Genomic DNA, 63,162 nt, shown 5'->3' on the forward strand with positions numbered 1-63,162 from the left:
GTGGATGCTATTATTTGCTTGAGAGTAACGCTATACATTATTATCCCCAAAGAAGATTTACAAAAAAATTATATAATATATGATGGAGCACGCAATCTTTACTTGTAAATTAATAACTAGATGACGTGAGATAAAGATAATATCCGGGCATACATGAAGAGACTAGAGGACAATAATTTATATTATGGTCACTGCAAGAAAGAATCCAATATATTAGCACAGATCTGTTACTCAACAAGGAGGCTGAAGAAGGGAGCAAGAGGACAACTATTAGGTGAAAGGTCCCTCAAGCTGCTCCTTTGTCGCCGACTAGTCTCAAATTGGTGATATGGTTATTGCCACGACAAGAGCGGTTAACATCGCAAACTTCACCGTCTAGGGATTAAGTTAAAATGTTGTGTTTGGTACTTTTGGTGCTCTTATACTTAATAATAAATATGTTACTTATTTTATCAACTAATCTACCCGAACAATATGCTAATATTAGTTTATGTAATCTGTTTTTTTGGCAATAACTTGGAAAAAGAGACAATAACAGTATAAATTCATCACTGAAATCTTTTTGTTTAATTTTTTTTTCATTTATTGGTTATTCTTTTAGCAATTACCGAATAACATCATTCAAAGTTCAAACCATGTAGTGCCATATCTATATATATATTTCAATTAGTTTAAGCCAATGTGCATATTAACATACATGATTTCACCGCAAAACAAGTAAACGTGTATTTGAATAAATTGAAAAAAAAAAAGTGATAGAAAAATTGCTCTTATATTAACAACATTTACCAGGTAATACAAATTAAAAATAAGTACTAATTTTTTTAATGTGCATTAAACATTTCCAATACCATATCATTTCATTTTACACATAAAATGCATAAACATTTAGAGAAGAAGGAAGATAAGAAAACCCTTAACCAAAAGAGCATTTCTATTTGTCATAAGATAGAAAGTAAACATCAAATTTTAGATAGTCCTACTGTAAATACTTATATTGCAAGAACATTCATAAAAATAGACCATAATGAAAGACTAAACAATAATACGACAATTGATTTATATGAAGTTTCAGTATAACATTATGCAAAAATTTTATACATGTTATTTGGGTTCATATCAAATAAAAGGAATTTGAAGAAGTAAAAATCTATGCAACCTACGGGTCTTTATTTACTACACATTCTACAAAAATATGCAGTCATAAGCTACAATCTGATGGAATCACCTACCAATATACAAAGTTCTATTCACATCATAGGAAATGTTTTCTAGCAATCGGATGGCCTGGAATATTTTGGGGGCAGAGTTGGACACCTCTCATTCATATGAGGGTATGGGTCCATTGTATTGTATCCTGGCAGCTCCATTCGATACCTACCTCGTATTTGACAGAATGGAAGCTCGGCATCGTCCCCATCATTGCACAACTTAGGCAAGCGTCTTGAATTATTCTTGAAGAACTTTAGTGAGTAAGCATCTTTTATCTGCATAAAAAACAATGCCATTCTCAAAATGCCCAATGAGACTCCTCATGACAAAAAGTCATGCTTCGAAGGGCAAACTAGATTATAGTTCTCTCAATCTTTGAAGAAAGCGACATCCATCTCTAGATAGTAAGTTCAAGCAATTAGTGTCAGAAAGATAACCCAACTAGGGTCAATCAGATTGCACTTACAGTGAACTCCGTAACTTGAATGGAGCCAGAAATTGGATCAAAGAGTCCTGTTGCTTTGTACATTTCAAGAACAAATGCTACACATGAGGCAAACTTCCCATCGCTGTATACCCAATTGTCTTGCTCTGGAATTGTCAGCAGTTCAGCAAAAGATGAGCCCCTCATTTCAGTTTCCACTAATAGATCCGGAAGATCCAAGCCCTGTATGCAACCCAATTGTAAGGTAGCCATAAAGTAAAGGAAGTGTAATTACAACCGTATAATGTGTTAACTGAATGTCATTCCAGAGACATTAGATTCAGTTACACCTAAGTGTGAAAAACAAAATGCATAAAATCGCTTGTTGAGTGCTTCATTCCACATGTTCGCAGCATAGGCTGGTTGCATTTGGTTCCATACCGTCATAACAGAAGCAACCTACAAAAATACAATGCTTTCTATAAAACAAGTGAACCATACTCCCATCACGCAAATAAAGCACCCCACATGGTAAGCATATTACACGCATCGTCAGTCGGGCTGATAGTAACTCTTAAGAAAAGACGAACAAAGTCTACTATTTTGCTGTCTCAGTATCATATAGGAGGCCATAAAAAATGAATATTTGTCAAACCAAGTGTCAGATTCTTTAACATAATGTTAGCATTCAATAGAGTCACATGCTAATCTGCTACTTGATGAGATCACTGTCCAGGTTTTAGCCTTTTGTTTTGCTCAGTTGAATTCATTCAAAATCATGGTGTGATTGTCTGATTCCATCTAGACCATGTTGTTAGGATCTGACACATGGCATCATTATATTTCAGGCTCATCAAAGTACGGGTAAATTGCTGTTTAGCAGTCAGGTTAAGAAGCATAAACTATTTTGTATCCAGCATCTAAGAATCTTAAGGCATCTATAGATATACCTTGGAAGTAACACAAGGACTTAGAGTTAGAAAGATTGTCTTAAGACAAACTGAATGCACCCATAAAATTTTTTTATAAAGACATGCACATGTACAATCTCTGTACCACATGAGCATCCAATGGCGGTGGATAATTTGCATCGATAGTGTCTATCCAGCTAAAAAGCATGTTGTGATAACCATATGGTTTCGCATTCATACTCTCTGCATACTCCCAGGCAGCAGTCTCATTAAATTTGGCTCGCATATCAGGATGCAGTGGAAGCAATGCAATGTGGGGATTTGAGTCATCTTTGTTAAGCTCAAACTCCCACCATTCATCCCATGGTAGCACAGTAATGACATCTTCTCCCTGCAATGATAAGAACAAAACAAAAATTGCATTATCTCAGACACTATGTCGGACTTCTGCAGCACCTGAACCCTTTACCAACACAAAGGAATGGCATGTAGCAATAACTTAAATGTGACCTTAAATTTGTTAATCAAGGTCTGCCTCAAGTAAAGGACATCATTTCGTCAAATTCTAACCATAATTATCATCAGTAAGTTGCCAAGTCATGTGTAAAGATGGTCTTGAAGTTCAGTAGAAACAGTTCAGACACTGTATTTGCTATGTTATAAATATGATGATGCTACAATAGAGCTTCTAGTAGAAGCCTAATTAGGATCTGCTGCAGCTCAACATGAACCCGAAGCAGCATGACATCATTTACTTACTCATCCTCTCTTACAATCAAAAGTTTCTACGGGAGCACAAAAAAGGAAAGACCTGTCTTATTAGAGAACATAAGATGAGCAAGGAGATTTAAGAACATAGGGGCATAACTAAAGCACACCTAATATGCAAAATGGAACAGTCTCAATGGGAACCATATTTGTGAGAGAAGAAGTCCATGATTCGACAAAAGTAACATTTATAAAGTAATCGCACAGGAATACAATGCCCCAAAAACCTAAGGGTTCACAAAATGTTACAGAAACACAGCAGGGAGCCTACTTGTCCTTCTCAATATGTACAAGACCACCCTTTGATAATCAGAGGACATTAAAGCAGTGTTGTATGATTGTCTTTAATAATGATAGACAGATAAGCATAGGGAATTAAGGAGGAGGTGGAGAAATAATAACTCAAACAACTGGTGGGGGTGTTTGAGATGTTTGAACATTTGTCTGTTGGATATCCCCGTATAGGAACAATGGGGACAGTTATTGTGAAAGACTGGCATACTTACAGCCATATTAATACTGTGTCTATGCAATTGGTTTAAAACCTTACTTCACAATTACAATTGCAGAGACAGCAGCAGGCAGAAAGATTGGGTGAAATGTCAAACATCAAAAGCAATCCGTCAATGTACAAAAAAAAGGAACAAAGAGGAATAGATATAATGCTTAAAAACAATCACAAAGTAATCATTTTCCTCAAAAGGCTTTTTCTCCACTAGTCAATATAAAAATTAGCCCTTCAAACTGAAAAGAAACACACTTACATGCATAACCAACCCATATCTGTTTCCAAATTACCTGTTCATTATCATGTCTGGATTCACCAACCCAAAGCTTTCCTTCAGAATCCCTTAAGCACACAGCTGTGTGACCAGCATATGCGCCACTAACCCATTTCTCTAGAGTCTCAAAACCACCCCACCTCCCACGAATTTTGGAAATTGCAAGGAAGTCTCCAGAGTGGATATCATCAATGCTGATGTTTGTAACCCAAGGCTGGGGACGTTGCTCAAATGAAGCTCCCATATGCTTCTTGAGAAAACCAATGTTAGATTTCTCCCCCCACCTTGTATTTGAAAACAAGGGAAACACATCCCACAGTGCTTGAAGGGTCCCTAGCATCGCGGCTTGCATCAGAAAGATTGACACTCCTCTGCTTTTCACCAGTAATTGAAATAATGGAAAATCCAAGTGTAACAACTCACCAATATGTACATGCAAGAGCAGAAGAGAAAAAAGATAATTGCAGCTTACATATTCAAACTCAGCTTTTCCTTCCCACTCTTTGAACTCGAATGTGTGCTCACGAGATAAAAAAATAGTAGTCCCATGTCACGCGGTATGGGGTTGCAAAGACATAAATATCCATACATGTCCAGCTATGGGCTTTGCTGACCTGGATGAGCAATCCAAACTCATAGTTACAAGCCAGATACCTCCAACTAGTTGTTAGTTTCCATATTCAGCAGAACCAGATGCAAAAACAAGGACTATCAAGCATCAACATGAGGCAGTACCCACCCAGACTGGAATGGCCTCCATAAGACAATTTGATTTTACATCAAACGAAACAACTGTACTTGTATGAGCAACCATATCACTAAATCCTCCTTCAACCACTTAAAACCTAGACAGAAAAAACTCAAGGGACCAACCATGGTACCACCACTTCGTGGAGCTTAATCAAGTACACACAAGTAGATGAAAGGAGAAGAAAAGAAACCGCAGCAAGTGATGAAATCCACTAGAAACATATTGAAGTAAGACACCTCAGTTGATAAGAATGAACCATAAGTAGATAGAAACTTAATCCAGTTCAGCACTTTGAATCCATTAGAAAAAATTAACCCCAAGTTAACCAAGACAGAAAGCTCAAACCAAGTACCGAAGTTACCAAGAATTAATCAGAAACTGCCAAAAGCTGGCAAACGATGGCCATTAGAACCTATCAACAAACTGCTACAGCCTCACATCTCCCATAATTATCACAAAATCGAACAGCAGCGAATTGAATCAAGCAGTGACAGTAGATCAGAAAACCTCAAAAGCTCATGAACAGTGACCATCTCTCCGCATTACCAAACCGCCACAAGCTCAATACTCCCAAAATCATCCAGAATCACACTCAATCACAAGGATGTCCATTCCGTTTCCCACTATTCACCTAACAAAAACCAAGACTTAGAATCATCATTCCATTCCATTCCACCGTACCAAACCCGACATAATAGTCGACCAGAAAACCTCAAAAGCTTGTGATCAGTGACCACAAGCTCAAAACCCCCAACAATCTTCCAGAGTCGCTCTCAAAACCAAACAGAGACTAAACCAATGCGACGCGATAAAGCTAAAGGACGGACCTTGATGTGAAGCGTGCCTCCGCCGAACTCGCTAGCGGTCTCGTTGTGGAACTCCAACCAAGCGGTGTTGTCGTAGAAGCAAAGCTCCTTTCCACGCTAGAGAGACGTTGGAGGGAGAAGCCGCGCCGACGAAGGCGGGCAACAGGTGCAGGGGACGGCGAAGGGAGTTGAGGATGGGCCAGGACAGCTGCCTTGGCAGCAGGGGGAGTACGTCCTCCGGGTGGAACAATAGCTTCGCGGCTCGAGAGCGCGGGATTGAGCAGAGAGAAGAGCGTGAAGAGGAGGAGCAGGAGAAATGGCGGATGAGAAGCCAGGGAGATAATAGAGTCACCTCCTCGTGACAGTCCACTCCGTTCGAGTATAATTGGAGCTAAAATTATTCTGTATTTTTATATTAAAAATTAACACCTCCAAAAATCTTAAATAATACCCATTATGACATTTAAATCCGTTTTCTTCTTTTTTTTTCTTTTTTTTTTGGTGTCAACGGAGATCCTAAACAATGCTTGTTGTAAATGGGTATTGATTTCACGTTGAATAGAATTTAGCATTTTTAGATTAATAAATTTTAGTGTTTTGCTGATGTAAAAAATGGTTTTGATATATAAAATGGTCGAACTCTACCACTTCGATACATTTTAGGCTCGAGTAAGCCCAAAGCATTTTGACATCCTGTTTGTACATGAGTTAAAAGTTGATAATAGCAATGGGACGCTCATTGAAAGCAGCTCTGCATTGTCAATAATTTAAAAAAAAAAAAAAAAAAAAAAGAGAAGAGAATTTCAATTCCTTAGGAGGAATTATACCGAAAACATACATGTAAACAGGTTGTGGTGAAATGACAGTGCAGAAACTGAAAGGATATACACACTCACTTTTGGGCTCGTTACTCTACATTCAAATTGCTTTCCTTTGTCAAATTATCCTGATTTTTAACTTTTTTTTTAAGGGAAAATGTCACAAATGGTCCCTATATTATTACTTAATGTGCAATTTGATCTCTGAACTTTCGATTGGCTTAATTTGGTCCCTAAACTATTGATAAATGCCCGATTTAGTTCCTAAACTTTCAATCGGTTTAATTTGGTCCATGAACTATTATAAATATCCGATTTAGTCATTCGTTACTATTTTTCCTTTTCTTTTTTTTTCTTTTTTCGTTACTATTGAACTTTTCTTTTTTTTCTTTTTGCCGTTACTATTTTTTCTTTTTTTTCATTATTTTTGTATTTTTTCAATTTCGTTACTATAAGCAAAATAAAAAAAGAAAAAAATAGTAACGAATGACTAAATTGGACATTTATCAATAGTTCAGGGACCAAATCAGATATTTATCAATAATTCATAGACCAAATTGAGCCGATCGAAAGTTTATGGACCAAATTGCACATTAAGTAATAGTATAGGGACCATTTGTGACATTTTCCCTTTTTTTAAAGGTCGCACAACATCCTTCCCGGTACTATGAAAACTGTGGACGTGAATTTGAAAAATGCATACCCCACCAAAAATCGAGAACTTTCTTATGGAATTTATGCTAGAACGCCCTTGCAACAAAAAATTATTTTGGAGGCCAATCTTACTTGGTCCCATGTGCCCGATCTGTCAGAAGCATGTAAAGACAATAGAACACTTATTCACTCTCTGTTCATAGACGCAATTGGTGTGGGCCGACCCTGCACCACATATTCGAATCTCAACCCAAGGTTTCTCTAGACTGGAAGAATGGCTTTCAGAATTTCATACAAAATAAAACAAAATCACCTGATTTGAGCTCGTCGCAGCCGTCCTCTAGTATGTTCAGAAAGCTCGAAGTGAGCAATGTCTTCTGAGACCTCACTCCAGATCCGACGAAAATATTGGAATCAGCTTGGAGTATGCTGCGCAACTACAGAAATTGGAACCCCAAAGTTAAAAATAGCATCTCAGAGCAGATTTATCCTAGCTAGATCCCACTGGAACGGGCACTTCGAAAATTGACATAGATGGGGCTTTCTTACCGGGCTCGAACGAAGGATTCATAGCCTGTGCCTACATGAACTCCTCCGGGATTCTCTTTGATGGCTTCGTAGGATCGGTTCGTGCCTCCTTTGCAGAGCAAGTTGAAACCTTAGCAATGGTCGAGCACTTCGCTTTCTCATGAACAAGTCTCTTTAGAGTCTGACTGCTTGAACGTGACAAGCTCCCTTCGGATCACTTTAGGTGGGGAGGAGCGCGCTCTTATCTCTCGGGCCCATGCACTCCTATTGCAGTTATCCCATTTGAGACTAGCCCATTGTAATAGAGATCTAAATAGAGCCGCCCATTGGATCCCAGAATCCATAGAGATATAATTTTACCTCAAAAACTTGTTAGCCCCCGATCCCAACAGGTCCTATGGGTTCTGCCCTGTCTTGGGAACCCTTTTGTGGGCTCAGATTTGCACCGTTGATGAATAAAGAAAGTTTGTTTCCACAAAAAAGAAAAAAAAAAGGGGGAAGTATATGATTATTAGTCCTAATTAGACAAGTTATAAAACAAATCACGTTTTAAGCAGGTCAGAAATCCTGCTGCTTTTTTTTTTTTTTTTCAATTAACAATCACATTAAATAATTATTCGCTATACTTTATATCCAGCTATAGTTACTATTGTGCAATTTCCTCTTATAAAGATTCTCATGATCTCTTTAAATAGATTAAAATAAAATTGAGGGTTAGTGGTTGTAATTTTACGTTTTATGTAGATAGTATATTATCCTTTAGAATTGAGAGCAAAAGGTCACACCGTCGATGACGATATCCATGTGCATGTCACATTGTTATGGGAAAATGGGGAAATTGCAATAGTGGCACAGAAAATATAACTTTTTAAATTTTGATTTTCAAATGCATCAAGTTAAAATGAAATTTCGCTTTTTCCTTCAATCGTCTATTATTAATCATCCTGGTGCAAGGACATGTTTTGTTGCTTCCCCCATTAGTTTTGCACAACGAGCCCATTATTATCATAATGAATCTATTTATTTGGATCATGCACGCACGAGTCTACACTCCTGAAATTGATGGAATTCTAAGGAAAATTTCTTCGGCTTCATATATTTATCATCTTCAGAGGGAGATGCCCCTAGTCCATTTACTCGTTTTCATCTTTCAATCATACATTCTCATTCCTATGACATCATTTACCTCACTTGGAAGAAAACAAAAGATACATGATTAAGATGTGTTTGGAAAGTTCATGCCTAGAACAAATTCGCTTCTAATTGATCATATTCGTTGATCAATTAGAAGTGAATCCATTGCAAAAAAAGTCCTCATCCGGAATCTCTTTCATATTATCTATTTTTTTTAACACGGTATAATTGTATATGCATATTTTCTTATTATCATAATATTTTTTAGAAAAAGTAACAGTCAAATCAAAATATATACATCTAGACAATTAAATTTGAAGGATTATATGACAATTGAATTTTATTGAGCTGAAGTCTACGGGTGGATGTATCTGTAAGATGTAATAACCTTATATGAATTCTCTAATGGTAAATATATGCATATGCTTTAATTTTTTTTACTGAGAATAGACATTAATTGTGGATCCGTTGGTTGGGCTTCAAAGTGTAGCATCTTGTCAAATTTGGTTGGTTTCTAGAAGTCCTCAGTCTGAAACCGAGTGATGGACAAATAAAAAGAAGACGAGGGTAGTTGGTAGAAAATTGACTTGTGAGGTGGGCGATAACTCGTGTAGTCCTACTGTTATTTTAGCATTCTTTTGTCCATAATGGGACCCTTCGCCGTATGACTGCTACCCAATTACATTATTTTTTCTCAGTAAGTCCTATATTTGAGATTTCTGTAAGTCCCACAGCGTACTAATAGACCAAAGTGTACCGACATTTCATAATACTATTACGTGTCTTTGCCAACAGAAATGACCTTTTTCCTTTAAGTAGAGATTTTCTTTTTTTCTTAAGAATTGCGCGAGATATAGATTATGCTTCACCATATTTCACAGATCATTCTTCTACACATGCAAACTGCTATGCGTGCGGGTCATTTGCATAAATTAAAAATCTAGGCTTGAGTAGTTTATGAGAGGTTGCAAGATGTTCTATGGTCCTCTAAATAATTGAGCCTTTGTACTTGTGTTTTTGAAAAAAAAAAATCTTTCTATAGCAACTTCTCAAATTGGTAAATTATTGAAGGGATGATATTAAGGAGCAAATCGTTAAAATGGGGGCCATAATACATATGCCTAATGTGGCACTACGCGTCAACTTGCTCTATCCATTTGGAGAATAAATTCGGTTTTCAACGATAAATTTTTTCCTCGAGTTGCGCATGCATGTCCAGGAAAAAATGGGAGAAGAGAGATACATTGTCCAACTAATGCTAGAAACAAGAAAGGATTGATTTGGTAAATGACTTTACAAAACAATATGGTAAATTCTAAGTATATATATATGTCAAATCTCGAATATTGCACTAAATAAATCACTCTAAAACTCAATTAGACCAAGTCCAAGTGAGCACCTCAAAGGATAAATAAGAACTTGAGTTCACTTATGATTATCAAGGCCTATTGGTAATAAACAAAAAGGAAAAGGGTAAGAAAAAGAAATATGAGAGAGAGAGAGAGAGACAGAGAGAGAGTTTTGGGGGGGAAGGAGTCTAATCACGGCATTCAAAATAGGCCACTTGAAATCTTATTTGATTTCGTCTCTAAAAGAAGTGAAAGTTATGTGAGGTGGAGTGGCATCCATATAAATAGACAAATTGTTCATTATTTTGGTAAGAGGTTATTGTTCAGAAATGAAAAAGAAAAGGATAAAAAAAGTGAAAGCATGAGGTGGCAATTTAATAGGCCACATGTAAACTCTTCCTGCATTATATTAAATTGAGATTTTAGTAGGTTAATTGTCGATATAAAAATAATTTGCACATTCACATTTAGGCGTTGACATGTGGAAGAATTTAATTACAAAAATAATTTCAAATACACATGTCACTTGTTCATAGTAAGTGTGTAATAAGGCCTTAAACACTGACTATGCATCTAATAATAAACCATTAGCTTACTAGGTTATTTGGTTAACTATTTTTCTTTATTTAGTTTTACATAATATTTCGCTATTAAATAATTATATTATATTCGGGAATTCAGAATTTTAATGCATGGGGGTTAATTTGGATTATCTTAACTATTTATTAAAATATTGGAAATTTATTGTTTCGCAGAAGCTAAGCAGAAAAATAAATAGAAAGTTAAAGACCTGAGGTGGAGTAAAAACAATCGGATCTTTAAATAGGGAATATATAATTTTTATTATTTTAGTAATAGGTTAATTTGTAGAACGGAAAAGAAAGGATGAAAAAAAGAAAAAAAGAAAGCATGCGAGGACAACTATCTAGTGGGCAAGATGCCAATTCTCGATAAGGCCTCCATGTGCTACCGGATTTTCCGAATCATGTGGCTAAAGATGCGACAAAAGCTTTAGTTAAAATAATTTTTGGGATTAAAGGAAAAAAAAAAAAACATAGTTTTTGGGACAACAAGGAATCCACCTAGCACGGCATCAGAAATTCAACAAATAAATAATCTAAGCCGCAGCGGTGGAAATTAGCTCAGTTTACGGGGCATCTTTGGCGGTTCTCTTTTGTAGGGGACTGTTGTTCGAGATGCTAACGTGGGCAAGGGTTCTTGATTGGAGTACAGTGCAATACAATAAAGCATACATGGACCCTTCAACGGTATTGTTGATCGGGATTCAAGACTTTCAACAATTCCAACTCTCTCTCTCTCTCTCATTAAAAAAATATAAAGAAATGACGAAGAAAAGACGGAGACGTTTCCTGCGCGCGTTCTTGGCAACTGTTGTGTCGTCTCTTATGGCAAAATTCCTTATGATTCTTCACCAAAAGCTGTTCATTCCCACGTGCAGCAGCAGGCCTGTGCCTTTGTTTCTCTAAGAATTGGATCTCCGACTTCATCAAAGAAAGGCTCCTTGCTGGAGTCCTGGATGCTGACCAGTGCTTCAGAATCTCAAAAACAGCTTAGTTCTACTTCTTGATGTGCATCTTTGCCGGTTACATGCATCCGAATCTTCTTTATCGGCTCTAACCGGTATGTTGCTTCGTCATCTTTGCCATTTTCCATTTGTAAGAATCAAATAAAAAATCTCCAACTGTCCTTATTTAACCATATCAAATATATGCGCACCAAACAAGTAAATCTGATGGATTCTGTGCGAAACGAATTCTATCGGGTTGAATGATCTGAATGTAGTTGGGTGAACGTAGCTGTGAGATGCAGTAACCTTCTATGAATTCTTTGATGGTAAACATATGCATGTGCTTTGCTTTTCTTTTTAAAGTCGAGATTATGCTTCATCGTATTTTACAAATCATTTCTCTATGCATGCAAATTGCTCTGTGTGTGGGTCATTTACATAAATTAAAGCTCTAGACTTGATCGGTTTAAGGGAACTTATAGGATGTTCCATGATCTTCCAAGTAATCGGGTTTCTGCACTTATGTCTTTGGGTAAAAAAAAAAAAAAAAAGTCATTTTTCTGCAACTTCTCAAATTGTTAAATTGGTAAAGGGATGAAATTAAGGAGAATAGCTTTTAAGTGTGGAGGAATTTGGCGCTATGCGTCAACTCGCTCTATCTATTTGAAGAATAAATTCAGCTTTTGACTAAATTTTTTTTCCCTGAGTTGCACATGTATGTCTAGGAATATATGGGAGAAAAAAGAATTATACCGTCAATGTTATTGACATCATAATCTTTAACAATCAAAACTATCTAGGGTATGTAACTGAAATGATATCTATACCTTGCAAAGGGTAATTACATGCCCTTTCGTAGTTATATTGTTTGTTTCCATGCGTTTGTGTTTTTCTCCATGACATTATTCGTTTGTTCTCTTCCTTAACAAACAGAACATCACAGTAGTGGATACATTAGCATGACACAAAATTTTGGATAGAAGATGAAGGGGAAAATGAGTACATTTTTTTTTTTTATCAGAACATTTTTAAAACAATGCGATAGATTCTAACGGATTCTTTTAACTAATCGATGTATTTCAAAGTTCAATGAGATTTTGTCACATAATTTTACAAATCAGTTTAGTGTATCAAATCTCTAATGTTATACTAAATAAAGCACTCTAAATTCAACTTCACCAACTATAAGGGAGCAATCATTGAATTAACAAGAACTCGAATTCAGTAATGACTAGTGAGGCATATTGGTGAAAAGGAAAAGAAAAAGGCAAAGAAAGGGAAAGGGGAAAAAAAAGAGGGCTGGGGGAAGGGGTCTAATCGTCTCATTATATTTCTCTGAAAAAAACAGTACGGAGAGAGACCGAGAAATACAGAGAGCGGGGAAGAGCGAAAACGGTGGATTGCAGCCTGTCCAAAGGGTCAAGCTATGCGAGAAATCTCCATTTTCGAACCCTAGACAACAGATTTTAGCTCTATTTCTCACGAATTCGGGAGTTTTGTTTTAAAGTTAACATCTGAATCTCTTTTCGATTTTGCTTCACCAGCAACGATTCGGTCAAAATCAAACGATATTTTGTTTTAAAAATTAATTCTCGTTAAAGAACAAAGATCAAAAACACAGACTATAAATATTGATGAAAGTAGGAAAGCAAAGTCTGAAGCTGAACAAGTTGAAACAGAAGCAGAGCAAAGCTCGAAATAAAGAAAAGCCGAGTTGGCAAGCTGAAGCAGAAGCAGAGCAAAGCTCGAAATAAAGAAAAGCTGAGTTGGCAATTTATGAAGAAGTCGAAGAAAAGAAATAGAGGCTGAGCTGGTGATCCGTGAAGAAGCTGAGTTGGCAATCCACGAAGAAGCTGGGTATATAGAAGATTAAAACCAGAAAAAGAAGTTGAATAAGCTGCACAAGGAGCTGTTCACGTGTCAATATAACAGTGTAGCTATTCGGTTGTTCAATCTTGTAACTGAATTTTGTTAAGTCAGTTTTGGAAGATCGTTTTAACCGAAATGTAAAGCTTCATTAAAGAGAAGTAGAAAAGAAGATAGATAGATGATTCTCTTGATTCTCTCGAGTGCTTTTATTGTTTTCTGAGAAGTAGAACTTTAGAAGATTGTATAGATTGAGAGAAGAAGAAAAAGGTTCTTGACTGATGTATTGATCATTCAGTATTCACGATATACAGAGTTCTTTCTTTTATATACATTTCAGTTTTTAGTATCCGTTTCTTCACATGGTATCAGAGCATCGTTCTGGGAGTTCTCGATCTTCTTTCTCCATTGCTGAAAGTTTGTATAAAGACTGCATGATCAAGGTAACATCAAGATCTTGCTGATCTTCAGAAAGCTGATATTCGAAGATCATTGTTCTGGGAGTTCTCGATCTTCTTTCTCCATTGCTGAAAGTTTGTATAAAGACTGCATGATCAAGGCAACATCAAGATCTTGCTGATCTTCAGAAAGCTGATATTCGAAGGTTACTCGTCTATTATGTCATATCTTCAAAGTATCTAGATATACAGAATGACAACCAGGTTGCAGAAGTATCCATTTCCGATTCATGTGAATATAGCAAATTTTGTTACAATCAAGTTGACAGAAGAGAATTTTCTACTATGGCAAGCTCAATTTCATAGGTTCCTGAAGAGTCAAGATATGATTGGTTTTATTAATGGTGAAACATCACCACCAGCTCAAATGATACAAGCTGAGGTTGAAGGAAGGCAAACACAAGTGATGAATCCTGATCATCTAGATTGGATAAAGACTGATCAGTTAATCTCATCCTAGATAAGTGGAGCAGTATCTGAGAACATTCTAAGTCTGATAATTGGCTTAGAGACTTCATTCGAGGTATGGAAAACTCTTATAAATCGTGGCTTAGAGACTTCATTCGAGGTATGGAAAACTCTTATAAATCGGTTTACACAGAGGTCTGTAGCAAAGGAATTTGAATTAAGAGGAAAATTACAAGCTTGCAGGAAAAGAGATAGACCATTGAGCGAATATCTTTGAGAATTTAAATCCATTTGTGATCAACTAAATGCCATTGGAAAACCTGTTGATGATATAACCAGGATGTTTGGTATTCTTAAAGGGTTAGGATCTGAATATGAAAGTTTTATAACAACCATGTACTGTCTCAAACCTCAGCCAGAATATGATGAGGTTATTTCTCAACTTGAAAGATTTGAAACTAGGTTACAAACATATTCTATCAATCAATACAATACTAACCTAGCATACTATGGATAAAGAAAGATTGGAACAGGTCTGCAAAAGTCTAGTTTCAGAAACCAAAGAGAAAGTATCCAAGGAGGGTATTGTTAGGGAAATCCCTTATGATGTTTTAAAGATGACAAAATAAATCAAATGCTACTAACATGTTTAATGGTTAAGTAATAGACCATGCAGATGATAGAACATGTAAAGGATATTGTCAAAGTGTGAAGACGACCAGAAGACTAAACGTAACTCATGTCCAAAGTATATTTCGAAGATTTCCAGACTTTTGTGTCAAAGTCTGAAGATTGCCAGACTTTAGTGTCAAAGTCTGTTCTACATCGAAGTCCGCTCACTCGACAAATTCCAGATTGAACGTGAATGATGAACCGGAAGACAGACTCTATCTTGAAGCCGAACCGGGTACATGAGACCTTAAAGCTAAATCTGTTCAGAAGCAGAATATGTTCAGACTCAGATTGTAAAGTCTATCGCACTCAAACTCAAATTGTAAAGTCTATTGCTCTCAGACTTTACATCCATAACTCGACAGAACGTAACTCAAGTCTAATCATATAATGGCTAATGATCTGGTTTGGATTCCACATCAAGATTAATTTGATTGACTCAATCTATTTGATTGACGATTGGATCTTGAAGACAAGAACTTTCTATACGAAGAAGCTTTACTTATGGAAACCAAGATTCCGTTTGTATGGGCGATCGGAATCAATTTGGGATTCTACCTTTGTCACTCAACGGCTACCAAATCTTCTAAATACAGAGCTGTCCAATGGGTATATTGGAAGACGATTCTCGGGATCTTGTCCAATTGCTAGTTTGGAAGTGGAGAAGTATTTAAGGAGATGAACCGATGAGCAAGTAAGAGATAGAGCGTAGAATTTATAATTCAAAAGTCTGAGCGACCTTCGATCATACACTTGTCTTTGGAGAGCTTAAACGTTTGTGATCGTGAGAGAAATACCAAAAGAGTACTTAGTGAAATAGTGTGATCTACTAAGTGTTTGCACTCGAATTTGTAATCTCTTGTTGATTGCATAATGGAATCCAGCCAAGAAGGCTGTTAGCGTGGGAGAGTGGACGTAGGCTTAGATTAAGCCAAACCACTATAATTTCTATGTTCTTATTCTCTTCCCTAACTCCTTTGTTTGAAGTTTATTTTATTCTGCATATATTTGCCAATATTTATTTTAAACACCTATTCACCCCCATCTAGGTGTTCATACTAGCACTCAGGTATAACTATGGCAGAGGATAGTCCATTAACAGAAGAGCTAGTGGAAATGACTTTACTGGAGCAGGAAGGAATCACCAATATCAAATGAATAACTTGAATCTAACATAGCAAGATCAGGCTAATAAGGATAACTGGTCTAACTATGGACAAAGTTTTAGACCGTATACAAATTCTTCTCAAAGATATCAAGGTGTTAGATCATATCCACCACAAAGTTCAAATGGCAACTAGCATGTGAAGAACACAAAGCCAATAAATAATGGTCTTCTAGAATGTCAAATTTGTAAAAGACCAGGGCATACAACACTTCGATATTGGTATCGTTTTGATAACTCATATCAAACAGATGAAATACCAACTGCATTGGCAGCCATGCGTATTGAAGAACCTTATGGTACAGAATGGTACCCAGACATAGGAGCTACATCCCACATTACTGCGGAACCCGGTATGCTTCGTAACTATTCTACATATAGTTACACATGAGGCAGACTTCCCATCACTGTATACCCAATCATCTTGCTTTGGAATTGTCAGCAGTTCAGCAAAAGATGGCCCCATCATTTCCCTTTCAACTATTAGATCAGGAAGATCCAAGCCCTGTGTGCAACACAATTGTAAGGTCGCCATAAAGTAAATTGCAATTTGAATGGGATGGTACCTCTATTCCTAGTTGCTTGTTGAGTGCTTCATTCCACATGTTCGCAGCATAGGCTGGTTGCATTTGTTTCCATACTGTCATAACAGAAGCAACCTACAATAATACAATGCTCTCTATAAAACGAGTGAACCACGCTCCGATCATGCGAAGAAAGCACCCAACATGGTGAGCATATTACATGCATCATCAGCCGGGCCAATAAAAACTCTTAAGAAAAGATGAACAAAGTCCACTATTTTGCAGCCTTAGTATCATATAGGAGGCCATAAAAAATGAATATTTGTCAAACCAAGTCAGATTCTTTTCCACAATGTTAGCACTCAATAGAGTCACATGCTAATATGCTATTTGGGGAGATCACTATTCAGTTTTTAGCCTTTTGCTTTGCTCAGTTGAATTCATTCGAAACCATGGCATCACTGTCTAATTCCAGCGAGACCATGCTGTTAGGATCTGACACATGGCATCATTATATTTCAGGGTTTATCAAAGTAAGGGTAATTTGTCTAAGACAAATGCGAGACCATGCTGTTAGGTTGAGAAGCAGAAACTATTTCGTATCCAGCATCAAAGAATCTCAAGTCATCTACAGATATACCTCGGAAGTAGCACAAGGCCTTAGTGTTAGAAAATTGTCTAAGACAAATTGAATGCACCCACAAAATATATATAAACACATGTGCACGTGTACAATCTCTGTACCACATGAGCGTCCAATGGTGGTGGATAATTTGCATCGATTGTGCAGCAGTCTCATTAAATTTGGCTTGCAAATCAGGATGTAGTGGAGGCAATGCAATGTGGGGATTTGAGTCATATTTGTTAAGCTCAAACTCCCACCGTTCATCCCATGGGAGCACAACAATGACATCTTCTCCCTGCAATGATAAGAACAAAACGAAAAATTGCATTATCTCCATTACTATGTTGGACTTCTGTAACAGCTGACCCCTTTACCAACACAAAGGAATAGAGCAAACAGCTATAACCCACATGTGAACTTTAATTTGTTAATCAAGGTTTGCCTTGAGTAAAGGACGTCATTTCATCGAATTCTAACCATAATCATCATCGGTAAGTTGCCATGTCTCGTGTAAAGATGGTCTTGAAGTTCGATAGAAACAGTTCACACTGTATTTGCTATGTTACATATATGATGATGCCACAATCGAGCTTCTAGTAGGAGGCTAAATAGGATTTACTCTAGTTCATCATGAACCTGAATCAGCATGTCATCATTTACTTACTCATCCTCTCTTACAATCAAAAGTTTCTACAGGAGCACAGAAAGGAAAGACCTCTCTTATTAGAGAAGATAAGATGAACAAGGAAATTTAAGGACATAGGGGTGTAATATAAGCACAATTAATATGCAAAATGGAACAATGTCAATGGAACTGTATTTGTAAGAGAAGAAGTCCATGATTCGACGGAAGTTACATTTATACAGCAACCAGCCATGCCCCAAAAACCTACGTTTCAACCTACGACATGTTACAGAAACACGGTAGGGAACCTAGTTGTTCTTCTCAATTTGTACAAGACAACCCTTTAATAATCAGAGAATGTATAAGCAGTGCAATATGGGTGTCTTAAAAAATGAATGGCAGATGAGCACAGGGAATTAAAGAGGAGGTGCAAAAATAATAACCCAAACAACTGGTAGGGGTGTTTGAGATGTTTGAACGTTTGTCTGCTGGATATCCTGATATTGGAACAACGTGGCCAATTCTAGCCAGTTATCAACTGGCAGCCATGCTAATATTGGGTCTATGCAATTGGTTTAAAAATATACTTCACGATTACAATTGCATAGACAGCAGCAAGCAGAAAGATTGGATGAAATGTCAAAATTCAAAAATATATACATCAAAAGCAATCTGTCAATGTATGAAAAAGAAGAACAAAAGGAGCAGATAAAATGCTTAAAAACAATTGCAAAGTAATTCTTTTACTCGGAAAGGCTTTTTCTCCACTAGTCAATATGAAAATCAGTCCTTCAAACTGAAAGAGAAGTGCGCTTACATGTATGACCAACCCATGGCCGTTGCCAAATTACCTGTTCATTATCATGTCCAGATTCACCAACCCATCGCTTTCCTTCAGAATCCTTTAAGCACATAGCTGTGTGACCAGCATATGCTCCACTGACCCATTTCTGCAGAGTCTCAAAACCACCCCACCTCCCACGAATTTTTGAAATTGCAAGAAAATCTCCAGAGTGGATATCATCAATGCTGATGTTTGTAACCCAGGGCTGGGGACGTTGCTCAAATGAAGCTCCCATATGCTTCTTGAGAAAGCCAATGTTAGATTTCTCCCCCTACCCGGCATTTGAAAACAAAGGAAACACGTCCCACAGTGCTTGAAGGGTCCTTAGCATCCCGGCTTGCATTGGAAAGATTGACACTCCTCTACTTTTCACCTGTAATCCAAATATTGGAAAACCAAGTGTAACAACTTCCAATATGCACAAAGGAGCAGAAGAGAAAAAAAGATAATTGCAGCTTACATATTCAAACTCGGCTTTTCCTTCCCACTCTTTAAACTCAAATGTGTGCTCACGAGATAAAAAATAGTAGTCCCATGTCACACAGTATGGGGTTGCAAAGACATAAATATCCATACGTGATGTTGCTCTAACTTGTCGATCGAAAATGTTGTGCCTCATATGCTACTTTGCTCTTTTGGATCAAAGCAACATGACCCCAATTAAACTTGTTTCAACATTAAACTATCGGGTATAGAATACTTGATCTGCTTAGTAAGGGTTTTGGCTTTTTAGCCTATAAAACAGATTCCAAAACAAGGTGATCCGGTCTTGTTCCCCATTGGATATTCACTCGGAACCTATTCCCGAACCGATTTGAACCAGTTCCAAAAATTTGGAATCTATTTGCGGACCAGCTCCGACGGGAACCAGCACTTGGACCTATTTTTCAAGCAGTCCGATTTGGTTCCTAAGTAGAACCGCTTTGGTTGCACACCGGCTACATTGCTTTTCCATTTTCTCTGTTTGTCCTTGGACCGATCTGTGTCACTTATGCTGGAAGTTTGGTACTGTGCATATTACGTTTTGGCATGTGTTCTGTCTTTAGTTTCTGTTTAAGGGATTAATCATTCAATGCAGGCTGCGGCTATGTTTAAGGTGATGCGAAGTGCTCCGCTAATACTTGAGATGTTATCTGCCTTGGGGGGTAAGGATTCCCTGTAGTGCTGCTTCAATAGACAGCCTGCCGAGAGGCCTTCAACTGCCATGTTGCTTGAGCATGCTTTCCTGCAAATTTGAAGTTGCAGATGACTTTTTTCATGTGCCATACTTGGTTGCAAAAGGAATGTTATATTGTAAGTGCTCATGTTTACTTAACCAAAAGGATTAGAAAGAGGAAGTGCAGAAAACGTTAATGGAGGTAATTAAAATGCTTGAGATACTGAAAACATTCGTAAGTCCGAATGGCAGAGTACAGCAGAGACCTCAATGAATGAGAGTTCAACAGGAATAAAATATCATTTCACATAATCAACGCAATCATACGATAAGAACTCAATAAAAAATTTGCCCAAGGGCTTGTCATGGCAGGCAAACAAGAATAGGCTTACCCGAAAGGAGATTTACCCAATCTTTCATCTTTACATCGTCTTTGACCATCTACCACGGACTCCAACACATCTAACAATCGATCCGGCTTATATCAAATTACCACCGAAATCTAATGCAAAGAAAGAACGTTAACCTCTTTGACTCATATCAAATCCCAGCCCGACAATGGTGGTCCCCTCCTCTACGTATCCAAATCTATTCTCTCTTTTCTTCAGGAAATTCTTTACACGATCCAAATGCTAACAATAATCCTGACATGACAATTCAATTCTTCCAACGAGATTTCAACATTTATAATAAGAATTTTTTATGATCCTTAACGTTCATTCCCACCAACGCACTTGAATGGATCCAAGATTCACTTTTTGAGAAGATCAAAATCTTAAATTAAATGACTATTACATCCTCCAGATGGAGAAATGCACCGGAGAAGAGGAAAGAGAATTGAAAGCCCAGCTCTTCTGTGTCCACGGCCGAGCCTCCTTGAGTGAACTTCCCCTGATTTTTAGCCCATAACATGTGGTGGATTGGTTGGCGAATTGGGCTATTGACACTCGACATTCATGCGTCCGATTCTGTTACACGAACTAGGGGGCGCAGTCGATTGCGCGCGGCTGCATTGCTTGCTGATACGCATCTCAATAAAATTTTGCTTTCGAATTTTTTTACCTTTTTTTTACCTCTTTTTTTTTTTTTTTTTGGCGTTTGAAAAGTAAGATGGACATTCCCCTGCCATGATATGACCCAACAATGGACAAGCCCGTAAGCAATTCGACAGTGTTGCTTAATCTAGATGTCCTCTTCGGAGTGCATTCGAGTTATAAATGTTTGTGTACGAAGGACATCTATTCATCAAAACCAATGTTGATATGGAGCCAAAAAAGCACCACATCAGCAAACACAAGCCAGAACACACACAAAAAAAAAAGGAAAAAGAAATTATGAGTACATTAGAAGTGCTACATTTTTTTCTTATTAGTGCAATCAAATACTTTGTCAGTTCCATTCAATTTGAGAGATTGAAAATATTGATCTGATGTACACTAATACAACACCATTTTATAAGGGTCAAATTCCTCAGTTCGACATAAAAAAAATAATCAAACCATTTTATAAACATTTGGAATGTAAAGGCCTAATTCTACGTATCTATGCAATTTCAACAAGTTTTTGATCAAACCAAAAAGTCAACTCTAGTTTTTTTTTTTTGGCAAAGAAATCTAGATCGGGCAAGGGTCGTCGGCCCTCACCCACTTTTGGCCAAGGGCTGCCACTGGTGGGTGTTGGACTCTTGTGGTGAGGGCCAACGATCCTCGCCTAGAATAGTCAAGGGCTAACAAGCACTTGCCTACAATCAACGGGCCCCTAGTTGTGATTGGCGAGAGTCGCCGACTCCAAGCCAAGGCCCAACACCCTCACCGACCATTCCCCCACCATTGCCGGCCCTTCCTAGCGGTGGTGGGGGGCGGCGGCAAGGGCTTGCGGCAAGCCTCGTCCTTTGGTTTCCAACTTCTTTCTTTTTTTATTTTAGCTTATTTTTTTATTTAATTTAAATATAATTTGTATAAAAAAAATCATATTTGGATCAAGATGATGTTATTTTAGCCTTATGTTTCATGTTTTAGTTACATTATCACCACCTAGGAGAGAGAAAATATTTTAAAAAGTCACATCTGCGTTTTCCTTTAACTAAGCTAGATGGATTTAATGAAAGGATTTGAGTGCACTAATTTGACAAGTTTATGTATTTGATTACACTTCTTATAAGTTTTAGAATTCAATTAAACTTTTGTGACAAGTTTTAAAATTTCAAGTGCACTTTTTTGACCTATTATCCTATCTGAAATAAAACCCAAACCAAAAAGACCCAAAAAAATTCGGCTTAGTTTAGTATTTTTGACACCAATAAAAAGAGGGGAGTTTTATAAGAAGAATGCGAGTCTGCTTCTGACGTATTACACATTTATACGTTTCCATTTTTTTCTCACGTACACACTGCATTTTTTTTCCAAGAACGTCCCCTTTCCTGTCTTGCTTGCAAGGCATTTTTGGAAGAAAAAATAGCAAAATCGAAATTTGGAAAAAATAAAGGGGCATTTTTGGAAGAAAAATTGCTTGCTTCCATTCTGCTGCGCACTTTTTATAAAACTCTCCTATCTCGCCTCTTAGCGTTGGCATCACATTTCTCTCACCAAGCATCTAAGGGAGATGAAGAAGATGAAGATGAGAAAATTGGCGGATATGATCATAGCTTCAAGAATGATTGCGTCTTCACAATGGTGCACAAAAACATCCCCCATCAGACTTGTTTTGTGAGAAAATTGCGATACCAAACAGGCAAGACGGGAGACTTTTATAAGAAGCGAATGGAAGCAAAGTGCTTCTGAAAAGGACATTTTCGGAAGGAAAGGTACTTGTGCAGCTAAGGGGGCAAAGAGGAAAGTCTTATAAGAACTTAGGCAAAAGTGCTTCCAAAAAGGGCATTTTCGGGAAAAAAAAAGGTGCTGGTCATAAGAGCTTTATAAATAGTGACATGGCTTCTTATAAAACGTTTTATACGAAGTCTGGAAAGTTTTGTAAGAAGTGACGTGGCTTCCTCTATAAGAGCAAGACAGGAGACTTTTATGGGAAGTGAATGGAAGCGAACGTGCTTCCGAAAAGGGTATTTTCGGCAGGAACAGTGCCTACGCAGCCAAGGGGCAGACAGGAGAGTTTTATAAGAACTGAGGCAAAGTGCTTCCAAAAAGAACATTTTCGGAAGAAAAAGTGCTGGTCATGAGAGCTTTATAATTAGTTACGTGGCTTCTTATAGAACGTTTCATACGAAGTCGGGAATGTTTTGTAGCGGCTGACTTCGTATAAAACGTTTAAATGTTTTATACGAAGTCAGGAAACTTTTGTAAGTGACGCGGCTTCTTTCTCATGAAAAGCCCCCAAAGGATGCCGCACTTGTCTTCTTTTAAAACTCTCCTGGCTAGCACATTTTTTTCCATTCACTTCTTATAAAACTCTCTTGTCTCGCCCCTTAGCATCAAAAAAAAAAAAAAAAAAACTCTCTTGTCTCGCCCCTTAGCATTTGGCATTGCATTTTTCTCACAAAACAAGTCACTCATGGGGAATGTTTTTACGCGCCATTGTGAAGACGCAATCATTCCTGAAGCTGAAGCTGTGGTTATATCTGGTAATTTTCTCTTCTTCATCTTCTTCATCTGTGATTTACGGTCACCCATAGATGTTTGAGCTGAGTTTGATTCTTACGTTAAAATTTATATGTCTTTCATTTCCTTGAGATTCAATTATTTCGCTTAGAAAGTTTGTCAATTAGGTAAGGGCTGACGATGATGTGTTTAATGCACTTTTGTAGGTCAGATTTGGCGATTATGTGTTTGTTTTTCTCGCTTTTAAGCTTGTAAAGTACAGAGAACTAGTCTTTTAATAGTTAAAAAAAGTACAGAGAAGTAGTCTTGTAATGCCTCTATTTTTCTAATCCATAGATCTATTTCCCATGTATACAGTACGTAATGAAGAAGAGGGCAGTGAAGAAGTTGAATTGCACGAATTCGCCATCGTCAATGTCCCCCTTCAAGGTGGAGATGGCAATACCATACCTAGTGAAGAAGAGGGCAGTCAAGAAATTGAATTACACAATATATCGATTGCCGTCATTGTCCCCATTCAAGGTGGAGATGGCAATGACATACCTAGTGAAGAAGAGGGCGGTCAAGAAGTTGAATCACACGATGAATTGATTGCTGTTGTTGTCCCCATTCGGGATGGTGATGGCAATGGTGACGGCCATATTGAGGACGGCGACAACAATGTTGGTGACCATGAAGTGGAGCAAGAGGTGCAGGAGGTGGAGAATGAGCAGGACGGCGACGAGGGGGCTGGTGGTGTGGGGGCTGTTGGTCCTGCCATTGCTGGTGATAGAGCTGGCTTTATTGTTCTGGCAATGGTGCTGGTGGGGGCGCTCTTCCTGTGGAAGATGCGGCTGATAACACTGCTGGAGTTGCTTTTGATGGTGGTGGTAGTATTGGCAGTAGCCTTGCTCCTTTGGGGCATGGATGGGCTAAACTTGATATGGGTCTTAATCCCAAGACTCAATATTATCTTAGTATGATGGAGAGATTGACGCGTGGATTGCGATGTGAGATGTCTAGGTGGACTTCTTTGGATGATTTTCAGTAGAGCATTTTTGCTGCAGGAACCTCTGTTTGTATCCTTTCGTCATAATGTATACATTTGTATCATTACTGGTTATGCTGTCAATCTACTTGGCAGGAATAAACATATTCATAGTTTATTAACAGCTGATTGTTCTCATATTGGTAATAATTTAAGTGCACAATAGGTAAGGAATGGGGTAAGTAATGGCCAATAAAAGATTATCCCTAAATATTATGCGAGACCTATAAGATAAATTAGCAACTCTCCTGTACCACAAAACATGGTGGCAATTTGATGAACTGTCATGTTTTCCTAGGATTAGTATGTGCACAAGTAGTTACGGAATCTTAACTTTCACGTAAAAAGATGGTCAGTAAGCTTTTCTTTGCCCATGAGCTTAGCTCTCCTTTTTATATTTAGATGGACTCATCGATGACAGAGGTTCATTTGATTCAATCTTCTATGTGATGTTGATGCATGTATGATTACATATAAATAGACGTGACAAATGAGTGGATTGGATTAATTTTGGATGAGTTATAAATATGTTCAATTCAAATTCACACGTTTAATTCACATTGACCCAATTATTTTCTACACAATTTACATGACACATAGCCAATCCAAACCCACCAACATAATTCACAATTTTTTTTAAGTTAGTACCAATTAAGCAATTATCAAATTAAAAATAATAAAAATTAATATGAATAAATAGTCCTAAAACTTATCATGAAAATATAATTAAATTCCAAAATTTATTGCAAAAATTCAATTGAATTTAAAAAATTTCAAAAATAGTAATTTAAGGGTTTTTTTTTCCCCTTCACAGGCTCCCCTTCTCTCTCTCTCTCTCTCTCTCTCTCTCTCTCTCTCTCTCTCTCTCTCCATGCCCGCTTTTTGGAATTAAAGAGGAGAAAAATGGATTTTTTGCACTAACCTCCTTCCACTTCCTCTGCTTCTTCACGAACGACCATAAGCCTTCACAAACCGATCCCTTTTTTCTCTGCCATGCTTTAGTCGAGCCGTAGCAGTTGTCCTTTGACCCGGATGTTGCCGGTGACACCGTGGCCCATCTCTGAGCTCGACGGCGAGAATTGAGCCGCCTAGATTCATTTCGCACCTCTATCTCTCTCGTCGTCCCCTTTCGACTGAAATGCTGATACACCACCTGAACCGAAATGATACGACACCCTTTTTTTTACCTATCACCCGATCTGGAATGAGACACGAATCAAGAAGACCCGAAAATTTCAGTTTAGATTGGGCCGGGTTTTTTCTGACGCCCCCAACGAGAGAACGAGAGGGAAGTTTTATAAGGAGTGTGTAAGTTGCCCCTTAGCATTGGCATCGCATTTCTCTCACAAAACGTCTAGGGGAGATGAAGATAAGAAAAATGCCAGATATAACCACGGCTTCAAGAATGATCGCGTCTTCACAATGGTACCCAAAAACATTCCCCGCGAGACTTCTTTTGTGAGAGAAATGAGATGCCAAACGCTAAGGAGCGAGATGGGAGAGCTTCAAAGAACCTTGAATTGCTACTTCAACACGTCCCGGCGCCATATCTCCCTCTCTCTTTGGTTCCATTTTCCCTTTTTTATTCGTGGATTAAGTAATCGACAATCAAGAGTACCCTCTCCTATTCCTCAGTCTTAAGATGCTGTCTGTTGGGGGATATCGGAAAATGAAGTATCTCTATTCCTAAAAAACTAATTTAAAACAATGAAAATATATTTTCGTAGATTCTAAGGAGGAATAATAATAAAAAAAAAATTAAAGTAATGTGAGGTGGAGTAAAAAAAATCAAATCTTTAAGGGGTAATATCACCGAAAACTCAAAACTGGTACACATATAACAAATTTATTTAAAATTATTTTTAAACTTAAATTAATACACTTATGTCAAATTTATACTCTAATAATTTTTATTAAAATTTACCATTAAATTATTGAGTTTGATGACACATGATAATTGATGAGTATATCAATTTGGGTTTTTTCTTTCCATTTATCATAAGTGTATCAATTTATAGTTTTTTGTAGTATTAATCAAATTTAACGAAAATGAATGGATGATAAATTTGTCACAAATTCACAAGTTTTGGGTTTTTGGTGTAGAAATTAGTTTGAAATAAATTTGTTACATGTGTAATAATTTGGGATTTTTCGTAATATTAATTCTATTTAATTAGAATAGATTAAAAAGGATATGATAAAATTATAAGTGGTTCTTTTAGTTTATAGATATAAAATTCGGTCACGTCACTCTAAGTACTATTGAGGCGCGTTATTAAGGGGTCTAATCGTCTCATTTAAAAGGGCATTTTCAGAAGAAAAAAGTACTGGTCAGGAGAGCTTTATAAATAGTCATGTGGCTTCTTATAAAACGTTTTTTGTCCTGACTTGGTATGAAACGTTTTTTGTCCTGACTTGGTATAAAACGTTTAAATGTTTTATACGAAGTCAGGAAAGTTTTGTCAGAAGTGACGCGGCTTCTTTCTTATAAAATGGCCCCAAAGGATGCCCCACTCGACATCACAGCACGGAGAGACGGAGGAGTAGAGAGAGAGAGAGGTGAAGAGCGACGACGGTGGATTGCAGCCCGTCGAAAGAAAGGGTCGAGCGACGCCAGAAATCTCCATTTCCGAGCACCAGGCAAGAGATTTTACCTCTATTTCTCACGAGTTTGCGATTTTCGTTTTTAAAAGTTTAATATCCGGACCTATGTAGGGTTTTGCGTTACCGGCAACGCTTCGGCCGCCAAAATCCAACCATATTTTGATTACCCACATCTCCTTGAGTCTAGAGTCTAGAGGGATTTCACAGAGTTGTAGTTGGAGTCAGATTCGAGAGAAACGAACTCTCCAAGTCCTCCTCTCTGCGCCGCAGGTGAAGAGTGTGTGCCGCCTGACTTCTTGGCTAAGCCACCTTTCGGGGCGGCGACCTGTCGAATCTCGTAATTCTAGAATTAATTATTTTCTTGAGAAGGTAGTCCGCAATTCCCAAGGTGTCTTCGAGTTAGATCGGGTGTTTTTCGTCTCAGAAACAGCAAATTGTTCTTGGGTCTGTTGGATAGTAATGTGCAGTTTGGCTTTCCCGCTTTAGTACTTGCGGATGCTAGTGTTTGCTTTACACAAGATCGGTGGGTTATATAGTTGGGTGCGCTCTCTTTGCCTGCAGGTTGATAATCAAGACAACAAGATGCCGCGACCTGAAGATATAGCCTGGAAATTCGTGCTTAGACTGGAGGGCAAGAGATGGCGTTGTCCTTACTGCCATAAAGAATCCTCTGGATCAGTCACAAGAGTGAAAAGTCACTTTCTTAAACAAGCAAAAGAAGGGATTGCCTATTGCACAAAAGTGCCAGAGCACATACGAACACTAATGGAATTGTTACTCAATCATGAGGTGACTTTAGTACTTGTAGTAGCTACATTATCTGCTTGAGAATAGTGCTATGCGCACTAAGAAGATGTATAAAAAATAGGGATAATATATGATGGGGTGCGCTCTATTTGCTTGCAGGTTCGTAACAAAGAGGATATAGCTTGGAAATTCGTCAATAGATTGGAGGACAGCAAATGGCGATGTCATTACTGCAGTGTAGAATTCTCTGGAGACCTGACAGGACTGAAAGGTCACTTGCTTGGAGTCCCAAATGAAGGGACTTCCATTTGCACACAAGTGCTGGACCACGCAAGAGCACTAATGCTGTTGTTACTCGATGAGGTGGCTGAAGAAGAGAGCAGAGAGGTGGCTGAAGAACAGAGCAGAGAAGCCCACGGTCAATCCTCCATCGAACCAAATTCCCGTGACATGCCGAGTCAAGCTGAGGTGGCTGAAGAAGAGATCAGAGAAGCCAACCGTCAATTTTCCACGGAACCACAGTCGCCTGACATGCTGTCTCCAGCTGTTCCTCGCTCATCACAAAGCTTGGAAGATATAGAAAACTTATTCACAACAACAGAGGGGGCGACCGACTTGGGAAACTTAGACTATAACCTAGAGCGTCAATTTTATGAGACTTTGGCAATGCCGCCACCGGCACAAAATATCCATGGTATGTTCATGTGAAGTTTCCATCGATGCATCTAGGCATGGAGAAAATATATCTATTGTATTTTTCAATGCAAACGCGTCGGGTTTTTTTAACCAAAGTGGCGACTTTTAAAAATCTTCTATAAAAATGATCTTCCTACGGGACTTTCCAAATGTGAAGAAAGTCAATCACCTATTCCTTAACAACAGTACGCATTGAATGTGTTGCATGTGCCGATCGGACCCACGGGATGCAATAAACTACAGTACGCATTTTCTCGTGTTCCAATCAGCCATATCCTAATTTTGATAAACAACACACAGGTGAAAGCTTGTCACGTTCAACGATGGCTTTAGCAGAAGGAGAATCGTTTCTTCTCGATTCGCCATGTCAGCCACAATGTTCCAATCGATCTCCTTATCCCGAGGAAATGCAAATGAATGACCACCGAACTCCAGCCGGGGCATTATCATTCCAGTATGTTCCATTACCTGCTGTAGGTAATTCAAATTGCTTCCAGGACTGCAATGACTCTCAATTGCAAACTCCAGTGGACGTAAATCCCTCAATTACATCACAGCGTACAAATCACATTACTGGGGCACAAATCAATGATTCGAAAGTTCCAGAGGCGGCAACAAATACAATGGGCCCATCATCATCACAAGGTTTGTATGGATTAATCTACATTGCTACTATGTTTATGTTAGATTCTTGAATATCTCCATATTATTTTATCGAAATCAAACATATGATTTTTTAAACAAGATAGGAACACGGGTTATCCAATCAAGAATATGCCGAGCATCATTGCATATTCTATATGTTCGATATCACTTTTTATCACACCATTACTTTCTTCAAAATATTTAACTCTAATGCGGTCGTTACTCGATGAGGTGGCTGAAGAAGAGAGCAGAGAGGTGGCTGAAGGACAGAGCAGAGAAGCCAACCGTCAATCCTTCACGGAACCACAATCACGTGACATGCCCACTCATGCTGAGGTGGAGGCTGAAGAAGAGAGCAGGGAAGCCAACGGTCAATTTTCCACGGGGCCTTTATTCTCACCAGGATTCCTCCTCGAAGATATGGAACAGTTAAACTTCAGCCAACAGGATGTCATTTGGTTAAACTCTGCCCAACAATCACAAAGAGAGCGTCAGTTTCATCAGAGTTCAACAATGCCGTCACAGGTGCAAAATAGCCATGGTATGTCCATGTAAAGTTTTTATACATTCATCCAGGCGTGGAGAAAAGAAAAATCATTATATTTTTCGTATTAGTAACTCTCTCTATAATAACTCAAATTCATCCGCTTCCATATCGTATCGATTCCAAATTACAGTTGTATCATCGCATATTCTATATGTCCGATATCATTATCTTTTTACCGCACCGTTTATTTCATCAAAATATTTACTTATGAGCATATGTTGATTTTCGCTATAAATATATTTTTTTTAAATCAAGTTCTAGACGTTCGTTTTACCTGTACCCATGGCTTGATTTAAAAGTCCCATTATTGATTTATTTTACGCTTGACTTTTTTAGTGCAACCAGTTTTGGTGGCCCCTCAACATCAAAATGCTCCACGTCAATCCGAGATAAGGAATGTGCTGCAGAATCCAACTGCACAATCATCAACAGCTCTAAGGGATATGGATTTACGTATCCTGTCTTCATCGCAAGCTTCAAATGCTGCTCCACAGTGGCCGACAGACGTTTCAAACTTCAACCAACAGGATATTAATGAGCTAAACTCTGGTCAACAATCACAAGCAGAGCGTCAATTTCCTCAGAGTTCAACAATGCCGTCACTGGCACAAAATAGCCATGGTATGTTCATGTGAAGTTTCTATACATTCATCTAGTGGGGAGAAAAACATCTATTATATTTTTCAACGCAAACACGTGGGATTTTTTAACCAAAGTGGTGACTTTTAAATATCTCCGATAAACATGCTTTTTCCACACAACTTTTCAAATATGAAGAGAGTCAATAACCTATTCCTTAATAACAGTACATCCAATGTGTTGCACGTGGCCACTAGACCCACTGGATCCAGTAAACTAACTACAGTAAGTATTCTCTCATGTTCCAATCAATCATATCCTAATTTTGATGAACAACACACAGGCGAAAGTTCCATGATGGCTTCAACGGAAGAAGTGCCGAATTCTCATAATTTGCTATGTCAACCACATTGTTGCATTCAATCTCAAATACAAATGAATGACCAGCATACAAGTGACTCTCACATTATTGAGGCAACAACGGTTGATTCGCAAGTTCCAGAGGTGGCAACAAATGGGACAGGCCCATCGTCATCACAAGGTGCGTTTGGATTAATCTTCATTGTTATTATATGGTTCCACTAGATTCTTAAATATCCCCAAATTATTTTATCGAAATCTAACATATGTTTTTTTATAAATTAGATATGAACAGGGGTTCTCCAGTCATGGACGTACGAAGCATCTATGCCAACGATGAAGAAATAAGAAACCTGAAAAGAAAAGTGGAAGAACTCGACGACAAAGAAGCTGTCATTAAGGAGCAGATGGAGATAGAGTCTGCTGCTTCCTCAGTTCAGAAGAAGCCGAGGATATTGGTTGAGAGATGGCTGAAAGAGACAGAAAGGGCAAGAAATAATTTCCAAATAATTGGCCAAGCCAATGCGGAAATTTTGCCACCAAAGGAAAAGGTGGAGACATTGACGAGAGAAGTGGAAGAACTCATAGAAAAAACGCTTCCACAAACACTACTCATAGAGGAGAGAGATGCCAAAGGAGTCAAATTTTTGGAACAAAAGCTGACGGGTGAAGTGATTCATAGGAACATTGAGTTGATTTGGGACCGTCTGAAGGAGAATCATGCATGCAAATTGGGTATTTGTGGAATGGGTGGTGTTGGGAAGACAACTATCATGATGCACATACATAATAGACTTCTCGAAGATGCAACCTTCGATGGTGTGGTTTTTATCACTGTGTCTCAAGATTTCAGCATTAAGAATTTGCAGAGTGATATTTGGAAGGCACTTGAATTTGGTGTTATGAAGGATGAGCATGAGAAGAAACGAGCAGCAATGTTGTCGGAGCAATTAGAAAGAAAGAAGAATTGTGTATTGATTCTTGATGATGTGTGGGAACGTCTTGATCTTGAAGAGGTAGGAATCCCTGTTAGAGCAGATGGATGTAAGTTGGTCTTAACCACTCGATCCTTTGATGTATGCTGCCAGATGCATTGTCAAGAGAAAATCAAAATTGAACCTCTATCTCAAATAGAAGCTGAGAGTCTATTTTTGGAGGAGCTTGGATCCGAAGTTCCACTTAATTCGGAAACTAAAGCAATTGTGAAGTCCATTGTTGAAGAATGTGCAGGATTGCCAATTGGAGTCATCACGATGGCAAGAAGCATGCGAGGAGTGACTGATGTGTTTGAATGGAGGGATTCCCTGGTTAAATTGGAAGAATCGAGTAAGGGGCAAACAGATATGGAGAAGAAGGTCTTAATGAATCTAAAATTCAGTTATGATCGCCTTGGTAATCCTGATGTGCAACAATGCTTCTTGTCTTGTGCACTTTATCCAGAAGATGAATTGATTGATAAGTTTGAGTTGGTAGAATTCTTTATTGACCAAGGATTGGTTGGTGGATTGAATACGAGGAGGGAACAATATGATAGAGGCCTCACCATATTGAACAAACTACGAAATGTTTGCCTATTGGAAGATCATGGGAGCAAGATGAAGATGCACGATTTGATTAGAGACATGGCATTGCACATCATGAGTGTGACTTCCATTGTAAAAGCAGGAAAGCGGTTGGAAAGTATTCCATCAGAGGAATATTGGACGGATGCTTTGGAGAAAGTTTCTCTGATGAGAAGCAAAATAAGTAAAATTCCACTGAACATGTCACCAAATTGTCCTAAACTATCAACTTTACTACTGAATGAAAGCTTGTTAGGGGATGTGGTCCTCCCTGATTCTTTCTTCAAACAGTTATGTGGGCTAAAGGTTCTAAACCTGAGTGGATGTGAACTAACAGAACTTCCAAATTCCATCTCAGATTTGGTAAACTTAAGGGCACTATTGCTTAGAGGGTGTTGGGGATTGTGCCATATTCCTTATTTAGGGAAGCTCACATCTTTAAGGAAGCTGGACGTTGGTGGCTGTTCTAAGCTTAAAGAAGTGCCCGAGGGTCTGGAAATGTTGGTGAACTTGAGATACCTTGAGATTTTTGTTGAATTACCTGAAAGAGTACTGGAGGGTTTGCTAAACTTGCAACATCTTAAAGTTGATTTTCTAGATGGACAAGACATGACAAAATTGAGGGCACTGGAGACACTCGAATGCTCTTTTGAAGATGCGAATGATTTCAATAAGTATGTGAGGGTTATTGAACAGAGTAACTCTCGCTGCTATTATTCTCTCTGTTATTATCTTGACAGGGGTGACAAATATCATGATGAGGAATACTGTGATATTACTCAAATTGAGTATCTAAAGAGGGAAGTCAACATTTGGGGGTGGGATCATGCTATTGTGAGTGTGGGAGGGGAATGCACCAGCATTTTTATTTTGATTCCCCAAAACGTGCAGAAAATGGCAATTACTTGTTGCAACGGTATAACAAGTTTGTCTAGCATAGGTCCGCTTGAATACCTTGAGGAGCTATATATAGGATACTCAGAAAACTTAGGGGTGCTCTATAGAGGAGAAGACGAAGAGGTAATTGACATCTTTGCCCCAGCCCTTGCGCCTTTCCTCTTCTCGAGCCTTAGGGTTTTAACAATATATTATTGTCCGAAACTGAAGTATGTCTTTGGGCATGGGTCTAAATCCAACCTTCCACATCTACGAGAGATTGATATATCTGAATGTGAGACGGTGGGGATAATAGCAGCAGTTACATCCCCACCACCACATCCGCTCCCATTTTTCCCTAGTCTGGAACAGATTAGCATTAGAGGCTGTGACAAGATGAAGAGAGCGGTGGAATCCGAGTGGATGCCCCACTTCCCTAATCTAAGAAGAATCACAGCATTTAATTGTGCGGAGATGGAGGAGATAATTGGAGGTCCTCCCCCATACTCGCCGGATGAACAGATTTCTCTCGAATCTCTTAAGGTAAGCCTTTGCCATAACATGCGAAAGCTGCTTACGTATAAGTGGCTGCTCCATCTTCGAAATCTTCAAAGTATCGAGGTCGCTGAGTGCGAAGGAATGGTGGAGTTGATAAGCGGAGCGGGACAAGGCCAAGAAGGAAGCATAACGACTTCTGTAAACAACACTCCTTCATCCTTCCAGCCTTCTTCAATTTCTCTCCCAAAGCTAGAGTGTTTGACGCTACGCAATCTACTCCGGCTGAAGAGCATATACAAAGCCCCAATAAGCTGCGATTCCATGAAAAGATTGGACGTGTACGGATGCCCAAAACTGAAGAGGATTCCTTGCAACTGCGATTGTGTGAAATTGAGGAGCTTCCGTATATCTGGGTGGAAGAAGAGGAAAAGTGGAAGACGCTGATGTGGGATCATCCCGATGCTCAGGCTATTCTTCAACCTTATCTCCAAAAAGGGGAACACGCCAAGAAGGGAATGCCTTTTTCGTTGGGGAGACAGTATAAACCAAATGCTATAGGTTAATGAGTTTAATTGATATACAATTGCTTCACTTCTTAAAAGTCCTTGCAAAGATGTAGCTTTTCTGTTTATATGGTCATGCAGCTCTAACAGTGGCCTTTTGCAGAACTGTCTGCCAAGGGAAAGGATCTCCCGCAACTCTGCTCTTGAAGAAAGCCCTGCTGCTCGACCATGATTTGCTGCAAACTCGACTCAAGTTACCATATGAATTGACTTTCTTTCGTGTGGCCATGCTTTGTGTATTTTGAATGTGATCGCATGTTTTATTGACTACTGGAAATGAGTCAATCTGGTTGATATATTAGGTTAGTCAAAAAGCAACGGATCTGAAGATTTGGGAAGCCAAGGGAATAGCAAAGTCTGTTTCCTATCTTGTCTTATAACTGAAAGGACAATTTATTATTATGGATTGATCTTCTTGGGATATTAGCCTTCTAAGAAAAGAGAGAATTTTGTGCAGCACTACCTTTAATCTATTTTTGTTTCGAAAGGATTTCAAATATGATATTGCTTTAACTTGTCGATTGAAAATATTGTGTCAAATACGCTGCTTTGCTCTGTTGGATCAGAGCAACATGACCCCGATTAAACTTGTTTCGACATTAAACTATTTGGTATAGAATACTTGATCTGCTTAGTAGTTGTATCATATCTAGAAACATAGGCCGGGAAGTTTTCTTTTCACCCTTTGTCATACTTTGAGTTAGAAATGTAAAAAGACGAAGAAGAAAGAATTGCATGGCTATCACCCCTCTTTAAATGCCTCGAAGTTGTGGATAGATGGAGAACCCTACAGCTTCAGCTCAAGTTACCAAAAATCAGAGCAGTAACCACTAGCAAGTCAATGGAAAAAAGGCCAGCTTATAGGATGTGGCACTTTTGAAAGTGTTTACATTGCAAGCAACCAGTAAGTTAGCTCTGGGAATCTTAGACATGTTCCATTTTTTTAGATATCTAGTCAGCTAAACTTTGACATATTAAGTGACAGAAAAACCAGATCTCTATGTGCATGGAAGGAGTTTGAGCTATTGCCTAATGATCCAAATTTAGCTGAGTGCATCGAGCAGTTAAAGCAGGTAATGTTTTTGTTATGCTCTGGGATCCAATCTATCCTCTCATCCGATCTAAATATGCTGGGAGGAAACTTTCTTTCATCATTTCCAGGTAATTGATTGCTTTGTTACTACAGGAAATTCAGGTACTTAGCCAGCATAGACATCCGAACATTCTGCAGTATTATATAAGGGAAATTGTGAGTCACATTTCCACAGCATCTATGCATCCCAGCTCAATGGGCGTTCACTATTTGACTCACCAAAATTTCAACATATTCATACATACTCAGGTTGAGGATTGGCGTTACATATATCTAGAATATGCACATCACGATTCAATAGACAAGTATATCCAGGAGCATCTTGGGACCCTAACAGAATCGGTTGTCAGCACTTTACCCGCTATATTGTGGCTGGATTGGCTTCCCTGCATGTTAACAACTCCATACATGGGTAATTCTAAACCATTGATCAAGCATCATGAGATGACTTGCATATTGGATTAGGATGATTGGACCTTCTTCTTTGTGCCCCCAGACCTGTTAAAACTATTTGGCTTGTGCAGGGATTTAAAGGGAGCTAATTTATTTGTGGATGCATCTGGGATATTCAAACTTGCTGACTTTGGGATTGCTAAACATGTGATTTTTTACCTCTTCACCGCAAGACTACTCAGTGCATGTAGAAATTCCTTGCTGATCTGTGGTACATTCGAATGTGAAGTCAGGGACCCAGGGTGACTGCATACTTCTCGTTATTGGTTTGTGGCATTTCATATGTGCATAAATCTATGATAGATGGATGAAATGTCATTAAGTAATTTTCTTCACTTTTTTTCCCATTGTTTCAGGTAAAGTTACCATGTTGCATGAACGGGAAAAGATTTCTTGCTGTAAATAGATGCTGAAACCTAATGAGAGTTCCCTTTCTACTGGTTTCTAAAAAGTTCCTAAGAGCGGTAGTGAATAAAACGCAATACCTTTGGCAAAAGGTTGTGGTGTTGTTTTTGCTGCTCCTCTGCATTCCAAAATAAGGATAGAACTTAGTCAGAGTAAGTAAGGGCCTCCTTCCTAACATGGGGTAAATAAAAGTTTATTAATCCATAGAATGGAATTCTGGACAGTAGCCAAGGTGTTGTTGCTCTCTTTTTGAGTTCTCAAGCATTTGCTAAGGCCATGTTGTTGATTGCTTCATGGTCCTTTTTCTCAGTAATGAGCTAACATGAGTTGAAAGTGGTTGATTCAGTTATCAATATGATGTATCTATGTCTATAAAGATGTTGCTATTTTATCCGGTGTTCCATGAACACACCAAGTAGTATTCAGCTTTACTAATGCCGTACCATTTCTTAGCTAACCGGACAAGCAGCTTGCCGCTCTTTGAAGGGAAGTCTAAACTAGATGGCTCTAGAGGTACTCTGCTTTTGTTAACGTTAATGCGGCACACTCGGAGGTCCTCCCCCATACTCGCCGGATGAACAGATTTCTCTCGAATCTCTTGAGGTAAGCCTTTGCGATAACATGAGAAAGCTGCTTACGTATGAGTGGCTGCTCCATCTTCGAAATCTTCAAAGTATCGAGGTCGCTGAGTGCAAAGGAATGGTGGAGTTGATAAGCGGAGTGGGACAAGGCCAAGAAGGAAGCATAACGACTTCTGTAAACAACACTCCTTCATCCTTCCAGCCTTCTTCAATTTCTCTCCCAAAGCTAGAGTGTTTGAAGCTACGCTATCTACACCAGCTGAAGAGCATATACAAAGCCCCAATAAGCTGCGATTACATCCGAACATTCTGCAGTATTATGGCAGTGAAATTGTGAGTCAACTTTCCACGACATCTGCATGTCCCAGCTCAACAGGCATTCATAATTTGACTCACCAAAATTTCAACATGTCCATACATACTCAGGTTGAGGATCAGCTCAACGTATATCTAGAATATGCACATCACGGTTTGATAGACAAGTATATAAAGGAACGTCTTGGGACCCTGACAGAATCGGTTGTCCGCACTTTTACCTATGATATTGTGACTGGATTGGCTTCACTGCATGTTAACAACTCCATACATGGATAATTCTAAACCATTGATCAAGCATCGTGAAATGACTTGCATATTGGATTAGGACGATTGCGCTACAGACCTGTCAAAACTATTTGGTTAGCGCAGGGATTTAAAGGGAGCTAATTTATTTGTGGATGCATCCGGGATAGTCAGACTTGCTGACTTTGGGATTGCTAAACATGTGAGTTTCGACCTCTTCACTGCAAGACTCCTGACTGCATGTGGAAATTCCTAGCAGATCTGTGGTGCATTTGAATGTGAAGTCAGGGACCCAGGGTGACTGTGTGCTTCTCACCACTGGTTTGTGGCATTTCATCTGTGCAAAAATCTATTATAGATGGATGTTATTGAGTAATTTTCTTCACTTTTTTTTCCCATTGTCTTGAGTAAAGTTACCATGTTGCATAAACGGGAAAAGATTTCTCGCTGCAAACAGATGCCAAAACCTAATGAGAGTTCTTTCCTCTTCTAGTGGTTTCCAAAAAGTTCCTAAGACCGATAGTGAATAGAACCCAATACCTTTGGCACAAGGTTGTGGTGTTGTTTTTGCTGCTCCTCTGCATTCCAAAAGAAGGATTGAATTTAGTCAGAGTAAAGAAGGGCCTCCTTCCTAACATGGGGCAAATAAAAGTGTATTGGTCCATAGAACGGAATTTGGGACAGTAGCCATAGTATCGTTGCTCTCTTTTTGAATTCTCAAGCATTTGCTGAAATCATGTTGTTGATTGCTTCATGGTCCTTCTTCTCAGTAATGAGCTAACATAAGTTGAAAGTGGTTGATTCAGTTGTCAATCTAATGTATCTATGTCTACAAAGATGTTGCTATTTTATCCATGTTCCATGAACACATTAAATGGTCTTCGGCTTTACTAATGCCATACCATTTGTTAGCTAACCAGACAAGTAGCTTACTACTCTTTGAAGGGAAGTCTAAACTGGTGGCTCATGAGATACTCTGCTTTTGTGAACGTTAATGCTACATTCCTTTTTTGTTGTGGCGGAATGATGGAATAATATATCGTGCAGCTCATACAATCATTGATGGTGAATAATTACAGCATGGATCTCGATTGTGCTGCCGACATGTGGAGTTTGGGACATACTATTACTGAAATGATAACTGTGAAGCTTCCTAGGAGTGAGTATGAGCGGGTACGTTTGCTGCATTGCTTTTTCATTTTCTCTGTCCTTCCAAGGAATATGCTTCCGACTAAATCCATCACCATTTTCTGTAGGAAGTTTGGGACTATACATATTACCATTTGGTATGTGATCTGTGTCATGAGTTTCTGTTTAAGGTTGAATCATTAATGCAGGCTCAAGTCATATTTAAGGTGATGTGAAGTTCTCCAGCAATACCTGAGACATCATCTCCCGAGGGAAAGGATTTCCTGCAGTGCTGCTTTCGAACACAGCCTGCCAAGAAGCCTTCAGCAGCTATGCCACTTGAGCATGCTTTCCTGCGAATTTGAAGTTGCTTATGATTGACTTATTTCAAGTGCCATACGTTGTTGCAAATGGATGTGGTACTGTAAAGTTCCATATTTACTAAACTAGAATAATCACAGGGTCCATAGATGTGATGAAGTACTTGTATATCAACGAAATAAGATGCATGTTCCTCGCGCATGGTTTGACCAGTGCCATACTACGATCTAGGCAAATTTGACAGTGTTGCTTAATCTAAACATTTTACTACAGAGTGCATTCTTATCATAAACATTTTGTATGAAGTACATTTATTCATCAAAATTGAATGGTATTGATATGGCTCCAAATAAGAAACGGATCAGCAAAACAAAAGTAATAAAACCCAAGGAAAAAGGAAAAGAAAAAGAAAATCGAAGTGATAGTGCATCAAAATTGCTGAAATAATTTGGAAAGGAAATACTCTGTCGATTTGGTGGGAGGAACATTGGCAGGTTTGCAAACCTGCAACGTCTTAGGATTTGGGAAGTGAAGGGAGAAATATCAAAGTTACGGGCATTGGAGGCTCTTAATTCTTCCGGACAGACCACAATGGCTTTTCTCGATTCACCGGAAATTGGTGATGGTGATGAGGGCCACTCTGATTGGAGAAATTTCATGTATTTGTTGAGATCAACGATGATGAGGATCCAAGATTTACAACTTTCAAGAGGAGAATCAACGTTGATTGTTGCGATAATGCTCGACAGGGCGGCAGGGAAAAGTTTTTCCCTGGTGGTTTTTCCCCCAAGTGATGCTGCAAGTTTGCTGGATTTCCCCCTAACGGTTTTTTGTCATTTCCTGGAACCTTTTTGGAATAATTTTGCATGTTGTGTCTATAAGATGCAAATAGCTAGTGAAATTTGTTAAAAAAATCTCATGCGGTTCGTTTCCAAGATTTTAATAGGCCTTATATTTATATAATTTACCTTCACTTACTCGTTCAAATATTTAGGTTGGATTTTCTCCTATGTGCAAATAGCAATTTCTGCATGAAATGCAAACTAAACATGCTTCCTTTTTATTATTATTTTTTCTGCAATTAAAGTGATTCCTCTACCCTAATGCATACCTGAAATATATTCAAAAGTGTGACAGGAAAAAGAACTCCTTAAATTTTGCAAAGTCGGAGGCGCTTTTTAGACCAAGCGATGTCTCTCGGCTGCATTGAATTATGTCTTCGTTTTCGTTTTCTTTTGTTCTTTTCCTCAATCTTCAACCAACATTCTAACCATAAGGCGCCTTCTCTTTTGTCCCTGTTCTCTCCCCCTTTCTTTCGTAAAACTCGCTCTTCTTTTCCTGCTGTGTTTTTTTTTTTTTTTTTGGTGTTCTCTGCCCAAACCCTTAATGAAGACTACTAATTGGTGTTTGGTCTTTCAAAGTGTAGCATTATTGAGCATCATCATCAACTCATCAAGTTCGCTAAACTCAGTCATCAATTAACTAACAATTCTTGTCTAACAGGAACTGCACCAACGCAGCAAGAAAAAGATAAACAAAAACTCAGGCAAGAACTCATTCGTTTTCAAGACTCGGTCATAAAAATCGAGGAAAAGAAACCATGAATATGTGCCGGATTTTCTCTGCTGCCGTGTCCTTTTTACCTACTTTTGACCCAGAATTCGACCATTTACAGCTCTCGGTTCCTTTTGTGTGTTTTCACACTGCTAATTTCCTTCATTCACACACGAAGGAAAGTCGTGTTGAAAGTGGCCTCCTTTCGGCCAACCAGGAGGAGGGAACGGAAAGGACTTCACTTCGAAGAGCGGGCACGTCCAAAATTCTCATAAGAATTCCCATTTAAATTCGCCTGGAAATTCAGAGTCGGGTTGTGTAGCAGATTGGTTCACAATAATTGCACTCTTATTAGAAAGGGCAGTACAATCACAAGAATGTGAGATTACAAATGGATTTTATTATGGGTCAAATTATCGGTGTTTTTCTTCGTTAATTTTTATGAAGATGCGATTGAAACCTTTGAGCTCGTAACAGTAATTTAACTTAAAAACTATTGAGTTATTATAGTCTTTAAATCATTCTTGGGACATTTTTTTTCTTTTTGATCTAAAGATCCAAACTACATATGAAACGAGTCCCGTGATTGGGAAAACACGAATTTAGCATATTATGCTTGCTCCTAAATATTTTTATGTGGATGCCACATAACAAGTACCTATATAAGTTCATGCAAATAGGATCTAGCGAATTAACAATCCAAAATTTGAGAGAAAATATGAAGTGATTTTGTGCATTTTTGAAACTCTGTTAGTGTACATTCTTGTAGTTTTTCCTTGTTCAAATATACTGATTTTCAACTTTCACTAAGATGTTGCAAATTCAATTAGAAGCATATGATTAATAGTCCTAATTAGCCAAGTCACAAAACCAATCATAAGAGATTCATTGCAGTTGTCACCAAGTCTTGAATTGGTGGGATGGTTATTTCCATGGCAAGAGCGGCTAACATCGCAAACTTCACCTTCTAGGGATTAAGTTAAAATATTACCTTTGGCACTTAAGGTGTTCTTATACTCCATAATAAATATGTTACTTATTTTATAATTAATCTACCCTCAATAATATGCTAATATTGGTTTAGATAATTTGTCGATTTGGCTATAACTTGGAATAAGAGACAATAACAATATAAATCTAATATTGAAAAAATTTTGTTTGATTTTTTTCACTTATTAGTTATTCTTTTAGCAATTGCCGAATAACATCATTCAAACTGCATAATGCCAAATCTTTTTTTTCCAATTACATTATGCCATAAATGTGCGAATCAACATACATGATTTCACCTCAAACAAATGGACTTTTTTTATGAATAAATTTTTTTAAAAAAAAAAGATAGAAAAATAGCTCATATTAGTTCAATTTACCAGGTAATGCAAATTAAAACCAAGTCTTATTTATGTGTATTAAAAATTTCCAATACCATATCATATCATTTACACAAAAAATGCATAGAATATACATTCGGAGAAGAAGGAAGATAAGAGAAACTTAAACAAAAGAGCATTTCTATCTGTCGTAAGATAGAAAGTAAACATCAAATTTAGATAATCTTACTTTAAATACTTATGTAGCAAGAACATTCATAAAAATTAGAACATAATGTAAGCCTAAACAATAATATAACGATTGATTTATATAAAGTGTCAATATAATATTATGCAAAAAATTTATCCATGTAATATGGGTTCATATCAATAAATGGAATTGGAAGTAAATTTCTGAATCTGTGCAACCCATGGGTCTTTGTTTACGACACATTCTACAAAAATATTCAGTCATAAGTTACAATTTGATGGAATCACCTACCAATTCTACTCACATCATAGGAAATGTTTTCTAGCAGCTGGATGGTTTGGAATATTTTGGGGCCAGAGATGGACACATTTCATTCACATGAGGGTACAGGTCCACTGTATTGTATCCTGGCAGCTCCATTCGATACCAACCTCGTATTTGACAGAACAGAAGCTTGATGTCGTCCCCATCATCGCACCACTTAGGCAAGCGGCTTGAATGATTCTCGAAGAACCTTAGTGAGTAAGCATCTTTTATCTGCATAAAAGACAATGCTATTCACAAAATGCCACATGGGATGCCTCATGACAAAAAGTCACGCTTGGAAAGGCAAACTAGATGATAGTTTTCTCAATCTTTGAAGAAAGTGACATCCATCTCTAGATAGTAAATTCAAGCAATTAGGGTAAAAAGATAACCCAACTAGGGTCAATCAGATCGCACTTACAGTGAACTCTGTAACATGAATGGAGCTAGAAATTGGATAAAGAGTCCTGCTGCTTTGTACATTTCAAGAACAAAAGCTACACAAGAGGCAGACTTCCCGTCACTGTATACCCAATGGTCTTGCTCTGGAGTGTCAGCAGTTCAACAAAAGATGACCCCCTCATTTCAGTTTCGTGTATTAGATTAGGAAGATCCAAGCCCTGTATGCAACACAATCGTAAGGTAGCCATAAAGTAAAGTAAGTGTAATTACAACCATATAACATTTGTTAACAGAATGTCATTCAAGAGACATATTAGATTTCAGTTGCACCTCAGTGAGCAAAACAAGATGCATAACGTCACACAGACAATTGCAAATTGAATGGGACGGTACCTTTGTTCCTAGTCACTTGTTGAGTGCTTCATTCCATATGTTCGCAGCATAGGCTGGTTGCACTTGGTTCCATAGTCATAACAGAAGCAACCTACAATAATACAATGCTTTCTATAAAATGAGTGAACTGCACTCCCATCACGTGAATAAAGCACCCCACGTGGTGAGCATATTACATGCATCGTCAGTCAGGCTGATAGCAACTCTTAAGAAAAAATGAACAAAGTCTACTATTTTGCTGTCTTAGTATCATATAGGAGGCCATAAAAAATTAATAATTGTCAAACTAAGCCAGGTTCTTTTCCATAACGTTAGCACTCAATAGAGTCACATGCGAACCTGCCATTTGGCAAAATCACTGTTCATTTTTTAGCCTTTTGTTTTGTTCAGTTGAATTCATTCGAAATCATGGCATGATTGTCTAATTTCAACTAGAACGTGTTGTTAGGATCTAACACACGGCTTAATAATATTTCAAGGTCTATCAAAGTAAGAGTAAATTGCTGTTTAGCAGTCATGTTGAGAAGCAGAAACTATTTCGTATCCAGCATCTAAGAATCTCAAGGCATCTACAGATATACCTTGGAAGTAACACAAGGCCTTAGTGCTAGAAAATCGTCTAAGGCAACTGAATGCACCCACAAAATATATATAAACATATATGCACGTGTACAATCTCTGTACCACATGAGCATCTAATGGCGGTGGATAATTTGCGCCGATGGTGTCTATCCAGCTAAAAAGCATGTTGTGATAACCATATGGTTTCCCATTCATAATCTGTGCAAACTCCCATGCAGCAGCTCATTAAATTTGGCTCACATATCAGGATGCAGTTGAAGCAACGCAATGTGGGGATTTGAGTAATCTTTGTTAAACTCGAACTCCCACCATTTTCCCATGGTAACACAGCAATGACATCCTCTCCCTGCAATGATAAGAACAAAACAAAACTTGCATAATCTCTATTACTATGTTAGATTTCTGTAGCACCTGACCCCTTTACCAACACAAAGGAACAAAGCATGTAGCAAAAACCCAAATGTGACCTTAAATTTATTAATCAAGGTCTGCCTCAAGTAAAGGACGTCATTTCATCAAATTCTAACCATAATTATCATCAGTAAGTTATCGTCTTGTGCGTAAGGATGGTCCTGAAGTTCAGCAGAAAAAGTTCAGACACTGCATTCCCTATGTTACAAATATGATGATGCTACAATAGAGCTTCTAGTAGGAGCCTAAATAGGATCAGCTGCAGTTCAACATGAACCTGAAGCAGCATGTCATCGTTTACTTGCTCATCCTCTCTTACAATCAAAAGTTTCTATGGGAGCAAAAAAAGGAAAGACCTATCTTATTAGAGAACATAAGATGAGCAAGGAGATTTAAGGACATAGGGGCGTGACTAAAGCATGCTTAATATGCAAAATGGAACGATCTCAATGGGAACCATATTTGTGAGAGAAGAAGTCCATGATTCGACAAAAGTCACATTTATAAAGTAATCACACAGAAATACAATGCCCCAAAAACCTAAGGGTTCATGAAATGTTAGAGAAACACAGCAGAAACCCTACTTGTCCTTTTCAATATGTATGAGACCACACTTTGATAATCAGAGGACATTAAAGCAGTATTGTATGAGTGTCTTTAATAATGAATGACAGATAAGCATAGGGAATTTTTTTTGGGTCGGTAAGCACAGGAAATTAAAGAGATGGAGAAATAATGACTCAAACAATTCTGGGGGTGTTTGAAACATTTGAACGTTTGTCTGTTGGATATCCCCATATAGGAACAATGTGGACAGTTATTGTGGAAGACTGGCATACTTACGGCCATGTTAATATTGTGTCTATGCAATTGGTTTAAAACTTTACTTCACAATTACAATTGCAGAGACAGCAGCAGGCAAAAAGATTGGATGAAATGTTGAACATCAAAAGCAATCCGTCAATGTATGGAAAAAAAAGAACGAGGAATAGAAAAAATGCTTAAAAACAATCGCAAGGTAATCCTTTTCCTCAAAAGGCTTTTTCTCCACTAGTCTATATAAAAATTAGGCCTTCAAACTGAAAAAGAAATACACTTACATGCATAACCACCCTATATCTCTTTTCCGAATTACCTGTTCATTATCATGTCTGGATTCACCAACCCAAAGCTTTCCTTCAGCATCCCTTAAGCACACAGCTGTGTGACCAGCGTATGCGCCACTGAACCATTTCTCTAGAGTCCCAAAACCACCCCACCTTCCACGAATTTTTGAAATTGCAATGAAGTCTCCAGAGTGGATATCATCAATGCTGATGTTTGTAACCCAGGGCTGGGGACGTTGCTCAAATGAAGCTCCCATATGCTTCTTGAGAAAACCAATGTTAGATTTCTCCCCTCACCCGGTATTTGAAAACAAGGAAACACATCCCACAGTGCTTGAAGGGTCCCTAGCATCCCAGCTTGCATCAGAAAGATTGACACTGCTCTACTTTTCACCTGCAATCAAAATAATGGAAAATCAAAGTTTGACAACTCACCAATATGTACAAGCAAGAGCAGAAGAGAAAAAAGATAATTGCAGCTTACATATTCAAACTTAGCTTTTTCTTCCCACTCTTTGAACTCAAATGTGTGCTCACGAGATAAATGATCCTAGTCCCATGTCACGCAGTATGGGGTTGCAAAGACATAAATATCCATACGTGTCCAGCTATGGGCTTTGCTGACCTGGATGAGCAATCCAAACTCATGGTTACAAGCCGGATACCTACAACTAGTTGTTAGTTTCCATATTCAGCAGAACTAGATGCAAAAACAAGGACTATGAAGCATCAACACGAGGCAGTACCCACCCAAACTGGAATAGCCTCCATAAGATAATTTGATTTTACATCAAACGAAACAATTGTACTTGAATGAGCAACCAAATCACTAAATCCTTCTTCAACCACTTAAAACCTAGACACAAAAGACTCAAGTGACCAACCATGGTACCAATTCATGGAGCTTAATCAAAGTACAAACAAGCAGATGAAAGGAGAAGGAAAGAAAAAAACTTAGCTAGTGACGAAATCCACTAGAAACATATTGAAGTAAGAACTGAAAAATTCCATCACTCAGATTCCAACATAAATAAGCAGAATGAGAAAAGAGGAACAGTTGGGATCAAGTGCATGGCCCAAACATCGAAGGATATTCTCTAACGTCCTTTAAATAAGTGATTTTCTTTCACAACTCTATAGATAAGTATGACCGCACACTTCAGTTGGTAAGAAAATTACCGTAAGTAGATAGAAACTCTATCCAGTTCAGCGCTTTGAATCCATTAGAAAAAATCGACCTCAAATTAACTAAAATAGAAAGCTCAAACTAAGTTAATCGGAAACTGGGAAAAGCTGCCAAACGATGGCCATTAGACCCCATCAAACAAACTCCTACAACCTCACATCTCCTAGAATTATCACACAATCAAACTGCAGTGAATTGAATTAAGCACTAACATTCGACCAGAGAACCTTAAAAGCTCGTGAACAGTGACTGTCTCTGCACATTACCAAGCCGCCACAAGCTCAAACATCCCAAAATCTTCCAGAATCGCACTCAAACACAAGTATTTCCATTCCGTTCCGTTCCCCACTATTCACCAAACAAAAAACAAGACTTGGAATCATCACTCCAGTCCATTCCTTTCCCCATCATTTCCCGATTTCATTCCATTCCACCGTACCAAACCTGACGTAATAGTCAACCAGAAAACCTCATCTTCCAGAATGGCACTCAAAACCAAACGGAGACCAAGCAAAAGCGACGCGATACAACTAAAGAACGGACATTGATGTGAGGCGTGCCTCCGCCGAACTTGCTCCCGGTGTTGTTGTGGAACTCCAACCAAGCGGTCGGAGGAAAAAACGGCGCCGACGAAGGCAGGCAACAGGTCAGGGGACGGCGAAGGGCGTTGAGGATGGGCTAGGACAGCTGCTTCGGCAACAGAGGAGTATGTTCTCCGGGGTGGAACGGTGGTTTCGCGGCTCGAGAGCGCGGGTTGAGCAGAGAGAAGAACATGAAGAGGAAGAGAAGCAACAGAAATTGGCTGACGAGAAGCCATGGAAATTGCGAGAGAGAGAGAGAGAGAGAGTCACCTCTCCAGCGACGGTCCACTTCTTTTTAGTGTCTCACGCTACACTATAAAAGGTGTAGGGGTAAGAGTAGGGCTGAGCGCGGTTCCCGGGAACCGGAACCGAACCGGACCCTCCTCCGATTCGGTTCCCGGTTCCAAGGGAGACCGGTTCCGGTTTTGGTTCCTTTTTTCTAGGAACCGGAACCGGAACCGGTCCTGGAACCGGAACCGGAACCAATTTTGGAACCGGAACCTGTTTCGGAACCGAAACCGGAACCGGTTACTTCGGGCAGAAAAAACTCGACCTTGGATGTTCTAGTAACTTGTATGTGATGTTCTAGTTGAATTTTGGCTTCGGCCTCTAAATGAAAGTTTAAAGGACTTCTTGGAGTATAACATACTCAAATTTGGGACAAAACAAACAAGTATAAGTGGGTGAAATCGTTATTCTTTGAAAAGACTGGATCTGGAGATTTTGGGACCGACCCTTGATGAATGCATGGACTGTAAGGCAACCTTTTTGTCGAAATTTCACTTCGGTTTCTTAACAAAAGTTGTAAAGGACATCCTGAGGTACCACATATCAAAAATTTAGAGAAAACAAACAAGAATAGGTAGGTGAAATCGTGGTCCTTTGGAGATGGTTAGATCTGGAATTACGATACTACAAACAGGGATTTTAACCGTCCATATTTAATTATCTAGGACGAATTTGACTTCGATGTTTTCATGAAGTATCTACCTTATGGTCTTGGCTATCACATAGTGAAATTTCATAATTTTTGAAGGTCATTTGGGTATTTAATCGGAAATGTTTCTAAAACTGTGCAATCTGATGTGTTCGGATCTTGTAAGTTGCAATGCGTGGACTATATCATTTTGTATAAGGTTCTTTTGGAAATGTGTTCTGCATGAGATATCTCTCTTCATGTCTTCCCTACAACATATTTAAATTTCATAATTTTTTTAGTTCATTTGCCTATTTAACCAAAAAAATTTCAAAAACTGTGCAAGTAGAGAATAGGAAAAGTAAATCGATTTTATCTTTTAATCCAGAACGAATTGGACTACAATTTCTTCATAGAACTTGTACCTCTAGGTCTTAAATACAACGTGTCCAAATTTCAGAATTTTCTGAGTTCATTTAAGGGTTTAATCGAAATTGTTTTCAAAACTTGTACCTCTAGACATTATTGTTCTAGTGGTGTTTTATTTCTACTTTCTAGTTTGCTATTTATTTTGAAATTTCTAATTATATTCTATTATTGTTGTGCAGTGCGAAGTTAATGTATAAAGATAACATGTCAATGGGAAGTTACCGTGTAGTATACACGTACATTATAGTTTTTTTTTGGTAACGTGCGCATACGTTATATTATACGTTATATTTTTTTTTTAGTAACGTGCGTGCGCGTTATAGTTTTTTTTTTGGTAACGTGCGCATACGTTATATTTTTTTTTGGTAACGTGCGCATATGTTATAGTTTTTTTTTTGGTAACATGCGCGTACGTTATAGTTTTTTTGGTAAGGTGCGCGTACATTATAGTTTTTTTTGGGTAACGTGCGCATATGTTCTAGATCAAATCTGAAAAAAAAAAAAAAAAAAAGAACCTGTTGGAACTTGGAACCGACCCTGGAACTGTAACAGGGGTAGGTTCAGGTTCTCGGTTCCCACGGGTAGGTTCCGGGTTCCTCATTTTGAGGAACTGTACCTGAGGGTAGGTTCCGGGTTCCAGACGGGCCCGGGAACCGGAACCTGGAACCGCTCACCCCTAGGTAAGAGGAGCCACTCGTTTTGATTACATCCTTGGATGCTTGGTAATTTAGGGTGCTTAACCAGTTAAATGAAACATTAAAGCATAATCGGGGCTGAAAATATACTGTATTCTTATATTATGTATTAATGTTGGCAAAAATCTTAAATTATATCCATCGTGACATTAATGTCTTGAATTAGTATTGATTTCGTGGCGAACAAAAGTTAAGATTTTTAGAGACAAGCGAGAGGTATTTCCACTTCAAATATAAGTTTAAGTGTAGAGATGAGCGATTAGAAGTCTCCACAAAAGATCTAACCCTATGGGAAGATATATTGCCTTCCCACCCTCTTATAGCTTACAGTTAAACTGCGGCCATTGATAGCGTCAAATCGGCTTATATTGCCTACCCCCACCCTCTTATATTACCGCAACAACTTTAGCTACACCACCTTTTTAGGACTTGGTTAACATCAAGAGTATTCTATAAATGGTGTATATTTTCATTTTGTATGCAGCTATATGCATGTTGTTAGTACGAATTTGACGTTTACCACGATTTCACAATAATCATGCAATCTCCCTTATTGTTATATTATGTCTTGAGTTTGAGTAGAGGTGTCAAAATGGGTCATTGACCCATTTATGGACTCATTTAAACATAAATGGGTCGTTAATGGGTCAAGCCTATTTCCTAAAGTATCCATAATGAGTTTTAATGGGTTAAGACTGAGATATATGAATCTTAAATGGGTCAAAGAACTGACCCATTTATTAATCCATTAAAAATGAACTCATTTATTTTCAGTCAAAACCTCACAATCTCTCTCTTCTCTCTTTAACTTTACAAAAATATATATTTTTAAAAAACCAAAATTATAATTATAATTATTTTATTTTTATTTTGTTTTTTTCTTTTTTCTGTTTTCTTTCTTCTTCCTTCGATTGCCGGCACGGCGATGGCGGCGACCGGCCGGGCGAGCCTTGGGCTCACTAGATCTGGCGGGGCGGAGGCCTCGCCGGCGTCCGGCGAGACTCGAGCCTCACCAAATCAAGTGAGGGGCGAGCTTGAGGCTCGCTAGCGTCCGGCGGCGAGCTCAAGCTCGCGACCTCGGCGAGCCTCAAGCTCGCCGGATCTAGCTAGGCGGAGGCCTTGTCAACATTCGGCGAGGCTCGAGCCTCGCCAATCTCGCAAAACTCGAGCTCCGGCATCCAGAGGCTCAAGCTCATTTGGTTTGGTGAGCCTCAAGCTCATTGATGTTGGCAAGTTGGGCGAGCTCTAGGTTGCTGTGGCTGCCGCCGGCCATCGTTGTGTTGGCGGCCAACCAAAGAAGAAGAAGAACAAAAAAGAAAAAAAGAAAATTATATTTAAAAAATAAAAATAAAAATAATTTAAAATTTAATTTAAAAATAACAAATAATTAATATTCGATTTTTAAAATATATTTTTAAAAATTATAAAAATTGTCCATTGAATTTGCCTTGTATAAAACTATTTTAGCAATACTATTTTATATATATAATAAGTTTTCTTAAATTTAATTAAATGGGTTGGGTATAGGTCGGGTTGGGTATGTGTCAACAATTTTGTATTAGATGAATGGGTCATAAACGGGTTAAATGAGTCGATTTAGGTCGGACTAGTTATGACCCGATCCAACCATTTAACAGGTATAAGTTTGAGCCCATGTACGGGCCCACAACTGAAGAATCTATTGCTCAAATTCACGCACAAAACGCAGTGTTCTTTTATTAATTAATGCGCACGCAAGTCTTGGACTTTTTTCTCCACTTCATTAATGAAATGCATGCACGAATCTCCTCCTGTGTCCCTTTATCATTTTTCTCTTTTTTGGTTCGAATCCCCTTTTGTCATTGAAGGAGCTGAACGTCCATTTGTCGCCTTCACTCCAGAGCGCCCCCTCTTTCGGACTCCCCCTGGACCAGCGAAATGGGAAAATTCGGCGCCAAAGTCAACGTTGGAAACGCCGGCGACGGCGACGTTCTTGAGGCCTAGCCTCAAGATTCGAGTGGAATTGAGAGGGTGCTTCCATTCCAGACAGCGGTGGAGAGCCGTGACGCTCACGGAGTGATCGAGACCCAGAGATTGGATCCAAGCGCAGAGGCACGCGAGTCTTTTTCGCCATTTTCATGGAATAGGGGTGGACGTTGGTGATCTGGTTGGGGAAAGGATGGAGCTTGAGGAGGATGGTCAGGGACGCGTATAAAAACGGACTCGACTTGGGGTTCAGGAACGGGTTTACAAATCGGATTTAGGTTGCGAAATGGACCTACATCTTTCTAGGATGGAGAAGTTTTTTTCAGAAATTGTCAGACGATTTCGTGAATTTGAAAGAAATGAGGAGGGGCTAGAGCACAGGGGGAATTTTAATTTATTTTGGCCAAACTTTCGAGCAATAGTTTAAAATTACTAAGGAGTATATATAAATTTCAGCACGGTGACCTCTTTGGTTCAGATCGGAAAAGTAGTGTGCAGTGGCCAATGGATAATGATCTCGCCGCCCTATAGCGATATGCAAGGGCCTGGCAATGCAATATTGTGGGCTTAGTAGGGCTTATTTGCCGGACATGCATCGATTTCTGCCAAATATATGGCAACAACCGAGTGGCGGAGGTTGTTCTCATGGGGACCACTAGGGCCATGGTCATCGTCCCCTGGGATGATTAATTTAAACAATTTGTTGAATTGCTTAATTCGACAATTTCGTATTCGACAGTGTTGACTCTGTAACTCGCTTTCTCTGATGATAAATGACCAATATCATGCGTTTAGACCACAATAAGCATAAGAGTCAGCGGCAACAAGTCAATGATTGAGGCCCTTGAAAGACTTCTATCCTTCCAAAGTCTATTTTGACTTAGGCAATTCCATTTGTTTCTTCACATACATGTTCAAATTTTTGGGTCAGACTTTCTCATGTGCTGATGACTTAATTACTGCATGGTTATATTATTAAACTAAAGAATTTGATAGATTATGATTGATCTTATTAAGCCAACTGCATCCGATATTTTCACGTTATGTGGCATACAAAATGTCGATATAAATAGTGTAATTCTGGGGGCCGAAATTGTAATTAGCTCAAAGGCGAACACGTCTTCATGAGTAACACCGTCAAACTCCTTTTGAGATTCTTGGAATGTCTCCTACTTAGATAACTCGATCAGTTTCCTCTTTTTTCCAATAGTATAATTTCCCTTTATTAATTTCCTCTATTTAGATCTAGTGTATTTCTCTAGTAGTGCTTCAGCTCCGGGTGAAATAAGGGGATTAAATTTATCTGGTCAATTAACTATCACATCAATTAAGATTTAATTTCTTTCTATCTCTTTTTGTAACTATTTATACACGAAATTCTTATTGTGTATTTTTATCAATAAATTATTTTCATTATTTAATAATTCATATATTTTACCCAAAAAAATGATTTAAATTAATTTTTTAAATACCAATTGTTTCCACACACATAATGCGTAGCAGGTGATAAATAAAAAGCGGTAGACCCTCATTGGAGAAAAGGGGTCAGCATATAGCACGATTTCATTCTCTAGAATAAATAATTTTCTTAAGAAGGTATTTCGCAATTTCCAAATTGTCTTTGAATTAATCGAGTCTTTCTTAAATATCAATCTACATATTGGCTTTCTCATTGTTTAATGGGTTTAGTACCCATGGATGTTATTATTTGCATGGAAGTAATGCTATAAAGCCCTTAGAAGACAAAAAAGGATTTTCACTCTATATGATGTTGTGCGTTCTCATCGCCCTAAGAACATATGTTAGCTTGTCATACTATCTAATGGGCTAATGCAAAAGTGACAATATAGCCATATGCAGTATGGCCATTAAAAATGCAAAATAAACATGGTTTATTATTATTATTATTATTTTTCTACAAATAAAGTGATTCATCTATCCAAATGCATATTGGAAATATATGACATGAATGATATAATAAGTAACAGAAAAGGAAATTCCTCGAAATTTTGCAAAGTCGGAGGTGCTGCTCAAATCGAGCAGTGCGGGTGGTCCCAGCAAAGAGACGTTAATGTACACGAAACAAAAGGTAGGAAAAGTAATAAGAGCAACGTGCAGAAACGACGACAGCTTGGCGTGGAACGAGCATGGCTTTAAGGAAACACAGAAACAGCACATCTCGCGATATTTTGATGTCGCGTATTTTTCCTCTTCTCCTTATTTTTTTAAACTCCTAAGGCTGCTTGCTCAAAAAGTAAAAACTCCTAAGGCTGCTCCGGAGCCTCTCTTCATTTTCGTTTTTTTGTTTGTTTTTTTTCCTCCTCATTTTTCCAACCACATCCTCACCATAACGCGCCTTCTCTCTTTTTGTCCCCTAGCTCTCCCACTTTCTTTCGCCCGACTCTCTCTTCTTGTCTTGCTTTCTTTTTTGGTTCCCGCCCAAACCCTTAATGAAGATTAATTGCTGTTTAGTATTCCAAAGTCTAGCATTATCGGGCCCCATCATCGACCTATCAAGTTCGCTAAACTCAGTCATCAATGGATTGACTATTTTTGTTTGAACACGAGCTGCACCAACATGGCAAGAAAAAGAAAAGTAAAAACTCAGGGCTCATTGATTTCTAACACTTGATCATAAAAATTTTTGAAAAGAAATTTTAATATCACTGCTTTGAGGATGGACGCACTCTCGACAAGTGAACCTGAGTGATCGAATTCAGTAATACGACAAAATCATCTCAAAGATTTAAGTTTAATAGTTATTTTATACGGCGATCATGATAGGAACGTGGCAATTTCGAGCGCCTGCAATGCGATATCTTGATATATCATAGGAATGTTATCTAGATATGCAAACGGCAAAGGAGCAACAGCATACCGGCAATGACTTGGGTAGTAATGATGCATCTATGAGGCCTATCCTTATTCCATTTTTTTTTTTCTATTTGTTTTTGTTCATGTTTTCTTTCTCAAACTGCTCTAATATGAATTAAATAATATATATCTTAATATAAATTCAACAATAGAATTCTCCATTTTGTTTTTTAATTCATCGAATGAGACTTTTTCTCTGATTTTTTTTACTAATCCATTTAGATTACATTTTATATTATCACTAAAATTTTATTATGTAATTTAACTTATTGTTATATCATCCATATAAAAATCAAAATATAATCTAACTAAATAGAATATAAATAAAATCAAACAAAATCGAATTGCTCATTAGACCATAGAATAATCATATTATCGACATCATAGAAAACAGAAATTTTAATAATTTTTAACTACTAGCTAAAATATGTAATGTGTTTCTAGTAGTATCTCGTTATGTTTTCTTCTCACCCACTAGCTCTATCCGCAATGATCGAGCCGTGACCATGTGAATGCTTGACTAAAGCCTCCCTTCAGCCGCGTTTTTTCCTAAGAATTATCATTTAAATTCACTGCAGAAAATTTAGGGTTAGATCGTGTAAGGTTGGTTCATAAGAATTCACAATCAGGAATGCAATGGAGAGAGAGAGATTATGGGATTATGGATGTATTTTTACTAGGGGTCAAATTATCGGTGAATTTGATCGTTAAATTTCATGAAAATGTAAATGATACCTTTAAACAAAAATTTATGTATCGACAATAATTAAGCTTACAAATTAGTAAGTAATTGTTTCTCTTTAAATCATCCCTTAGTTGAATATTTTTTCTTTTTGGTCTAAAGATCTAGACCGCATACAAAATTGGTCTTGTGAATTAATTAGTATAGGTAAAATTCAAACTTTGAGTTAAAATTTATGCAAAGTAAATAATCAGCAGTACTCACGAAGATTTTCCTAATGCAACTGATTTCTAGAGGCAAAAAAGAGCAACGTTATACATAAGAGAACTAGACATTTATATATATTAAGATGGATAGAGAATGATAAGGAAAATAGTGTGGAAGCCTTCTTAGGTAAATTTCATTTTTCATTTTTCATTTTCCTTGGAAAGTCTAGAGAATTCGGCAATTAAGTAAACCATAGTTTAATGTTCCATAATAATTTTCCATGTCATTTGGTGCACTAATTTTTTAATATATTTACATACTTAGTACCATTTCGGGAAAGACAAAGAAAGATAAGTGGGCTCAAAAGTTTCTCGGGTGCACATTCGCATAAGTTTCCCTGTGGTCGACGCTGAAATTGGCTCAAAGGCCAACGCGTTTTCTTGACTAACATTGTCCACTCCTTTTGATGACAACGACATCAGAGACAATTACCCGACACTATTGAATAAAAAAAAACAAAACAAAAAGAGAGAGGGGGAAGAGGTCTTCTTGTGGCTTCCAAAAGAGGCTACTTGAAATCTCTAAAAAAAAGAAAGTGAAAGTTATGCGAGGTGGAGCGACATTCATATAAATAGACAAATTGCTCATTATTTTAGTAATAGATTATTGTTAAGAAATGAAAAAGAAAAAAAGATATAAATAGTGAAGTAATGAGGCCGCAATTGAATAGGCCACTTGTCAACCCCCATGCATTATATTAAATTATAATATTATTATGTCCATTGTCGATCTAGAAAATAGTTTGCACATTCCCGATTAAAAGTTGACATGTGGAATAATTCACTTGCAAAAATAACTCCAAACACACAAGTCACTCGTTCACGGTAAATGTGTATTGAGGTTTTAACATCGACTATGTTTCCAACAATAATCCATTAAATTATTAGGCTTTTTGGCTAACAATTTTTCTACATTTGTTTAATATATTGAAATAATAAGACCAAACAGATAATATATTCGGATGTTCAAAATTTTTACCCATGGTGGTTAATTAGGAATGCCAACTATTTAATAAAACATTGAAAATATTATTATTTAGCAGTATCTAGAGAATGAAAATAAATAAATAAAAAGTCAAAGTCATGCGTGGGTGGAATAAGAGCAATCAAATCATTAAAGAGAGGAAAAATCATTTTTATTTATTATAGTAATAGGTTATAGTGTAGAATGATAACGAAAAAAATATATTTTTAAAAAAGGGTAAAACCTGTCTAATGTGCCGTCGCTTCAGGAGGCCTCCACGTAGCACCCGAGTTGTCGATTCCACCGTCCATCTCGCCCATACGACGGACGAGAAAAAACCCCCGGCGGACCCCCCACACCCCCACGCCCGAAACGGCACATGTTGGTGTCAGCGGGGAGAAAATATTGGGTACGTGTTATGCTCCAGCGTGTCAAACAAGAAGGCGGTTGCAGCGCGACACGTGTCCTCGTGGGACCCACGTTCCGGAAAGAAAAAGAGGCGCCAATTTGAAAAGTTTCAGTCGTGGTTTTCTTTCCTCACGCCCTCTCTCTCTCTCTACCATCGCTCTCTCTGTTCGACGAACTCTCCTCTCTCTCCACCCTCCCTCTTTCCGACCGGTGAACCGCCGCACCGGACCGGCGAGAGGACCGCGAGACCTAGCTCCCTCCCTCTGCCCTCCCTCTTTCTGACCGGCGAACCACCGCACGGGACCGGCGAGAGGACCGCGACCTTCCTCTCTCTCTGCCTTCCCTCTTTCCGACCGACGAACCACCGCACGGGACCAGCGAGAGGACCGCGAGCAATCGACGAACCACTGCACGGGACTGGCGAGAGAACCGCGACCTCCCTCTCTCTCTGCCCTCCCTTTTTTTCCCTAGTGTTCTGATGGTGGATCTGGAGTTGCATATGGAGGACGATGTGATGTCTTACATCAACCTCGACGGCTTCTTCGGCGACCTCCCTGAGGCCGGTGACCTCATTGGGCGACGTCATCGGCGCTTGCTCCTCGACGAACGCATCGTCGTCGTCTCCAGACTCGGGGCTCTCGTGGTTCGACGAGATCGAGAACATCCTGATGAAGGACGACGAGGACGGCGGAGTTGTTGGTGGCGGGATTAGGGCTGATTCGAGCCAGGCACTCTGCGATAGGTTCCTCGCTGACGTTCTGCGATAGGTTCCTGCATTTTCCAGGTTCTTCTCCAAATCCGCTACGTGTGCGGGTAGCTGCTGAGAAAAGCATTTGGAGAGCAAAAGGTTTGTTTTTTCTTCGTGTTGGTTAGCTAAATGAGGTAGAGAAATATGTGCTTTGAGATGGGTTTTTGCATTATATCGTGTTTGGAGCTAAGTAACTTATGATGGGTCTGTTTGTGATAAGGGGTAAGTGAGCTTAATCACAGTGACGAGAGAAATGTGTTTTGGGCGATGGACAGGGGTGGTTGCGCGGTGCATTGTTGCCGTGCCGTGTATAGTGTATGTTAGCTAAAGCGGCTGCGAGTAGTCCAACGAGTCGATTCTGATGCAATTAGTTTTTAGTCTTCAAGACGAGTGGTTCTGTGGCTTTGGTGTGATGTCCTGCCATGTCTGTGTAGCTGTAGGTTCAAAGGAGGTTTGGTATTGTTTTCACTTTATGCTGGAGTGAATGACAACCAGTGCTCTAGAAATCTTCATTTTGTCAAAGCAAAGTTTGTAATCGTGCCGATTCAACCGCGAGTTGCAGGCCTAACGACATGTCTTTTCCTGCATTATTTTGTGCAGCGAAGGTTGGGATACCGGAGTTTTTTGGCAGGGTATTGGCTGAGGGGTCGAAGCCCATGTTGCCAAGCTCGAGTCTGAGATTGGCAACTTCAACAGGTTACTTGTTTCCTGCATGCTTAAGCTCAAGAAACTCGGCGTCCCTTGCAAACATGTAAACTGTCTTTCCCTGGATCATTGCTCTTTCATCTTTCTAACACTGCTTTTTCTCTCATATATGCAGAAGTGCGGACATGGCACTACTCAATTTGTGCCCTTCATATGACTTTGAGGCTCTTTCTGACCGACCGGCGTGCGACCTCCCTCTCTCTCTCTACGCTCCCTCTTTCCAACCAGCGAACCACCGTGCCACCCCTCCGACTCCAGATCTGGCCCCGACTCGTCCGTCCCCTGCTCTTGCTCTCCCCTTGCCTCTCTGTCTGCCCTCCCTCTCTTTGTGGCGAACCAGTGCGTGACCGGCAAACCACCACGCCCCCCCTCCGACTCCAAATCCAGCACCGGCTTGTCCAAGTAATTTCTTGCTTTCTCTTTTCTCTCTTTCTCTCTATTTGACAGGGCGACAGAAGGGATTTTAGGAGTTCAGCGATGCCTGAAAAGTCATTAGTTATGTTGTTATCGCATGGGTACCAATTTTAACCTTAGGCAAAGCTTTCACTTGGTCCCAAAATTGCAAGTTTTTACTTTTTTTCGTGGTCATCATTCTGCATAGTTGCGATAATTCGTTTCCATGCCTATTTGGAAGCTAAACTCTTAACACCCCTAGGTTGCCATTTTTGCATGTGAAGCTTCTTAGGAGCAATTTGAACTGGTGAAAATCTTAGAAGGGGGTAAGGTGTATATTAATTGGCGTTTTATGGGCAAGCAAGAAGGTGAAAGTACTAACCACTTGTTGCTACAGACTAGTGTGACTAGAGAGCTTTGAGAGCTGCTACTATGTGGGGTGTTCAATAGGTCATGCCGTACTTGGTGAAAGAAGTTTAGGGTTTAGCAAAGGACTTACTTAGGTGAGAAATAAGAGAACCTCTTGAAATGGAAACTTTGGGAGTGCTTAACAAAGTGCTGTTGTAATCTAGTACTTTAATGTGAGTGTGCTTTTTTTATTGGTCTGAGGTGTACATATATCATGTTGATGATGTAAAGTTAAGAGAGTTTGGACTGCCTATTGTTTTTGCTGTCATAAATATATGATACAACTAATATATTGTGTCTGTTGACTTTGTCCATCTCTCTTTCTGTCAATCTGATGTGCAGCACGTTATTCACGTGCATTCTTTATGATTTGCAGCACCTTATGCAATGCTTTTGCTGGTCTATATCAAGGATAATGTCCTATTCAGAATGTATTAGCTATAGTTTAAACGGCTTACGCCTGGAATCCATTTTCAGTATGTGCTGGTTATTTGTGGTGTTCAATAGGTCAGGCTGTATTTGGTGAAAGAAGTTTAGGGTTTAGCAAAGGACTTACGTAGGTGAGAAATAAGAGAACCTCTTGAAATGGAAACTTTGGGAGTGCTTAACAAAGTGCTGTTGTAATCTAGTTTGACATTCGGTTGCACCTTCCTTTCATAATTTTTGCCCAAATTGAAATGGCTGCATGCATATGATTAATTAATGTTCAGTTAGTTTTTTAATCTTTAACTGGTGACAGTTCTTGATGCTTATTCAACCCAAAATTCCAACTATTATTAAAAAAAAAAAAAAAAAAAGATTAAAAAAAAAAAAAGAAAAAAAAGGATTAAAACAAAGAAAAAAAATTAAAAAAAAAAGTTGTGGCCAATGATCTAAATGTGACTAGCCAAGCCTAGGAGGTCAGATTGGAATTCAAATGACAATTTGGGGCCAAAATGCAATTTCCAAAAGTTGAGGGACCAATTCGCAAATTTTGCAAAATTTGCGCCCAAGCCCTTAAATCATCATCTTGGTCATCAATTAAGTTGAAATTGAATTTGGGCCAAGTAGAATCAATCAAATTGAGCCAAAAAGACCACATTTGTATTGAATTGGGTATTTTCGGATAAGAAAATGGCCAACTTTGAGGGACTTTTTGCAAAATTGGGTGGGCACAATTGCGAAAAATGGTCAAGATCTTAAACTACTATACATGAGCTTTCTAATTGATCAAAAAAAGCAGCCAAATTAGTGGATTAAAGCACTCAAATCAGCAGCCAAAACTCAGTCCACGAGTTGGTCTTAATCCGGAGTTGCTGAGTAAGCAATTTGGTGGCCCCACCATATCCTCCTCAGCTGCCTAACCAGCCCGATCTTTGCACGTGATGGAAGACCGTATATAGCAGTGCAAGTGGACGGAAATTGGCCAAGGGTAAGCTCCTGACAGCACCGGAAAATCGCAGCAAAACCTGCACACTCAACAGCTGCAGAATTAAAAAATTTGGCTAAGTCAGGAGAGTGGGTGGACTAGCTCAGTTGGCAGGCTTGGTAGGGGGCCAAAAAGCTGACCAAAAATCCCTCAATTCATGGGATAAGATCACTGAAGCAAGGTCTTTCAAGGGATGAAAAGAAAGAGACGAGAGAGAAAAAGGAGAGCTCGGAATCGATCCCCAAAGGAGCCCTCAGAAGCAACTCCAGAAAACCAAAGCCCAGAAATTCCAGACCGACCTGGAGAGAGAAAATGGAGATTTTCACACACCTGTGGCCAAAATTAGCCAAAACCTTCAACTAGAGAGTGAAAATTCATTCAAAGATCTTTCCAACCGTAGGTCGCACGTCCCAAACGGAGATCGGGAAGGCCTCCTAAAGCCCCCCGAAAACAGTGCCCTCCTGGCAGGCCAAGAAAGTCCGAAATTTTTCTAAGTGTTGAGCCTGATTGTTCATGAGTGAGGAAAGACGAGTGCTTTTGAGAAACTTGAGAGACAAATGAGGAAAGCCATGACTTACAAGCCAAACTATAATACATATAGTTTTGGTTGATTTGAACTTGGCCAACAAGGAAGGTTTGGAAATCTAATTTTGGAAGTCAACGAAAACCTTCGTTGTCACTTTTTCTTCTGCAGATCTCACTTTCAGCTTGAAGGAACCAATTTTCACGTGCTTCCAGAGGACAATTTCGTGGTTTCCTTGGCCAAGAGTCACTTGAAAAAGAAACTAGGAAGCAAGGTAAGAATCCTAGATGTATTTTTGTTCGATTTTGAACATTTCTTGTTCATGAGAATCGAGAAGGAAACTAGCCCGAAGAACTGATTTCTGAAGCTAAATTTTTTCTAAGTGTTTAAAACCTCTTCAATGCCCCTACATGTTTGACTTGTTACTCCCCTTTGCATGCTTTTTTTGTCGTTGTGACTTTGATGAATGTTACATGGGAAGTACAAATGATGCATAGGACAACCCGGTTTAGTCTTTAAATCTCCTTGTGAACCATGAAACCATCTATAACATGAGCCAAAAACCACATTGAGACATGGTTGGCCAGCATAGACCATGCATGAATGCTTCTTGGAGAGTTCATTTTGATGCGTTCGGTTGATCATTTTCGGTGATGTTCGTTGCATTTGAAAGTAAGTGTTACCTATTTTCATCTAGATGGAGTAATATTTCATATAGATATGGCATGTGATGGTTGTCGGAGCTTCAATCTGAGCATTTGGCATGGCTGTTTGACTTGGGTTCATCACCAGTTTTGCAAAACAGCCCCAACCCGCATGTTGGAGGCCGTTTTCAGTTCGGTTTTTGCATGTTCCAGGCTGTAATTTCTAGTCAAACACGTTCTTTGCATGTAGTAGTATATCATTGATACTTTGCATTCACATGAGATTGCTTATGGATCGAGATTGAAGGCCACGAACATGACCCGAAGAAGCCGTTTGAGGCGATTTGATGCAAACCAAGTGTTCGATAAAATGTTGAAACCAAGCTCCAATCTCGAAGCGGTCGATTTGAGCTTAATCGTTGTGATATTCATGTGATTTGTTACTCCATGTTAGCATAGATCGGTTTAAGGAATCATTATTAATATTTTTTTTAAATAATAAAAAAAAGAGAAAAATCTGAAAATTTCAAAAAAAATATAAAAAATGTTGGATAACATTAAATTAGGATAGAAATGACATATATTGAATTTTCCTAATTTTAAAATGTCATTTTCCTAATTTAATGCTATTTTGTTATTTTATAACAATTTTTGTAAATAATCTATTTTCCATAGATTAAAATTATTGGAGTAATTTCATGCATTAGAGTAATTTCATGCATATTTAACTTCTCATTTTGCTCACGGGGGTCCTGTCCCGGGGCGTGATAACAAGGCCATGTAATATTATTTGCCCGACTTGTATCGGGTCTTTCTTTTCCGCATTACTTTCAAGTCATTTCAATTTCTTGGATGTTTATTTACCGCACCGCTTTTCAATAATTTGAGTGTAAATTTCTTTTCTAAATTATGTTAGGATTAGTTTAGACAAAAAAAAAAAAAACCTACAAAAACATTTGCATGGACACTTAGCGGTTTCATAAAGATTATAATTGGTAATCAAGATTGTGTGGCCATTTAGATAAACAACCTTCCAAGTTAGTGGTACCGCAAGGGCGCTAATAGAAACATTGGCGTAAACAAGTCCCCGTTCCTAGAAATCTCTGGTTGCGTAGAAATCGAGACAACACTCCCGTGTCTTGATTGGTTTCTAGCCGACCCCAATAGGCTAGTGGCAACTCCTAGAATTACATAGGTTGTTAAGAACTAAAATATAAAATCCAACGTCGCGCGAGGTATGGACTTGGGAGAGCCCATGCCTAATTTAGGGCCGTTAGTCCGCCTCTTTGGGCAAATACCCCTAAACCTTTTTCCTTTTTCCCGTAAACGAAAAAGAGAGGTCACAACAGCTTGGCGACTCCACTGGGGACTTGGTTACAAACCTTAGAGGACTTAGGTCGTAATCATTTGGTTGGTTGTTCACTAAAATGGTCTTCATTTGATAGCGCATGTCAAAGCCACGTGGAAGACAAGGTTAGTCCACTAACAACGTGTTAATTGCTTTTGTAGGTTTGGAGTAATAAGGGGTGGAGTGTGTGTTAACCCATTTCTTTTGTAGGGAGGTGTAGGAATGTATGTCTATATGGATGAAATTGAAGTGTTGTTTGGATATCAATTGTTGTGTGTGCCTTTATACTTACCTTAGCACTACACATTTACACACACAACCCGCGATCTAAAACCCCGATTGCACTAGGAAGCCCATAGGAGGTGCCAAAAGATGGAACCCGTGCGGGGAATGACCCATGGTTATCCACTTTTGGTCCCGCTCATTTTGATTAATGATGAAGAGAACTGTCCGACGTAAGTGCGGAGTGGGGAAAACTCTTTTGATCTAATTGAAATGGGAACCTTTAGCCTTTAGAATCATACCTTTTAGTGAGCCTCACGAGTCGACATGCGATGTGTCTTTGTGGTTGTCGCATTTTTTTTCTTCTTCTCTCTCTCTCTATCAAAGGTGCTAGTATTTTATTCCCTGATGTAAATAATGTTTTTTGTGCATATAATGTTTTATCATTAAGTTTAGCTTATTTTGTGACATATGGTGATTGATCAAAATGCCTATTTAGGTTTAGATACCATGGGTTTCCCTGAGCTTCGTATCATCCCTATCCCAAAGAAGGCGTTGTTAGACATGTGGGATGCACTTGATGTGGACAAGAAGACTTTTGTAGAGAAGAAACTTGGCTATCTTATTTTTCTCTTATATCGAGAGTCCCACGTGCCATTAGTGAAGGCCATGGCTCATTTTTGGAACCCCAAGACTTCAACGTTCGTGTTTGGTCAT

The 63,162-nt window shown here is 38.6% G+C and overlaps 3 protein-coding genes, 1 long non-coding RNA gene and 2 pseudogenes across 5 annotated transcripts; 3 read left to right on the plus strand and 3 right to left on the minus strand.

The window, feature by feature from the left end:
- Window positions 1-1,058: 1,058 nt before the first annotated feature.
- LOC104429210 lies at window positions 1,059-46,802 on the minus strand (annotated as a pseudogene).
- On the minus strand, window positions 16,620-19,432 carry LOC104451447. The gene is made up of 3 exons (XM_039315431.1): window positions 19,313-19,432; window positions 18,860-19,225; window positions 16,620-16,893 (listed from the first exon to the last, which is right to left on the minus strand). The coding sequence occupies exons 2-3, from the start codon at window positions 19,085-19,087 to the stop codon at window positions 16,723-16,725; spliced, it is 399 nt and encodes a 132-aa protein (XP_039171365.1). The 5' UTR covers window positions 19,088-19,225; window positions 19,313-19,432; the 3' UTR covers window positions 16,620-16,722.
- LOC104429206 (probable disease resistance protein At4g27220) lies at window positions 27,091-39,079 on the plus strand. 2 transcript variants are annotated; one of them, XM_039315402.1, is made up of 9 exons: window positions 27,091-27,226; window positions 27,752-27,979; window positions 28,097-28,631; window positions 28,934-29,278; window positions 29,511-29,819; window positions 30,162-30,446; window positions 30,748-30,945; window positions 31,050-34,044; window positions 38,858-39,079. In XM_039315402.1, the coding sequence occupies exons 2-9, from the start codon at window positions 27,773-27,775 to the stop codon at window positions 38,859-38,861; spliced, it is 4,878 nt and encodes a 1,625-aa protein (XP_039171336.1). In that variant the 5' UTR covers window positions 27,091-27,226; window positions 27,752-27,772; the 3' UTR covers window positions 38,862-39,079. The 2 variants fall into 2 exon arrangements, with proteins under 2 accessions (XP_039171336.1, XP_039171337.1); XM_039315403.1 differs by having other exon boundaries at window positions 29,520-29,819.
- Window positions 34,914-39,077, plus strand: LOC104430048 (mitogen-activated protein kinase kinase kinase 3-like). Its single transcript, XM_039315429.1, has 6 exons — window positions 34,914-35,336; window positions 35,881-35,956; window positions 36,668-37,128; window positions 37,483-37,558; window positions 38,404-38,529; window positions 38,613-39,077. The coding sequence occupies exons 3-6, from the start codon at window positions 36,836-36,838 to the stop codon at window positions 38,718-38,720; spliced, it is 603 nt and encodes a 200-aa protein (XP_039171363.1). The 5' UTR covers window positions 34,914-35,336; window positions 35,881-35,956; window positions 36,668-36,835; the 3' UTR covers window positions 38,721-39,077.
- Window positions 42,778-45,771, minus strand: LOC104431088 (annotated as a pseudogene).
- Window positions 46,803-56,355: 9,553 nt separating the features above from the next.
- On the plus strand, window positions 56,356-58,920 carry LOC120294812. The gene is made up of 3 exons (XR_005552135.1): window positions 56,356-56,893; window positions 57,395-57,490; window positions 57,615-58,920. It is a non-coding gene; the product is annotated as an uncharacterized LOC120294812 (long non-coding RNA).
- Window positions 58,921-63,162: the final 4,242 nt, after the last annotated feature.

The sequence above is a fragment of the Eucalyptus grandis genome, chromosome 6, assembly GCF_016545825.1.
Source record: "Eucalyptus grandis isolate ANBG69807.140 chromosome 6, ASM1654582v1, whole genome shotgun sequence".
NCBI lineage: Eukaryota > Viridiplantae > Streptophyta > Magnoliopsida > Myrtales > Myrtaceae > Eucalyptus > Eucalyptus grandis.

What these genes read in the sequence shown, in the direction of transcription:
- LOC104451447 (XM_039315431.1), bottom strand. Translation starts at nt 19,087, where the DNA reads ATGGGAGCTTCATTTGAGCAACGTCCCCAGCCCTGGGTTACAAACATC. An exon ending in CTGGACATGATAATGAACAG is followed by an intron (nt 16,894 to 18,859) that starts GTAATTTGGCAA and finishes GTATTATTGTAG; the next exon opens with GTTGCTTCTGTTATGACAGT.
- LOC104429206 (XM_039315402.1), top strand. Translation starts at nt 27,773, where the DNA reads ATGCCGCGACCTGAAGATATAGCCTGGAAATTCGTGCTTAGACTGGAG. An exon ending in AATTGTTACTCAATCATGAG is followed by an intron (nt 27,980 to 28,096) that starts GTGACTTTAGTA and finishes ATTTGCTTGCAG; the next exon opens with GTTCGTAACAAAGAGGATAT. An exon ending in ACCGGCACAAAATATCCATG is followed by an intron (nt 28,632 to 28,933) that starts GTATGTTCATGT and finishes AACAACACACAG; the next exon opens with GTGAAAGCTTGTCACGTTCA.
- LOC104430048 (XM_039315429.1), top strand. Translation starts at nt 36,836, where the DNA reads ATGAGAAAGCTGCTTACGTATGAGTGGCTGCTCCATCTTCGAAATCTT. An exon ending in ACTTTGGGATTGCTAAACAT is followed by an intron (nt 37,559 to 38,403) that starts GTGAGTTTCGAC and finishes TATATCGTGCAG; the next exon opens with CTCATACAATCATTGATGGT. An exon ending in CTAGGAGTGAGTATGAGCGG is followed by an intron (nt 38,530 to 38,612) that starts GTACGTTTGCTG and finishes CATTTTCTGTAG; the next exon opens with GAAGTTTGGGACTATACATA.